The following is a 72,089-nucleotide window of genomic DNA, read 5'->3' as shown; positions in this document are numbered from 1 at the left end:
CAGATTCCCGAAATAGTAATCGATAAATTCATATGCGAGGCGGATCACCTTTCCAAGAGCACACAAGGACTCAAAAAACAGGTTGTCAATCTGAAAGCTTCAGTAAAAAGGCTTGAAAAGACGCAGGAGTCATCCAGAATAAAGAGGACAAGTTTAAAAAGAGTTACTGAAGATAGGTCCAGGCTGTGTGCCCGAGTGAAACATTGGAAAGCAAAATACAAGTTGGCCATAAGTCGAGCGGAGTGCACAGAGAAGGTGGTAAAGAGGCTTGAGAACAAAGTTACAGAAGTTAAAGCTAAAGTGACAAGTCTTAAGTATAAACTGAGTAAAGCTAGGGGTGTGAGTGACAATGCCAGGATTAAGGAACGGGCAACACCAGAGTTATATGATTCAGCGGAAGCATTGTACGTAGAACAATTAGAGAATTTGGAGAAAAAGGTGAAGACAAAGAATGCTAGGATTGCTGAGCTCGAGCAACATATTGAATTGGCTGAAAAAGTATCAGATGATGAGGTGTCAACTAAGAAAGATGGGAAAAAAAAGGTCGGAACATGTGTGTTTTTCCCTCATTTGGTTGCCATGGAAACCTCATTTCTCCTAAATAATAACATTGTATGATGTGCATTTTTGGTCAGGTACCTCCTGCAGTGTTAATATACTTATTCAAGGCATTTCTATTTATTATTTCCTTGATTTTTACTTGGAATCTGTGGCGGCTATTGAATTGTCATTAACTGGTTACCATGGAAACCCCAAATTTGGGGATTTTTATACTAGCTGCATCAAATTTGATGTGTTTAAATGAAAGAACACCTCAAAATACATAATATGGCCAATTTTCATGAAATTCTACTGAACAGTTTTTGAGAAATTGCAGAAAAGGTGAAAAAATGGCCCCTCCGACACACGCTAATTATAGCATTTTTGTTTCACTAACGAGTTAAAACAAAGAACTGAAATGTCAACGCTTCAAATTCCCATATCTCGGTTAATACTAAAGATATCTGAACCATTTAAACTGCATTTTGTTGCATATTTCAAGGAGTAACTGATGTGACCCACAATATTCAATTTGGAAGACTTTGAAATTTTTGTGCTGGTACCTGACCTAGAACAAATTGCAACAAAAGGTTTTTGGTACCATTTTGTTCGTGGGGTCATCCTCTATGACATATCCAAAATTCTCCAATTTTCGGGAGGGGAAAAGCCCTAACTTGCATAAATTCAAAATGGCCGCCAACTGTACCTTTGAACCCTCATAACTCTCTTATTATTGATTTTTCACCCTATAAATGTATTACAAACAGATTGAAATATGACCTCTGTGAGTCAGAATATCTAATCAGATATGTCATAAATCAATTCCATGACGTCAAATGACGTCATGACGTCTGATTTTGACAACAAATGATGACGTCATAAAAAATTGTTAATTTTTCACCTTTATTTTGCTGACTTACAATTGTTACATCATGATTGATTTGTTTTTTTACAACGTGTGTTACATAATAACAATTTTCACTTTCATTTTCAGTGTGTTCAGTCCAGATCAGAGCTCAGGCTTTGGTTTTATAGTATTGCAATGCTTTACATCCATGGTAAAGAAGCAACTGCACCCACAGCTGGTGCGTATATCTCTATTTGATGGTAAGTTTAGTTTTAAGTCAGCAATTAATAACTAGGCAAATGCCCAAGTGAAATGCCATGCCCTGCACATGTAATGCTTTATAGTATTGTGTCAGGCTAATTGATCACCATGACACCAGACCAACTGTATATCAATGAAGAGACGTTTATCAGATCTACCTCTTAAAGAAGTAAGCTTTGAAGGAGCAACTGTTACAGATTGGTTGTCAAGCAAGCATTTAATTTGGGCGAAATTGCAAACCTTGTCGGGCTTCGACAGCATGCAGACGATTATTTGGGGCGCCATCTTGAGTCAGTGCAAATAACTATGTTTCCCGAAACTGCTGTGCCATGTGTACGCAGGTTAACAAGTCGAGTGAGCACTGATAGACAATACTCACATAATTATCCCAAGTTCCTCCTTTTCAGATCAACATGATGACCACTGAAGATTGAACTAGCTTCCAATGTGCCTTATGCCATGAAGATTTAGACAATGGAAAGGAGACATTTGTCATTTCGGAAAAGGGTGTTACAAGGGTCAACGAAGCCAGTATAGATCGTAGAACCCCATTAATTCAGGTTTCTATTGGACAGCGTTTGCACGTTCAGTGTGGACAAAACCATATTGATAAAAAGAGAATTGAATCGGCGAGAAAGAGAAAAACGATCAATGACATCCCGGTGGTAGCTGTACCAACCCTGCGGTCAAGGGAGCCTAACTTTGAATTCAAAAATCACTTTTTCTTTGTGGAACATTTTTGAGCAATGAAAATAAAGGCAAAGATGGTTTCGACTATGGATTTCCAAAGGACGATTATTACAGCATGTGACAAAAGATCAGATGAGGACATCTGGGCGGGAGCTGTTCGTGGGCGGATTGCTTTTGCAAGAGATCTCCCAGCTGTCGATGCCAAATACCACTGGGTTTGCAATATTAACTTCTGCACAGGAAAGGAAATCCCTTTGCGATACCAGGAGGACGAAGTGAAGCTTAGCATGCAAAGAACCTAAGTTGGGGAGACGTGTCGATCTTTCTCGGGAGGAAGCCTTCTTAAAAGTGATAGATGAACTAAGAGAAAATGACGATGAGCAAACGACAGTGACTGACCTTGTTAGCAGAATGTCCCAAATCTCATCAGAGCCATATAGTGCAAAATACATGCACAAAAAGCTTGAAAGGTGTTTAGGTGACTCTATCGTGATATCGAATATAAATGGGCGTCCTGATGTTGTTACCTTTCGAACTACGGCTGCCAAGATACTTCACGAATTCGATGAGCCGCCAAAATTGGATGATGAAGATTCTAAGAAGCGCAAGATTATAAGAACTGCAGCAGAGCTGATCAAGGCTGATATCAAGGGTCTCGCAACATCAAAGGACTTCTACCCAGATTCGAATGAAATACGGTCGTTGGAACAGAATTTGGATAACCTTCCTGACACTCTCTGCATATTCTTAGATGATCTGTTTAGTGGAAAATCAAGGGATCTAAAGGTTGCTTCACTTGGTCAGTGTATGATGCAAATGGCAAGTTCTAATTGCTCCTCTTCCCTTTGGCCTGGATGTGCAGATGCATCACCAGTTTGGGTCGCGGTTTCTAATCGACAGTTTATCAAGTCACGGACTGTGTGTGTCATATTCAGAAGTCATCAACTTTTCTAAAAGTGCAGCCAGCCTCCCGCGAAATGATTCTCAGATGTCGGGGCACTTCAGTCAATATGTTGCCGACAATGTTGACCATAACATACGAACTTTGGATGGGCGTGGCACTTTCCATAGCATGGGCATAATTGTCGCCACTGCTCCGGAATTGAGACGTCAGCAAGTTGTCCCAAGACTACGGGTCGATACTGTTAGCAATATAAATCGTGCACAGATTGAGATTAGGTATTACAAGTTCTTCAAAGGGAAGAATACGTCACTGATACAAGAAACTCCCACAAATTGATGATCATTATGATGATAGTAGGAAGCTTGATATAATGTGGAAAATCTCATGTCCTCTCCGACCAAAGAGACCTGGGTGGTCAGGAACAATGCAGGCTATCTGTCATGGAGACCACCCTGGTAAGGCATCAGTACACTTTCTCCCCATGATTGACATGAACCCAACGGACATGAGTTGCATTTATTCCACACTACATTTCGTGGCGGCTGAAAACCAACTGTCCCAATTCTGACATTCGATCAACCACTGTGGTGGAAGTCGAGAACAATCATTTTGCATGAAGGTGAAAACAGTGACCTGAAGCCATTAGTTCTGATCCTGGGTGGTTTTCACACCACCATGAGCTTTCTTGGCTGCATTGGTAACATTATGAGTTCATCAGGCTTGAAGGAAGTGCTTGAGCTTGTATATGCTGATAATGCTGTTACACATATGCTAAGTGGCAAAGCATATGCAATAGCAGTGAGGGGACATTTTCTAAATGCGATGGTGTTGTCAAGGGCATTTGATCTACCTGATCTGATGGAGGGTGACATGCAAGGTGTAGAGACAACAAAGGCACAAGACATAAAAGAGGCCCTTCAGTACTTTGACAGTCTCTTAAAAGGCGGCGAGGTTACAGTTGAAGCGAGTTATTCAGATGTGTTGTTTGATAGAATCAATTCGAAGTTGGAGGTTGAGAGTTTTCAAATCGCTAGATTTCCCACTGGATGTCTTTGGGTGCAATATATGAAGATGGTTGACCTGCTGAAGAAATTTTTCAGAGCGTAGAGAACGGGCAATTTCAATGTTTACTTGGGGTCTCTCAAAGAAATGTTGCAAATTTTTGCAGCAGCTGGTCACTCAATGTATGCAAAGTCAGCGTACATTCATCTGCAGGATTTGTTAAAGACCAGATGTCTACAATAAGTTCCTCTCTGGTTTGTTCGTGATTCGAAGAAGTGATCGTTTTTGGGCTGGTCTCTGCACAGACCTAGTAATAGAGCAAGCACTGATGCGGACTATTAAGACAACTGGTGGTCTGACACGAGGGCGTGGAATGGGCGAGAGTCAGCGAAATAGGTGGATTTCTGCACTGCCAGCTTGTGCTGAAATCAACGAAGCAATGCAAGAGATAGCAGGAACAGAGTACATCAGCAGTGACCAACACAAAGATAATTCGGAGGCAAGAAAGGCTTCGAGATCATCAGGACACACCTAAGATATTTGAATACTTTCAGGATTTTTGTCCGTTTCAGCCTGGAGAACAACTACCGTATTTTTCGGACTATAAGGCGCAGGTAAAAATTTTGAAATGGCCCCATATCGGGGGGGTGCGTCTTATGGTCCGGTGCGCCTTTTCTGTGGCCCCTGACCCATTTTTCAGGGCTTAGTCATGAAAAATCATTTTACAGGTAAGTATTTGTAACCTCATGATTTCGGCAAATTGAGTTTATGAGCATAAAAGAAGAGTGAACTGAACAGACAAAAGAGAATCCGGAGTCGGAAATGAACGCCTTCCATGTTGATGTTGATGTTTACATCAGTATAGCAGGATTCCATTGTGACCGTTACACGTTCCTTCGCCGTTGCAAAGGGGACCGTCTCGGAACTTCATAAATGACATGTGTGAACTTTTCTCTCATGAGCAATCAATATTGACTGTGACGTTGTTTATGGATTTGTCCACTGTATTATTTGTTAATAAAGCTTGTCATGAATAAAAAATAGAATTGAGGGAGAATAATGAAACAGCTAATGCATTTTTATTTTATTCCTCTCAATTTTGAGTCTTATCATTATAATTTCTAGACTGATCAAGTCATACCATGGAGGTAAAAAAAGATAAATGATATTTTATTTTCCTATTTTCGTCAAATTATATCAGATTTTTTTCATTCAACCACGAAAATGTTTGGTTTTAAATGCCCTTCTCGTGTAAGTGTGCATGCCGAAGACGTTGAGACAGTCCCCAAGTCTAAAATTGTCCGGCCGCGCTGGAACATCAATTTTACAAGATATCGACAACACCAACGTAATGGCTGAGTACCGGACGGTCATGACGGTAACTTCTCGAAAAATGGGTGCGCCCTATAGTTCGGTGCGCCTTATCTGTGGATTTTAACTGAGAAATCAAAGGTGCGCCTTATAAAGTCTATTTCCGAAGAGAGTGTGGCGGCAAACCATCCACAAAGGCAGTAGCTATCGCATTGGAATGCAGTGTTATCCTTATCACCACATGTGTCCCACTATGCTATCAAGTGGCTAAACCCCATTCTGATTTTACCAGTGAGTCAACCTTGATGATTCAAACAAAATGAAGCAATCTTCAGATCCCAGAAGCCTGTACCGGTCGGTACCATTAATTCATTCCGATTCAATCTAAGTTTACCTACATGTTGCTACACATCCTACATCATTGTAAGCACTTTGAAAGCTCAAACCATGCTATAAATACTCTGACCGAGACAGGAAATTCCCAGTAAACTGTGAGGTCCGCTGTTTCCAAGCAAAACAATACCTTGTTCTGAATTTTAGAGTAAAATGTTCATATGAATGCCTTATATCCACTTATCATCTACACATAAATGTATGCAAGCAATCAAAATGCTATATTCCAAAAAGTTTAGAACAGGCCATAGCTACCTGAAACTCCAAGGAGAGGCTGGGGATGCCCCAGATATTTATGGCTGACTTGATAAGTTAAGTGGCTGCTCAGCAGGGGTCTGTTTGATGTAGCCGCCACACTCTCTTCGGAAATAGACTATAGTAGAGTGCGCCCTTTAGTCAGAAAAATACGGTACACAACATAGCCTCAGGAATAACAGCAAGTCCAACTTGTAATGCACATAAGGCAGGTGATGTCGGCAAGAACATAATAGCAAAAATGGAAGAACAAAATGTGCTTGAGTTCTCGTTTAAGAAAAAGGATCAAATAGAGCCAATTGGGAAAAAGACAGTGACTATTGATGGTGAACAAGTGGCAATGGACCCGCAGGTCCTTTTCCAGCGTCTCTTAATTGTGGCCAATAGCTGTGACTTTGATGTGAATAAACTATTGCGTTTTGAACTGTCGACCTTGCCGACAGCTTTGTTCGACAAACATTGTCTACTGCGAGAGGCAAACAAGTCACAACTTTCAGATGCCCTCACTTCCCTTCCAGTAGATGAATGCAATCCAGACACCCCAAAATATCATGTTTTGGATGGTGGGTCCTTGATACACAGATTTCCTTGGAAAAAAGGAGCCACATTTGAGGAAATAGTTAAAATGTACGTGCATTATGTCGGAAGCTTCACCAACCCAACTGTTGTGTTTGATGGATATACGTCGTCATCCACTAAGGATCTCACACATTTCCGGCGTTCAAAGGGTGCTATAGGACCGAAAGTTATCTTCAAAGGAAACATGACCCTGCGAACAAAGAAAGAAATATTTCGGTCAAACCCGGTCAATAAGCAGAACTTTATAGACTACTTGTGTGAAAAACTTGAAGACGATAATGTGAAAACATTGAAGGCGAGTGGGGATGCTGATTTGCTCATTGCCAAGACAGCAATTGACCGTGCTCAGTCAGGTAGTACTCATGTGATTGGGGAGGACACTGACCTCTTGGTTCTACTGTTACACCATGCAAAGCCAAAAATGCACAGCCTAGTTTTTAGGTCTGACAAGCATGCCAAACTTGATAAGAAGTCCAAAGTTAGTTATTGGAACATCAACATGATCAGAGAACACTTGGGCGAGGAGGTGACACACTACCTTCCATTTGTGCATGCCTTAGCCAGGTGTGACACAACATCCAGATTGTTTAGTATCGGGAAAAGTGTCCCATTCAAAAAGATTCAAGTGGATTTTGAATTCCGCAAACAAGCTGATATCTTTGTCCGCAAACAGTCCACACATGATGAAATTCAAGCTGCAGGAGAGAAGGCCTTGTTGTGTTTGTATGGTGGCCGAACGTCATTTGATGTCATGGGATTGATTTATGACATATCTGATTAGATATTCTGACTCGCAGAGGTCATATTTCTATCTGTTTGTAATACATTTATAGGGTGAAAAATTAATAATAAAAGAGGTATGAGGGTCCAAAGGTGAAATTGGCGGCCATTTTGAATTTATGAAAATTAGGGCTTTTCCCCACCCCGAAAATTGGAGAATTTTGGATACGTCATAGAGGATGATCACACGAACAAAATGATACCAAAAAACCTTTTGTTGCAATTTGTTCAAGGTTCATCTCTATTTTGACTGGACTAAGAGTGAATCAGCTGAAGCTGCTGAAGATATTCAAGCGGGCTAATGGATCGCCGTCCAAGTACGCCAGAATAACGATGGAAAAGCCGACCGAAGATGCAGGCATGGTTGAATTACGAGAAAGTTACGAAAAGTTGACAGGGGATAATATCTTAGAAATGTTGGAATTGGCTGAGGTGGAGGTCAATGTAGTGAATGCGAGGAAGCTGTTACATCATGCCATAATCCTGCCAAATGAGGAGGGACAGCCGATGGGGCAGAATTTGACGGTATGTATAAATCAATAGGCTTACGGCTACATTGGTTTGTAAATATTAGGGTGATAGTTTACCGTAATCATGGCATATTGAATTCGTTATAGTATTAGTTGCAATTTGCATCAACGGACATTGCTTCTTAGAGTACAATCTATTAAATTGAGTGACGGTTATTTTCCAGCCGCCAGGTACAGAACAGCCATCAACCTCTTAAGGCTATGTAGCGGAGATGCTGGCAGCAAAGAAGCCAAGGATTGCTGCTGTAGAGGGTGGAGCAGAGGGCGGCGATCAGTTGGCTGAGATAAAAGAAAAGGTGAGGTCATTGTGCCTACAGAATCAACCGAACGAGTCCTTACTACTTCTCTTTTTGGGTGATTTGGCAAAGTGTGCCGCAAACGCAGGAGATAAGAACTATCTCATGTATGAGGAGTTGGCTAGAGAGGCGCGACAAAATCAGGGAAAGATAGCCTTACCGACGTTTACGTTGTCAGTTCTTGGAGAAGGTGCGAATGATGCAGTGGCAAAGGCATTAGCAAAATGTTTAAAGAAAAAGGCACCTAAGGTTGAAAGTGATGATGATGAGAAAGAGGAGTCGAAACAGAAAGTTAGGAAATCGCCGTTGGTGCGATTATACCCGCCAGCACAAAGTCAGAGTGTCCCTACTTTTCAAACACCGGGGCAGTATGCACCGTACAATAATTCAGGGTATGGTTATGGTGGTTATAGACTGTACAGATCGTCAAGGGGTAGAGGGTATACTCCGAGGTATAATAGGGCCCCGAGTGGTTGTTTCCTATGTGGTTCAGATCAACATTGGCTCAGGGATTGTGAAAAACAGAACGAAATGAAACAAAAAAATGTAGTTCCTCTGATTTCTGACCCAAAAGGCCTCAAGTGCCTTTGTTGGACGCAAGTTCACGTGGGTTGGAGGTTGGAGAGTTTTCTTCTTTTTTTTTTCCCGTCTTAGTTCCTATTTCATCTTTTTTTTATTTAGGATGTATCAAAGGCTATAGGTAGGATAGTTATACCTATTTGGGAAAAGCAGGTTAAGTTTGACCCGGAATTGGCGGCGAGTAGACGTCAATGTAATGACACGTGGATTTTGTTAGGAGGTCAAGACGGGAAGGCTCTTCAATCTCCAGCCCCACAAACAAGGTTTGAAAGTGTATTGACGGAGAACGTAGATTTTGATGTATTTTCATTACATAATTTTGTAGCTGGTGGGTTACATAAGTGTTTTAATGAATGGGATGAGATATTAAATACACTCTCGCCATCAGAATTACCGACAGAGGATATTAGATCTTGGATCCAACATGGTGTCGATGCCAGTATGTTTTTTAGGCCTTTCAAGGGTAATTTTAAGGGTAATATGTACGACTCGGAGTTACCACCACAAATTTATTTGCCAAATGTGTCCAACTGCAGAGATTTTACTGAGTTTATAGCGTCGGAATTGGAGAAGAAAATTGCCGATGGAGCAATTACCCTTCTTGGCAGAGTGGGTGAATGCGAGTTGCCTAGATTGATCATACCGTTAACAATTGAACTATCGAAGCCAAGGATGTGCCATGATGAGCGCTTCCTGAACTTGTGGGTTAAAGACAATCCGTTCAAGTTAGAAACTCTCAGAGATGTTCATAGGTTGGTTGGAAAGGATGCAAAGATGGTATCATGTGATGAAAAATCGGGATATCATCATATCAAATTGTCTGAGGAATCACGCACTTATTTTGGCATCCAATTTGGTGGTTGGGTGATGGTATATAATACTCTTCCATTTGGCTGGAAGGCGTCTCCATATATCTATCAGACAGTTGGCATGGTAGCGACGACGTATTTGAGATCATATGGCGTTAGTACAACTCAATATATAGATGACAGATTCGGGGTAGAATCAACTAATGCCATAACTGGTATCATCATTTGTAGTATTGATAAGGTTTATTATTCCTTGCTTGAATTGCTTACTAGGCTTGGCTATATATTTGCGATTATCAAAAGTTTTCTGATCAATCCAGCTACTTCTCTCAAACATTTAGGATATATCGTAGATTCATCCAGGCAGGCATATTTGTTGCCAGAAGATAAAAGGGATTCATTCCATGCATTGAGGCAGCATATCTTGAGTCAAACTGAAATTGACGTGAAAACCTTACAGCGATTTCTGGGAAAATGTATTTCCATGGCATTGGTAGTGCCTGCAGCGAGATTGTACACGGGTGAAGTGAATAAGGCAATTTCATCCTGGTTGAAGAATAGTAGGAAAGTGAAGTTCTACGCAGAACTAGTGAATGAAATAAAACATTGGGAATTTCTTGATCACTGGGAGGGTTGCATGCCGTGGAGATCGGAGCGTCACCAACAGGTGCTGTTGGCCACGGATGCGTCACTGTATAAGTAAGGTGTGTCAGTGCTTGCCGGAATATCCTGTGATATGGTATTCTCGGATTTTTGGGAGGAAAATGATCATAGGCCAATACACTTGAAAGAGGCTGATGCGTTATCAAAAGCGTTGCAATCAATCAAGCCGCATTTGGTGAATAGTAGGTTGGATGTACTTACTGATAGTACACCACTAATATATGTATGGCAGAACCAAGGGGCTAAAGACATGAAGCTTACAGCTATAATAAAGAAGATTTTCCAAATGGTGTATGAATTAAATATTGATCTAAATTTAAAGTACATACCATCACAGGACAACCCAACTGATTCTCCAAGCATGTTATTTTACTTACAGAGTATGGTCAGGAAGGGTGTAATGAATATCGACATGTACGCCATTGAGAACAGGAGTAGGTATTTGGATAACATGTGGCAAACTTCGAATGCTGAGAAGAGAAAAGTAGGTGTGAAAGGAAATTTCGAGATTTTCTTGTTGAATTTGCAAGGAAAACCTACTCTTCAATCGTGCTCTCCAGAACAGCTCAGGCAATATTTGATATGGAAAGATCAGAATGGAAGGACGAAGGTACATGATATTCATTGCTCCTTTCTTGGTCACAAGTTGAACACTGAGGCCCAAATTCATAAAGGGCGTTTAAGGGTTAGACATGTACAACTTCTCTCTAATCAGTTTCAGGGCCTATTCATATTCTGTGAAGATTCACATCAAGGGCCAGAATCTGTCTATTCAGTAGTTAAACGCTGTTTTAAGCTAAACACCCTTTATAATTTGGCCCTGAGTGTTCGTGCCCTACTAGATTGGCGGTAGGCACCGTCAATAATTTGCTGCATAAATTAGGGGATATTTTTGATGAGTGTGGCAGAGGTGCATTATGGGATGATCAGTTAGAAGAAGGTAACCCTGTTAAGTCGCCGTTGATAAAGAGGTACGTGAAGCAGATAGCAGCGGAACAGGCTAAAGGTCACATTTTGCCAAAACAAGCAAAACCAATATTCCTCCGAAAGATTAGGAAAATAGCGGTTTATATTGATAATCAATTAACTAGAACAGATATTTCTCTGAAACAGAGATTGTACTCTTCAGGGATCAGGCTTTTCTCAAAATTCAATATTTTGCTGGCGATAGGGCATCAGATTTATGTACTATCCCTCCACAAGAGATAAAGCAATTGTCAGATGATTCAGGCATTCGCCTCTGCCATACATTTACCAAAACTGTAAGGGGTACCGGTAGTACTTTTTTGTACAGTAGCAATCGGTGTGATAAGAAAAGGGATCTTTGGGTGAACGTTTGTACGATTTGTAAACTGTAATCCAATAGTATTGTTAGTCCGGTGAGGTTTGAATATTCCCCACGTTGTAGTGAAAAATGTACCTCTGGGTTGTGGGCGACGTTCGGTTGTCAATAGAGATTTGATGTATGATACTCGGCACTGTTACGGCTACGTTCGTTAAACAAGGTACATACAATTGAATTTGATGTTATCACATATGTCGTTGCAAGTTTGATAAATCTTTCTTCTTAAAATGTGGTTTATTTCCTTTTTTATTTCTTCTTCCAATCAATCTCTTGTATTGGGAGTTATGGGAGTATTGGGAAGTAGTGGGGTAATGAAGGAAGGAATATTAAAGATCGATGTGACATTGTTGATAGTTTGCTTGATTTTCATCCCAATACTTCTTGTCAAACATAGAGAGGAACGAGGTGACTCTGAGGATGCGGAGACATCATTAGTGTTACCTCGTGACGATCGGTGTCGCCACTTCCTTTTCGCGGTTGAAAATGGATAATAGTGTTTTGAATTGAAGCCAGGATAACCGCTATTGATGTACCAGAGGCACGACCGGGAGGACACGGGAGACTGGTATACAACCCCTGATGAAAAGCGAAAACTTGGATGAACAGAGGGTTATCCCCTCATTACCTCAATATGGGAATTAAAATTTCTGCCCCCCCCCTCAATACTTGGATTTCACAACTCCTTTCATTGTTTGACATTGCTTGATTTTCATCCCAATACTTCTTGTCAAACATAGAGAGGAACGAGGTGACACTGAGGATGCGGAGACATCACATGCTACAATATAAGATGTTATATGATTGGCTTACTAAGCCAAAGGAGGCGGCGCCTGCAAGCACGTGGCTCGGGAAAAACATATTTATGGTACAATAAATTAATCAAAATTAATCAAAGAATGATCTTTTATAAACATTGGAAGGAAATTTATGGTACAATAAATTAATCAAAATTAATCAAAGAATGATCTTTTATAAACATTGGAAGGAAGTAGGGATAAATTATATTTCAGATTTACTGAGACCAGACAAAACAGTGATACCTTTTGAATCACTGGGACTAAAAGCAACCGAATGGTTCAAATGGAGAGGGTTAATGGATGTTATTATAAATAAGATTTGGGGTTATAATTTTAACACTGATAACAATAATGTAAGATCTGTGCAGAAACCGTAGAAGTCTTAAGAGACAATCATGCCCAACGGTATAAATCAGCCTCAAGTGACTGATGCCTACCTGTAATCTAAAAGCAACCAAATGGTTCAAATGGAGAGGGTTAATGGATGTTATTATAAATAAGATTTGGGGTTATAATTTTAACACTGATAACAATAATGTAAGATCTGTGCAGAAATCGTAGAAGTCTTAAGAGACAATCATGCCCAACGGTATATATCAGCTTTAAGTGACTGATGCCTACCTGTAATCAGCTACAGGTGACCGATAGCAACATTAGGAGATCAACCGGACTGGTGAAACCAGTAGATCGCTTGGATTTATAAACTGCGAAGGCATCTTCAAGCCTTAGACGCTACGGCCCATATTCACAAAGGCTGATTTTCTGTTAAACATGGTTGTCTTGTTAAACAGTGGTTAAACAGGCGATAATCAGGCTACCAAGTTAGGCCACATTTCACGAAGAATGATTAACCTGTCCGATGTTTAAACAGTTGCTAAACATGATCGGCTGTTTTTCTATAACAAAAGAAAAGTTGTACGCCCAAAAGGGCTTGTTTAACAGGTGATCAGTTGATCATTTCTCTCCTGGAAATTGTCGAGAGCGGAATGGACGCTCTGGTTCTTATGGAGTTGGCTGCAATAGAGGCCGAAGATGCTGAGGACATGGAGAAGGAACCACCCCGTGCACCTTTGAGGGTTTTCAAGGACCGGAGCAACCCGCTGGAGGAATACACGGATCGGGCCTTCATTAGGCGGTACAGGATTTCGAAGGACTTGTTCCGATATGTCCTTGAGCTGATTCGACCCCAGATAGAGCATCCGACGAATAGAAGTCGAGCCCTACTTCCTTTAGAGCAACTCGCTGTGGCTCTTCGGTTTTATGCATTTGGTTCGTTTCAAATAGAGTTCGGGGATTCGAGTGGTGTTTCCCAGGCTACGTGTTGTCGTGTTGTGCGTCGGGTTTCGGAGGCAATCTGTGCAAGGAAGGATCATTTCATCCGGTTTCCGACCCAAGTGGAGGACAGACGCGTGGTGATGCAAGGATTCCACGAAATTGCCGAATTCCCTGGGGTGATCGGTGCCATCAACGGGACCCACGTTGCAATCGTTGGCCCAGGAGGTGAGGACGCCATACGTTACGTAAACAGGAAACGTTATTACAGCCTCAACTGCCAGTTTACGTGTAACCACAAGATGATGTTCACATCTGTGGTTACACGATGGTATGGATTGGCCCACGATTCAAGAGTGTTTGAAGAGTCCCGCTTGTTCAGGAAATTCGAAAACGGGGAAAATCGTGGAATTCTTCTCGGGGACCCAGCCTACACTTGCCGCTCGTACATGCTGACACCCATTCGCAATCCGACCACACCCGCACAAAGAAGCTATAACATAGCGCAAAGGAGGACAAGAGGTCTGATAGAAAGGGCATATGGCATATGGAAGAAAAGATTCCACTCTGTCGGCAAACGCAATTGTCTTCGAAGTCGGTTAAGTATCACACCTATATTACCACTTTCCAAGTGGCAGCACTTGTTTGGAAATGGGGAAAAAAACAGACTCAGACTGTGCTTGGCTGCCTGGGAAGTGGTGTTTCCTGCTTTAATTGTAGTTCGCATTAATTTGACATTATGATGAGATCAGATACAAGTAAGCCATTTTACAGGCTAAACAGATACTTCTGTACCATTGAGATACATAAACAACTCAAGAATCTCTTGTTAACAAGAAAAGGGTCGATCTCAACGCTCCAGCAAAGTCAGTAATCACCCAAGAGAGCAAATATGTCACCCAGTTTTCTTATTCAGTTGCAGAGAAGCATGGCTATTATTGTCGCCACGGCTTGTCTTCACAACCTTGCAATTCAAAGAAATGATGACCCCCGCACAGCGCTGTACCAGCAGCCAGATTTGGAGGCTCACCAAGTCGAGGCAAATATGCGAGGCAACCTTTTTAGAGACAGATTCATAACAGAACACTTCCAGTAGGTCTTCAGATATTTTTATTCAAGAGAAACCCTGGCTGTGATTATAGGTCAATACAAAGCCTCCTACGTTTTTCCATGTAAAATTCAGCTTTGGCATCATATGCGGCCTTCTTCGATTTTGCGATGGTCTGCTGCATCATAGCGGCTTTCTTCTGTTCCAAAGCAACTTCCTTCTGTACCACAGCAGATTCGATTTCATATTGGATCAATTTCATTTTTGCCTCATGTTCCTCTTTCAGGTAGCCAAGTGCAGCATCGGCCTTCGAGAGCACTGGGGATGTAGGGAGAGAGACAGTAGACGCGACAGATGGAGGTTTCGCTTGCCTGAAAAATGAATGCATGGACTTGAGTGACGTGGTTCTTATTTACTCGTAAATCGATTTGATGTAACGTTCACTGTTACTGGTTGGTATCTATAAACCATTGTTTTAATTCCAGTAGCGTTTCCTGCTATTTTATGGACGAAATGCATAAGGGATAGCACCCTTTCAATTTCAGTGCCATATCGTTTCCTGTTATGTGGTTCATGGATGACACGGTTTGCATTTTTCGAAGAGTCGAGTGTGGGTACATTAAGAACGTCATATTAAGAAACAGATTGCCATGTATTGTAGGAATATGTAAGAACACATATGTACGTACGTTTCAACTTTGTCACCCTTTGAGGTACTTTTGCCTTTTCCAGTGTTTCTGGTACTACTAGTGGTGGTACTAGGTTGACCTCCAATATCCTTCCTTGTTGTAGGCAACGGCCAGATAATTTCTTTCCTGCAAACGAGAGCGGGTGAATGTATCAACAGAACAGATTTGCAATAAATGTAAACAATTCATAACGGTATTCCCCTTTCCTTGTAATTGTCTAGAGGCCTTCATCATGCTTGTTGAGTTGTGCCAGAATTACACGATTGTATATCATGGTTGCCGTGTTAAATGTAGATATATCTTTAAGTTGATGACCATTGTTCTATCAAATGTAAAACATGACTTTGTGGGGGGGGGGGGGCAATGATAGAAAATGCATAAAAGGAAAAGCCCTTACCTAGCATCCTGAGTTTCAGTGGTTCTACCGCCGACGGGCCTAGCACTCGATGAGCACCCCGATACTGAATCAGGATATTCAGTGAAAGTTTCATCCAGATCAAATTCGGAGATGGCAGAGGACAGCGAATGCTGGGAATTGGCCTGGGTTTCCTCATTCCCCTGATCTGAGGGGAACCCGTCATCATCCCATTTGTTGTGGATCTGCTTCAACTCTCCTACTATTATGTTCAGAATAGCCTCAGTTTCCTCGGAAAGATCTCCTGTGACCGCTTCACCTCCTCCTGTTTGTATGATATCCACCTTGACCGCACGAGCAGTAGCCTTGGCTTTATTCTTCATGCGTCGCCACAAATCCTTTAAATCCTTTGACGGTGTTTTTGCCCTCTCAGGGAAAAGAGCTGCCATTTCTTTAGCGATGGTGTCCCAAGCAACCTGCTTCTTTTGGTTTGCCGCAATATCCGAGCGCTTGTCTTCTATTACAGCTTTCGGGCCGTATTTACGAAGCGCGATTTTCTCTGGAGCGCGTGTGGCAAAATCGCTCGGCTAAACATGACTCGTCCGCGGACGCATAATCGCGGGTTTAAGCGCATAGTTACGAAAAAATTATCGCTCGTTTATCCGTACGGATGTTATTATAAATAAGATTTGGGGTTATAATTTTAACACTGATAACAATAATGTAAGATCTGTGCAGAAACCGTAGAAGTCTTAAGAGACAATCATGCCCAACGGTATAAATCAGCCTCAAGTGACTGATGCCTACCTGTAATCTAAAAGCAACCAAATGGTTCAAATGGAGAGGGTTAATGGATGTTATTATAAATAAGATTTGGGGTTATAATTTTAACACTGATAACAATAATGTAAGATCTGTGCAGAAATCGTAGAAGTCTTAAGAGACAATCATGCCCAACGGTATATATCAGCTTTAAGTGACTGATGCCTACCTGTAATCAGCTACAGGTGACCGATAGCAACATTAGGAGATCAACCGGACTGGTGAAACCAGTAGATCGCTTGGATTTATAAACTGCGAAGGCATCTTCAAGCCTTAGACGCTACGGCCCATATTCACAAAGGCTGATTTTCTGTTAAACATGGTTGTCTTGTTAAACAGTGGTTAAACAGGCGATAATCAGGCTACCAAGTTAGGCCACATTTCACGAAGAATGATTAACCTGTCCGATGTTTAAACAGTTGCTAAACATGATCGGCTGTTTTTCTATAACAAAAGAAAAGTTGTACGCCCAAAAGGGCTTGTTTAACAGGTGATCAGTTGATCATTTCTCTCCTGGAAATTGTCGAGAGCGGAATGGACGCTCTGGTTCTTATGGAGTTGGCTGCAATAGAGGCCGAAGATGCTGAGGACATGGAGAAGGAACCACCCCGTGCACCTTTGAGGGTTTTCAAGGACCGGAGCAACCCGCTGGAGGAATACACGGATCGGGCCTTCATTAGGCGGTACAGGATTTCGAAGGACTTGTTCCGATATGTCCTTGAGCTGATTCGACCCCAGATAGAGCATCCGACGAATAGAAGTCGAGCCCTACTTCCTTTAGAGCAACTCGCTGTGGCTCTTCGGTTTTATGCATTTGGTTCGTTTCAAATAGAGTTCGGGGATTCGAGTGGTGTTTCCCAGGCTACGTGTTGTCGTGTTGTGCGTCGGGTTTCGGAGGCAATCTGTGCAAGGAAGGATCATTTCATCCGGTTTCCGACCCAAGTGGAGGACAGACGCGTGGTGATGCAAGGATTCCACGAAATTGCCGAATTCCCTGGGGTGATCGGTGCCATCAACGGGACCCACGTTGCAATCGTTGGCCCAGGAGGTGAGGACGCCATACGTTACGTAAACAGGAAACGTTATTACAGCCTCAACTGCCAGTTTACGTGTAACCACAAGATGATGTTCACATCTGTGGTTACACGATGGTATGGATTGGCCCACGATTCAAGAGTGTTTGAAGAGTCCCGCTTGTTCAGGAAATTCGAAAACGGGGAAAATCGTGGAATTCTTCTCGGGGACCCAGCCTACACTTGCCGCTCGTACATGCTGACACCCATTCGCAATCCGACCACACCCGCACAAAGAAGCTATAACATAGCGCAAAGGAGGACAAGAGGTCTGATAGAAAGGGCATATGGCATATGGAAGAAAAGATTCCACTCTGTCGGCAAACGCAATTGTCTTCGAAGTCGGTTAAGTATCACACCTATATTACCACTTTCCAAGTGGCAGCACTTGTTTGGAAATGGGGAAAAAAACAGACTCAGACTGTGCTTGGCTGCCTGGGAAGTGGTGTTTCCTGCTTTAATTGTAGTTCGCATTAATTTGACATTATGATGAGATCAGATACAAGTAAGCCATTTTACAGGCTAAACAGATACTTCTGTACCATTGAGATACATAAACAACTCAAGAATCTCTTGTTAACAAGAAAAGGGTCGATCTCAACGCTCCAGCAAAGTCAGTAATCACCCAAGAGAGCAAATATGTCACCCAGTTTTCTTATTCAGTTGCAGAGAAGCATGGCTATTATTGTCGCCACGGCTTGTCTTCACAACCTTGCAATTCAAAGAAATGATGACCCCCGCACAGCGCTGTACCAGCAGCCAGATTTGGAGGCTCACCAAGTCGAGGCAAATATGCGAGGCAACCTTTTTAGAGACAGATTCATAACAGAACACTTCCAGTAGGTCTTCAGATATTTTTATTCAAGAGAAACCCTGGCTGTGATTATAGGTCAATACAAAGCCTCCTACGTTTTTCCATGTAAAATTCAGCTTTGGCATCATATGCGGCCTTCTTCGATTTTGCGATGGTCTGCTGCATCATAGCGGCTTTCTTCTGTTCCAAAGCAACTTCCTTCTGTACCACAGCAGATTCGATTTCATATTGGATCAATTTCATTTTTGCCTCATGTTCCTCTTTCAGGTAGCCAAGTGCAGCATCGGCCTTCGAGAGCACTGGGGATGTAGGGAGAGAGACAGTAGACGCGACAGATGGAGGTTTCGCTTGCCTGAAAAATGAATGCATGGACTTGAGTGACGTGGTTCTTATTTACTCGTAAATCGATTTGATGTAACGTTCACTGTTACTGGTTGGTATCTATAAACCATTGTTTTAATTCCAGTAGCGTTTCCTGCTATTTTATGGACGAAATGCATAAGGGATAGCACCCTTTCAATTTCAGTGCCATATCGTTTCCTGTTATGTGGTTCATGGATGACACGGTTTGCATTTTTCGAAGAGTCGAGTGTGGGTACATTAAGAACGTCATATTAAGAAACAGATTGCCATGTATTGTAGGAATATGTAAGAACACATATGTACGTACGTTTCAACTTTGTCACCCTTTGAGGTACTTTTGCCTTTTCCAGTGTTTCTGGTACTACTAGTGGTGGTACTAGGTTGACCTCCAATATCCTTCCTTGTTGTAGGCAACGGCCAGATAATTTCTTTCCTGCAAACGAGAGCGGGTGAATGTATCAACAGAACAGATTTGCAATAAATGTAAACAATTCATAACGGTATTCCCCTTTCCTTGTAATTGTCTAGAGGCCTTCATCATGCTTGTTGAGTTGTGCCAGAATTACACGATTGTATATCATGGTTGCCGTGTTAAATGTAGATATATCTTTAAGTTGATGACCATTGTTCTATCAAATGTAAAACATGACTTTGTGGGGGGGGGGGGGGAAATGATAGAAAATGCATAAAAGGAAAAGCCCTTACCTAGCATCCTGAGTTTCAGTGGTTCTACCGCCGACGGGCCTAGCACTCGATGAGCACCCCGATACTGAATCAGGATATTCAGTGAAAGTTTCATCCAGATCAAATTCGGAGATGGCAGAGGACAGCGAATGCTGGGAATTGGCCTGGGTTTCCTCATTCCCCTGATCTGAGGGGAACCCGTCATCATCCCATTTGTTGTGGATCTGCTTCAACTCTCCTACTATTATGTTCAGAATAGCCTCAGTTTCCTCGGAAAGATCTCCTGTGACCGCTTCACCTCCTCCTGTTTGTATGATATCCACCTTGACCGCACGAGCAGTAGCCTTGGCTTTATTCTTCATGCGTCGCCACAAATCCTTTAAATCCTTTGACGGTGTTTTTGCCCTCTCAGGGAAAAGAGCTGCCATTTCTTTAGCGATGGTGTCCCAAGCAACCTGCTTCTTTTGGTTTGCCGCAATATCCGAGCGCTTGTCTTCTATTACAGCTTTCGGGCCGTATTTACGAAGCGCGATTTTCTCTGGAGCGCGTGTGGCAAAATCGCTCGGCTAAACATGACTCGTCCGCGGACGCATAATCGCGGGTTTAAGCGCATAGTTACGAAAAAATTATCGCTCGTTTATCCGTACGCACACGATTGACGCTTAGGTAACCATGCGGTAACCATATCAAGTTGTGTCCATTGACTGATATAGGCGTGACGACGCATGTAGAATGTGAAGTACAGGGCCAGTGAACAGTTCGCATACTATTCAATGCATGATGTCTGACAAGAAACGCCATGATAATTTTAGCGAAGATGAGCGGCTGGCGGTAATATTGGCTGTGAAGGAAAGAGCGGCAGTGATAGAGGACAAACGCGGAAGTGCTGTTATGTTAGGGAGGAAACAGGCGGCATGGGCCAAAATTACTGCCGAAATGAGAGCCGCTTTCCCGTTACGAAAATCATGTACAGCAACGGACTATAAGGAACTATGGCGCAGGTTGAAAACTAAGGCCAAGAAACTTGCAAGGGATAAGAAGGTCGACATCATAACAACCGGAGGAGGAGAAACTGTTGTCGGGGATTTGGACGAGGAGACATTAATGATATTGAATATAGTGGTAGGAGATCTGAAGTCAACCTTCAACGCATGGGATGATGACAGTGACCTGCGTCCACAGCCTGTAGCCGAGGTTACGCCATCAGTTAGCAGTGTCCCGCAACTGGAAAGCCGAAGGGACACAACCGTTCGACGCAAGCAGTCACAGTGCCATCCAAGTGGTGAATTGGACTTGGTGTAAGTAATCAAACATTCATGGTACAGAAATTTCAGTACCATAATATTACGAACATTTGATGCAGTGTGGCATGTTGTTTGAAAGTTGCCTTTATTCCTTGATATTCATTGACAAAATAACGCCATCAACTATTCGATAAGAGAAATATCTGAATTTATTGGGATGACTAGCTAAGTAGTATTCATAGAACAAAGAAACGCCAAGTTTAGCATAGATGGTAGGAAACAAAATAATGAACTTTGGTCATTTTATCCTATTTTCAGTGAAGTTCCTACTTCGCAGGAATATGCGTTAAGTGAAGTCACACAAGCGGAAAATGATGAAACTATGAACTCGCTTACGAAGGACAAAGTGTCAAGGTATGTTCACGTATCAAGTCAATTGCTAAGGGGTGGTTCAACATTTTCAACATTTTCACAACAGTACAGAGAGTACTCTTTTTCTTGACCCCCCTCCCCCCTCCGAAAGAGTACGTAAAAAATGTTGAATTTTTAATACCAACACTGAAAATGTACATGTATATACATAGACATTTTCTCCAATTTCCAAAGAGTACAACAGCTTCAACCCCCTCCCCCCTAGCGTACTCTCTGTACTCTTGTGAATATGTTGAAAATGTTGAACCATCCCTAAATCATCTCCCTCATAGCACACATATGGTCGTATCAATGTTTAACATGCATGACAATGCACAGCTGCAAACTGCAACTTGGGCCCTTTCTTCTTTTCATGTCTAGCAGCAAACGTACATCAAGTTCCAGTGCAGAGGGACGTGGCGTACTTTTGAAGGCTGACGAAGCTATGTCCTACCTGAAAGTAGAACACAAGGCCAAAATGAAGATAATGGACCTGAAAGAAGAGGTACAACGTTGCAAGAAACAGGCGTACCAGGAAAAGAAAAGATACTACGAAGAGAAACAAAAGAAACTTTGCCTCGATTTATGATTCATTAATTGTATTATGAAGGGAAATAAATGAGATGATTGATGAACTTACATAAAGTGTTGTCCAATGAACCGCTGTCTGAATGCATTTCCTCTGTTTTCAGCATCTATAGGAGCTAAGTCTTGAGGTTCATTCTCTTCATCAATTACATCTGCGTCTTCAGGAAGGGGGTCATTGCGTTCTCTGGCGATGTTATGTAGGCACGCTGTAGCCACTACAATAGGCCATGTTATGATCAAGCTGAAAAATAGACAATGAAATCGTCCCTTTGATATTTGAACAAAATACCTGTATTCAATACAGTAGAACCTCCCTTAAAGGTCACCTCTGTAAGCAGGTCAACCTTTCCAATCAGGCCACTGATTTCAATCCCAAAGTACATGTTTCCATGCTATTTGACCTCTGTAATCAGGGCGCCTACTATTAAGGGCATCAAACTCCAGTCCCAAGGGTGGCCTTATTAGAGAGGTTCCACTATAATAGATAGTAGTCTTTCTCCCCCCCCCATTTTTGTGTTAAGTCCTGAAGCGCTTTATGGCGGAAGCAGGACTATAAGCCACCCCCCCCCCCCCCAGGGACGAATAACGAATTCAATACATTGGTATAAGGTTAGCTCCCTACAGTTCATTTTTTTCACTTCATTCCGCCGTATTTGGGACATGGAGGGGATATTTCGACAGTATCCCAGCACAGGTTGATATCATGTAAGTAGGATTTTTACTTAGTTTTTTTCACAATCGCCCAAATACGGTGGAATCAAGTGAAAAAACGAACTGTAATAGAAGTGGTCATCTTGCTTACCGAACATCGAAGTCTATTGCCAAATCCAACGCAGGGAAAACGCCGTTTCCATATCCCGAATGCCCTTTCAATGAGTGATCTTGTTCTGCGCTGTGCTTCATTGTAGCGTCTTTCTGCCTCATTCTGCTCATTCCGAACTGGGGTTAACAAGAAAGATGTGCACGTATAAGCTGGGTCGCCTAGCAGTATCCCTTGAACAGCACCGTCTCTAATTCGTCTACGTAACATGGACTCCTCAAAAATCCGGGAATCATGGGCAGATCCATACCATCTGCTGACCACATTTGTGAACTTCAGGTCGGGATTACAGACAAACTGACAGTTCAGGCTATACCAACCCTTTCTGTTCATGTATCTTGCTGCATTGTCACCACCAGGATTAATAATAGGAACGTGTGTCCCGTTGATAGCACCAATTATTCCTGGCATCTGTGCTATGTCATAGAAACCCTGCATAGCCGCTGTTCTTGCTCGAAGATGGTATGGGAAATGTATGAAATTGTGTTTTATTGCACAGATTGCTTCTGTGACACGGTGAATAGCCTGGCAGCTAGCAGGTTGTGATGTCCCGAGAGTATCGCCTACAGTTTGTTGGAATGAGCCGCACGCAAAAAAGCGAAGAGCAATTGACAGCTGTAGTACAGGTGGTAAAGCGCTGCTGCGCCTCGTTGGATGTTCCAGATCCAATCGCAGCATATCCAGAAGATCAACAAATGTGTCTTTGCTCAATCGGAACCTGGCAATAAATTCGGTATCCCTGTATTCCTCTAAAGGGTTAACGCGATCCCTAAAAACACGGATTTGACGAAATCCTCGCCTCTCTGCTAAATCATCTGCCTCTTTTTGAGCAAGATCGAAGATATCAAGGACGTCCATACTGCATAAGAACTGAATGCAGGACTGTTGGAATGGTTACACGCTCGAAAAACAACCCCCTACCCATGTTTTGCAAATTCCTTTGTTCGGAAATCGTACGATTAATCACGCGTGTCTGCAGAGAGCTCGCACGGATAAACGCATGATTCGTAAATACCGCTTTAGGTTAATCTCATGCGATTTTCAAAGTCACGCACGATTAGGGGAAAATCGCGCTTCGTAAATACGGCCCTTCCTTTTTTTTATGCATGCTATGAGACCCATACGCTGCTCAAGCGTGAAATTATCGGCCCGTTTCTTCGACATGACTGGGTGGAGAATCTTCCCGCAAATGCGACGCTCCTACAAGCTCTGGACACGCCGGTCTATTGTCCGACCGGTTACGTATTCAGATTACATGATTCTTCGCTCGCCGCGTTGACCAAAACAGGGCATAATCGTTGAGTTAGACACGGACATATAAACGGCTGATCATCGCCCTTCGTGAAATGCAATAATCAGGGGTATTTAGACAGACGTGGACAAGCCTGTTTTAAACAGTGATTAGAAGATAGACATGTCTAAGCAAATCGGTGGCTAAACATCCTTCGTGAATATGGGCCTACATTTCCATTAACCAAATTTCAGGTTGCGCAGCGCTATGTAACCTCTATGAGGCATGTCCAGGTAATGTCCTAAATTTAGTATTTCTGGTTTAAACTAAAAGTATGGACTTTCACGTTCAGATGTCTCAGATAAGTCAGACTTTTCTTTTCAACTTGTTTCAAGCCACATCGAAGTGCACGAACGTTCAGTTCTAAGTTCAGATGAAGGGAGATGAAGTGTAATCCCTATTGCCCCTTTAAGAGTCACTACAGTATGGTGCTGCTGCCTTCATGTCAACGGGTTAACAGTGTAATTGCTGCTTTTATCAAACTTGCATTGTTTACATCTGTCTTATTCAAGTGAACCGTACCCCCAATCCAGCAAAGGACAATACTTCCACATAATAGTCAGGTAAAACATACATCACATGCTACAATATAAGATGTTATATGATTGGCTCACTAAGGCAAAGGAGGCGGCGCCTGCAAGCACGTAGCTCGGGAAAAACATATTTATGGTACAATAAATTAATCAAAATTAATCAAAGAATGATCTTTTATAAACATTGGAAGGAAGTAGGGATAAATTATATTTCAGATTTACTGAGACTAGACAAAACAGTGATACCTTTTGAATCACTGGGACTAAAAGCAACCGAATGGTTCAAATGGAGAGGGTTAATGGATGTTATTATAAATAAAGATTTGGGCTTATAATTTTAACACTGATAACAATAATGTAAGATCTACGCAGAAACCGTAGATGTCTAAGAGACAATCATGCCCAACGGTATAAATCAGCCTTAAGTGACTGATGCCTACCTGTAATCAGCTACAGGTGACCGATAGTGAAATTAGGAGATCAACCAGATCGCTTGGATTTATAAAGTGCGAAGGCATCTCAAAGCCTTAGATGCTATATTTCCATCAACCAAATTTCAGGTAGCGCAGCGTTACGTATGTCCAGGTTATGTCCTAAATTTAGTATTTCTGTTTTAAATTAATGTACGGACTTTCATGTATCATGTTCAGGTGTCTAAGATAAGTCAGACTTTTCTTTTCAACGTGTTTCAAGCCACATCAAAGTGCACAAACGTTCAGTTCTAAGTTCAGAAATAACATAGACAATTTAGAAAGGGAGATGTCTAAGAGACAATCATTCCCAACGGTCACTGCAATGACTATTTTGAATGTGAAATATCTAAATATCAAGTAGAAGCAGCTATTTTGTCTCTGAAAAAGGGTAAAGCAGCTGGTGTTGATTTAATCAGCTCAGAACACCTGCAGTATGGACTCTCACCAGTGCTCTGTAGCGTTCTTGGCCAGATTATTACTGTGATGCTTAGTTGGCATGTTGTTGGTGTTGACATGCTAACTGGATCTATTGTACCAGTGTTAAAGAAGCCTACTTTGGACCCTAATATACCGGGTAATTACCGTCCTATAACTGTGAGCACTTGCTATTCTAAACTGCTGGAATGTCTCATCAAACCTGACTGTGATAACTGTAGTGAAACTCAATTTGGGTTCAGGCCTGGCCTTGGCACTGATCAGGCATGTGCATTCTTACATGATACTGTAGCTTATTTCAATTCCAATTCAAGCCCTGTTTATGCCTGTAGCTTGGATGCAGAAAAATGCTTTGACAGGATATGGCATGATGGTCTCATGTACAAGTTATTACCCCGTATCCCTCTTAATCACTGGCTCATTTTGTATGAGTGGTATTCCCGCCTGAGGGCACTGGTTGTGTGGAACGGTCAACACAGTGTTAAGTTTAGAGTAACCCGAGGCATACGACAGGGTAGTATACTGTCACCTCTCCTTTTTATAATGTTCACAGATGACTTACTTAATGAACTCTCCAACTCTGGCCTTGGATTGCGTGTATCCCAGTATTTATTTAATAACTTCGCATATGCGGATGATGTTAATCTAATGGCCTTAAGTGCCCCAGGGTTACAGGGTCTAATTGACATTTGCTCAAGATATGCCAATAGGTGGCGGTTCATCTTTGGCTTTAAGAAGACACGTTGTATAATATTTGGTAAAGAAATCTTATCCAAGACTCCAGTTTGGTATTTAGATGACAATGTAATTTCTGTAGATGACGAGGTAGACATCCTTGGTGTTAAGTTCTGTACAAGCCTGATATCACCATCTCATGTAGAGCAGAGGGTCTCTGCTGCTCAGCGTCGAGCTTTCAGTCTATTAAGTGCAGGTTTCAGTTATCTGGGCCTATGTTCAGCTGCCAAAGTGTATTTATGGAAAACCGCTATTTTACCTATTGCAATCTCTGGATGTTCTAGCGTGTATATGAACAAACACGATCTGACTATTTTAAACAGTTTTCAGAGTAATAATTTTAAACGGGTGCTCGGTTTACCGAAGCGATCACACCATGGCAAGCTTCTGAAAGCCATTTCTGTTAATCCTGTCTCCTCTGTGATCCTCAATAGTAAGTTATTACTTTTTAACCGTATTTTTAAACGTCGGTCCCCGGCTAGTGCTCTTAACGCTGTTCTTTTGGCTGAATTTTTAACGGGGCGTGGTTGTACTGCTGGTACACTGTTGCACGATGTCTCCCATCACGTGTCGCCTGCTGTTCTTGCTTTTTCAGACCGTCCCCGCTCGCTCTGCCCCGTTGGCGTGGCCTCTGTTGGCGAGGATGGCGTAGTTGACTCTCTTAGGTCTCTCCTCCTCGACGACAGATACTGCTCCCCGGGGTCGCGCGAGAGGGGGCTGGTCAAACTTTTGGTACGAGCTTTTTAATCATGTACTATTTTATATTTGTTGAACATTTATGTATCTATTGTACTTGTCATTGTTCTCCTGTTTGGAGGTTTAAATAAATAATAATAATAATAAAAAATCAGCCTCAAGTGACTGATGCCTACCTGTAATTAGCTACATGTGACCGATAGCGACATTAGGAGATCAACCAGATCGCTTGGATTTATAAACTGCGAAGGCATCTTAAAGCCTTAGACGCTATATTTCCATCAACCTACATAACGCTGCGCACCCTGAAAATTTGTTATGTCCTAAATTTAGTATTTCTGGTTTAAACTAAAAGTATGGACTTTCATGTATCATGTATCATGTTCAGATGTCTAAGATAAGTCAGACTTTTCTTTTCAACGTGTTTCAAGCCATATCAAAGTGCACGAACGTTCAGTTCTAAGTTCAGAAATAACATTGACAATTTAGAAAGGGAGATGTAGTGTAATCCCTATTGCTCGTTTAAGAGTCACTACAGTACCTTCATGTCGATTGCCCCTTTAAGTGTCACTACAGTACCTTCATGTCAACGGGTTAACAGTGTAATTGCTTCTTTTATCAAACTTGCTTTGTTTACATCTGTCTTATTCAAGTGAACCGTACCCACAATCCAAAGGACAATACTTCCACATAATATTCTGGTAAAACATACATCACATGCTACAATATAAGATGTTATATGATTTGCTCACTAAGGCAAAGGAGGCGGCGCCTGCAAGCACGTGGCTCGGGAAAAACATATTTATGGTACAATAAATTAATCAAAATTAATCAAAGAATGATCTTTTATAAACATTGGAAGGAAATTTATGGTACAATAAATTAATCAAAATTAATCAAAGAATGATCTTTTATAAACATTTGAAGGAAGTAGGGATAAATCATATTTCCGATTTACTAAGACCAGACAAAACAGTGATACCTTTTGAATCACTGGGACTAAAAGCAACCGAATGGTTCAAATGGAGAGGGTTAAAGGATGTTATTATGAATAAGATTTGGGGTGATAATTTTAACACTGATAACAATAATGTAAGATCTGCGCAGAAACCGTAGAAGTCTAAGAGACTATCATGCCAAACGGTATAAATCAGCCTCAAGCGACTGATGCCTACCTGTAATCAGCTACAGGTGACCGAGAGCGACATTAGGAGATCAACCGGACTGGTAAAACCAGTAGATCGCTTGGATTTATAAACTGCGAAGGCATCTTAAAGCCTTAGACGCTATATTTCCATCAACCAAATTTCAGGTTGCGCAGCGTTATGTAACCTCTATGACGCATGTCCAGGTTATGTCCTAAATTTAGTATTTCTGGTTTAAACTAAAAATATGGACTTTCATGTATGTTCACATGTCTAAGATAAGTCAGACTATCTTTTCAATGTGTTTCAAGCCACATCAAAGTGCATGAAAGTTCAGTTCTAAGTTCAGAAATAACATAGACAATTTAGAAAGGGAGATGTAGTGTAATCCCTATTGCCCCATTAAGAGTCACTACAGTATGGTGCTGCCACCTTTATGTCAACGGGTTTATAGTGTAATTGCTTCTTTTATCAAACTTGCATTGTTTACATCTGTCTTATTCAAGTGAACCGTAACCCAAATCCAGCAAAGGTCAATAATTCCACATAATAGTCTGGTAAAACATACATCACATGCTACAATATAAGATGTTATATGATTGGCTCACTAAGGCAAAGGAGGCGGTGCCTGCAAGCACGTGGCTCGGGAAAAACATATTTATGGTACAATAAATTAATCAAAATTAATCAAAGAATGATCTTTTATAAACATTGGAAGGAAATTTATGGTACAATAAATTAATCAAAATTAATCAAAGAATGATCTTTTATAAACATTGGAAGGAAGAAGGGATAAATTATATTTCAGATTTACTAAGACCAGACAAAACAGTGATACCTTTTGAATCACTGGGACAAAAAGCAACGAATGGTTCAAATGGAGAGGGTTAATGGATGTTATTATAAATAAGATTTGGGGTTATAATTTTAACACTGATAACAATAATGTAAGATCTACGCAGAAACCGTAGAAGTCTAAGAGACAATCATGCCCAACGATATAAATCAGCCTCAAGTGACTGATGCCTACCTGTAATCAGCTACGCCCCTTTCCCATCTCACCCCTTCCCATCTCGCCCCTTTCCCATCCCGCCCCTTTCCCATTTCGCCCATTTCGCCCCTTCCCATTCTGCCCCTTCCAATCTCGCCCCTTCCCATTTCGCCCCTTCCCATCTCGCCCCTTTCCCATTTCACCCCTTCCCGTTTCGACCCCAGTTAATTCCCATTCGCTGCTTTCCGATTTGGGCCCTTTCTGTGACTTGATTCAGTGATTCAAGCAGCTGGTTTCCTCGAATCTGCAGTCTGTTTCCTGGAATCTGCAATCACAGAATCCGTCAGGAACTGGCAAACATAGTCACAAGGCATGATGGAGAATGAAATAGAATTCATTCAAACAACCCGGGGAGGTGAAAGCCTGGTTGTTGACCAGCAATACAAATTCCGTTTTCATAAACTGCAAGGCGAAAAACGCTATTGGAAATGCCCAAATGACCACTGCAAAGCCTGGGCCCACACAGATGCTGCTAACAGGTAAACATCAAAGACCTCTACTGTAGTCCGTGTCGCATACATGTTTGGTGCTCCAGCACAAAAACTACTGGTTCGATATTCTTGAAGTTTTAGATTGCGACCAAACCAAATACTTTATCTAGTTTTCACATAGGCACCGTGGCCCGTAAGTGTCATCATTGTTTTTCTGTATTTAATTTTGATTATTTTTCCCGTAGTTCCCACCTCGGTGGTAAACATTTCAACCTCGGTGGTAAATATTCTAACCTTGGTGGTAAATATTCCAACCTCGGTGGTAAATATTCCAACCTCGGTGGTAAATATTCTAACCTCGGTGGAAATATTTACCACCGAGGTTGAAATGTTTACCACCGAGGTGGGAACTACGGGAAAAATAATCAAAATTAAATACAGAAAAACAATGATGACACTTACGGGCCACGGTACATAGGCCTACCATACTCCCCAAATAGGCCTACTGTAAAGTCGGTAAGGAGCCGTTGCAACTTTCCAGATGGCAGCACGTGTATTTTGATATAAAAGTCCATTACATTTAGAGTGCTGCCACCTGGAAAGTTGCAATGGCTCCATACCGACTTAATGCGTGTCAACTGATGACGTCAACTGCGCACATGCATGTGGGAGTTGATTAATCGTGATCTTAAAGGGTTTCATTCGCGATCACACCACGGGGGCCGAGCATGCACGAAATGCACATACAAGATGGCGGAATTAGGGTAAAACAGGATGTTTTTCTAATTTTAGGTTCAACTTTTGAGTATCGCAAATGACCCGTTTTAATAGGCGGCGCAACTGGTGAAACCGATTGAATTCACATGGAGTATGATCAGGTTAATTTGAATTTGTATTGTATCTTGATACATTTTAACATAATACGACCCTATTTCAGAATTTGAATTGAATCGTATTCACTGTGAACGCGGGTTTGAGATGCGAGTTGTACCATCCACTCACTGCAGCTCCCCTTTATATTAGCAAAAATGGAATGTTTCGACCTCCCCCGGGTTCCAACCTGCCCTTCTATTTGAATTAGTTGAGGCTTCTTAGACTAAGGAGCGATCTTTATTCATGGGTAGGCCTACACGATCATGAGCAAACAACTCAAACAATGTTCTGTTATTTCAGGTTAGTTCATCTGACTGATCACAATCATGAACCAATGGCAGCGAAGATTGCAGCTGGGCAAATAGTAAGGGGAGTCAAACGAAGGGCCTCAGAAGAATTGACGCCAATACCACGCATCTACCAGGAAGAAGTCACTGCAGCTCAGCAAGCAGGTATAGCTGACGAAGTTGCTGCCTTTCTACCAAATTTTCAAGGGTGCTCCTCATCGGCATACCGGAAACGTGCACAGAGATTTCCAATACTGCCCGAGAGAAGAGAAGACATAGTCCTAGAGGGAGAATGGGCGCAGACTGCGGACCACCATAACTTTGTCCTTGCCAACAACGGTGAAGCTGACAAACTCATAATATTCGGTAGCATTGAAGGCCTGTTACAAGTTTGCAGAGCGAACACGTTCTACATGGACGGGACATTTTTTGCTGCTCCGAGACTCTTCGCCCAACTTTATACCGTACATGCCAAAGTCTACGGGCAGATGTTTCCTCTGCTGTATGGTCTTCTGCCGAACAAAACTGAGGAAACCTATGAGAGGTTCACCAACTTAATCCAAGCAGCTGCAGTGGAGAACGGTGTTCAGTTCGATCCAGACACCATCATGGTGGACTTTGAAATGGCATCAATCCAAGCTTATCAACGGGTACTACCAAGAAGCGAGATAAAAGGATGTCTATTTCACTATGGGCAATGTATTCAGAGATGCATTCAGCGTGTGGGTCTTGCAGCAGCATACCGAGCAGCTGATCTTGAAAGTCCATTGAGAATATATATAATATAATAATAATACGAGTCTTATTTAGCGCAGTATCCAACCATTAACTGGCCGCTCAAAGCGCTTGATAGGCCTCTTTAAAAAGCAAATGTTTGAGTTGTCCCTTGAAAGATAACAGAGAGCTGCAGTTCCTAACAGTTGAAGGAAGTTTGTTCCACAGCTGAGGGGCTCCAATTGAAAATGCTCTACCACCGACTGACATGACATTGGCCTTTGGGATAGACAGAAGAACGGCCGATGAAGAGCGCAGAGTTCGAGAAACGGTATGAACGGAGAGAAGTTCTGAAAGGTATTGGGGAGCAAGTTGGTGAAGACACTTGTAAGTTAGAAGGAGAACCTTGTACTTGATGCGCTGTTGCACAGGAAGCCAATGTAGAGACCTGAGTACTGGGGAAATGGAAGATCGTTTCTTGGTCTTGGTAATTAGGCGAGCGGCAGAATTTTGTACCTTCTGTAGGGGTATAATTGTTGAATTGGGACAACCAAGGAGAAGGGAATTACAGAAATCCAGGCGAGATATTACAAGAGCCTGGACATATAACCTGGTGGTATTTGGAGTTAGATATTTTCTGATTTTCCCGATGTTACGAATGTGAAAATTGGTGGCCCGTACACAGGTGTTAATGTGTTCTTTGAAATTGAAATCACGGTCCAAGATCACACCCAAATCTCTTGCAGAAACAGAAGAATATACATTTGCATCAATGAAGAATGGTGCGCAGAACCTCTGCACTTCCTCTTGCGCCACCAGACCAATTGGACTTAGTATGGGATAACATCATGCACGATGCACCAGCAAATCCTGAGATACCGTTGTTTCAGGATTATTTCGAAAACACTTGGATCGGCGATGGAGCCAGATTCGATAGGGATCTTTGGAACCAGTACCACCGCATTGCTGAGTCGAGAACAAACAACGCATTAGAAGGTTGGCATCATAAGGTCAATCTATACCTTGGCAAAGCTCACCCAAACATCTGGGCGTTCCTCTTCTGGCTGAGAAAGGAAGAGTTGTACCAGCGAGGAGAACTACAAAGACTGGAAGCCGGTGGGGCGCCGAATCCGAGGCGCTTAACATACGTGAGGGTCGACGATCGCCTGAGTAACCTAAAGCTCCAGTACCAAAATGGAGGGAGGACTGTAATGAGTTATGCAGATGCCATATCTCCCTTATTGTAGACTAGGCCCCTATTGCATATAGACTCAATGCGACGTAATTTTTCCTTGGGATGATCTCTGATTTAGGCCTTCATGGGAAGCCGTTCATTCATTTCATCCAGAAACCTAGTTTTTTTTCTCTAAAAACCAGGTTTTTGACTTCAAAAACTAAGTTTTTGCTCCTCAGAAACTTAGTTTTTGCACATCATGACATAACTTGTACTTTGGATCCAAAAACTTAGTTTCTTGGCAAAAACTAAGTTTTTGGTACGAAAATCTTAGAAACCTAGTTTATGGATCCAAAATGCCAGTGGTGGGTCATGTTGCTCGTAACTAGGACTTTTGGTATTAACAACTTTGGCAGAGTTAATATTTAGTTTTTATTTGTATTTTGCAGGTTTGACAATCAAAACATAAAAGTGGGTAACTGTGTAGTAGTACAATGTACTAGTAATTGGTCTATATTTTTTTAGATTTATTTTTGAATTATCTTGTAGGGCCTACATGTAACTTGAATTCTCAGTAGAATGATAACAAAATGTTAACTTTGATGTTGGTCTATATTTTTTTATTTTTGAATTATCTTGTAATTTGAATTCTCAGTAGAATGATAACAACATGTTTAAAAGTTTGATGTTAATTGTTACTGTAATAAAGCACATTACATGTAAAATTTAGTTCCTTTGAGAAGTCTTTGTAAGAAGGGTGTCGAGAAAGCTAGACACACAACCAAGGAAAACAAGTATAATTTATTGTGGCCTAATGTAAAAGGGGCGAGATGGGAAAGGGGCGAAGTGGGAAGGGGCGAGATGGGAAAGGGGCAAAATGGGAAGGGGCGAGATGGGAAGGGGCGAGATGGGAAGGGGCGAGATGGGAAAGGGGCGAAGTAGAAAAGGGGCAAAATGGGAATAGATTGGGGGGGAAATGGGAAGGGGCGAAGTGGGAAGGGGCGAAATGGGAAGACACCCAACCGGACTGGTGAAACCAGTAGATCGCTTGGATTTATAAACTGCGAAGGCATCTTAAAGCCTCAGACGCTATATTTCCATCAACCAAATTTCAGGTTGTGCAGCGTTATGTAACCTCTATGACGCATGTCCAGTTAAAAATACCATTGACTCATACAAAATCAAGTTTTAGCTGGCTTTTTTACCAAGAGTTATTTTTAATGAATTAGTCAAACTGAAAGAATGGGGTCTTCAAGGAGCACTCTTTCTTACTTGATAATTGAGGGCCAAATTTACGAAGGGTGTTTAAGAGTTAGACGCGTGTAAATTCTACATAATCAGTTTCAGGGCCTAATGCGGTTTTCACGAAGAAACCCTGCAAGGCCCTGACTCTGTCTATTCAGACATTAAACGCTGTTTTAAGCTAAACACCCTTTGTAAATTCGGCCCTGAATGTTTTCTTACCTTTAAAAGCAATATTGATATTCCAAATCAGAGCATTACTTGTTGCTTGTGTCCTCAACAATATTGTTACATAACGGCACTAGCAGTTCCAGTCAGGTATCCTTACAGGAATCAAACTAAATACTCCATTGAAGGCACTTATCCCAATTCCATTCCATTCCATTCCATTCCAAGTTTTCATCGAAATAACACAATGTTGACTGTCCCATGGGGAAGCCAGCACTAGCGGGCGACTGTCATCAAGTTTCCACCACTGGTTACCACTAGGGAGTTGAGAGTTCTGACCATAAGGTATAGTCGTGTGACTGCTCTGCTCATCTGGGGACGTCCTTGTAGCACTAGGGGGTGAAGAGTTCTGACTGCTCACTGGTGGTCCTTGCTCATCAGGTGTAGTTGTAGCCGTCAGAGGGATTGTAGGCCTACTTGCAGTAGTTGTACTTGTAGGACGACTCAGCCCATCCGGTGACGTGATAGGAATTGGAGGGGGTAGTTGAGAGCCAAATCGTGGCTGCAGTCGTATGGGCAGTTTTGGGTCACATAAATGGCTTCTTCTGATGACTGGATGATGATGATCCCTTACGCAACAAAGTGGCAAGAGAAGGGCAAGAACATGAGCATCTGCCCCAAGCATTCGGCTGCCCAAATCTTTTGAGTCATGTGTGCCACACTTCCAACCGCATAACTTATTCAGAGGTGGTGTAAATCTCAAGTAGTCCACTCCGTTTACAGCAAAGGCCATCATAGGCTTTTTGAAGTTCATCTGATTTCGGTTGCTCCTGTTGGCAGATGGCATTTTCATTGTGATGACACTCAGACCTGCGCTGGGCCATTGAAAATACTTGACTGGATCCCATCCTTCCGGTTCATTTGCTATTGTTGTGTAATACATCCTCGTTGTATCTGGTACCTCACCAATAGCATCCCAGTACTCCTCAATGGTTGTGATGAGATTCATCTGATTCTCATCGCTAACTTCCACATTGCGCAAGTGACAGAGGTATGAAAAGGCTCTTTTTACTAAATATGGCCCAAGGCACATTTCCTTCATCAACCCGACATCAATGACTGGAATGTCCAGCAATCTCCGTAGATAGCCAACCTTTGAGACTGGGACATGTTGCCAGACCGTACTAGTACTGTTCGAGCGTGGAAAGTCGTTCAAGTTCACAGTGAAAGTGATATCGGGATCGCACAAAAAGTTTGTCATGTTCAGTCTATGTTTGACAATGCTAGTAAATCTGACTTGGGTCGGAATGTCAGCAAACTTCAGTTTGAACTTGGGGTGGTACTGATTGTAGATTGTCATACCAGCAAGCCAGATAAGTGTAATCCTGGGATTGCTTTTGCAATCTAGAGGTATACCATATCTTTGGCAAAACTCATCACCCAATGGCTGCATGTACTGGTAGGGCACATCACGAAGAATTTTATCTTGGTTGATTGCACCATGAAATTGTTCCACCCTGGCACGTAGTTTTCCAACAATAGCCCTACCGTTTTTCGTCAACAAGGTTCACCCGTTAGAATTGACCATCACGAACTTGTCATTCTGAACCTGCACAATTTCATCATCATCAGAAGAAGGCCAAATGATGAAACAGCCATTTTGCTGGCAACAATTTTTCACATTTTCGATATTTTGTTGACTAGCATTGCAGGGAACAAAGATATATCCCTTATCCACAGCCAAGACAAAAAAGTAGGCGCTGGATCCACGTAAAAGTGTTCTCATTCCATTTGGAACATACTCTACGACTCTCAGCCCCAACCCACTCAGTTGGCTATCACCACATCTAGGAGTGGCTGCAGCCCCCAGTGGCAGAGTTGCAGCTACGTATCCTGTTGTGTCTACCAGCACAGTTGCTGTAAAGCAATGTCCTCCTTTTTTCGGATAGTACGCGTCCTTTTGGGCTACAATAGTCCATTGAATTTTGTGTCATGAGTTTTTTGGAGTCCATTGACAGTCCGACAGCCTCCCGTCTTGACCAGTAGGATCTTTGAAATAGGATAGCAGCTCTTTGTGAAAAGGTGACACTCTTTCTTTCATGCTTCTGTAGACCGCATCCATATCTTGAGGTGTTGGGGGTAAAGAACACATTTGGAATTTTGCAGTGATGAAAGACATGGTATGTCAGCTGTTTCCAGAATATGTTGATTGCAGTTGTTTTGGCTATTTGAAAAATAGCTGACAAGTCAATGAAGTCCGGATTACTTCTCATCTTATATCTGTACAACAGTACACGGGCAGAAATATCTAATCCCCCTTGTGGAACTACTGTCTCTCTTTGGAGCCAAACTAGTTCCCAATTCCTAACAGATAATCCAGTGGAATTCGTGATTTGTAGTTCGGACATTTTCCATGGCTGAATAAAACTGTTACATGACCGGGTGAGGTTTGTAGGCCAGTTATGACGCGGATATCTCCTATCATAATCCTTATCTGTGGTGGCATAAACATAGTGTTCCTCATCGGCAGGAGGCTGTTGACTATCTGAAGTGGCTGTATTCGTTGCAGCGGTTGTGCCCTGTATCGGAGCTGGTGGACTGTCAGAAGAACTATCAGTATCGATTGCAATATCGGTTGCAGCGATTGTGGCCTCCTGTATTGGAGCTGGTGGACTATCCAAAGAACAAGATGTATCCATTGCATTATCCGTTGCAGCGGTTCTATCCAACCAAACCAGAGCTGGTTGAATGTCGGACAAACTAGCGGTTGCTTCATCCCGTACCGGAGCTGGTTCCATTGCAATTTCATTTTCTGTCGCATTTGAAACTGATGCCTAAATGAAAGAATATGAGTCTTAGTATCGCTAATGATGACCTTAAAAATACAAAGTCGGACTTCCTTGCACTTTCTAATTATAATGATTTTATAGTTTTTGTTCTCTAAACTCTTTAATCTTTTATGGTTATACTTGGGGAAAATGTCAGGTAAAAAAGACAACGGTAAAATTGACAACAGAAGAAATAACAAGTACTAGACAACGGTGAAAAAGTAAATGGAAAAGAGGGAAAAGCAAGACAATCTTTTTGGGCCTACTTTGTAGTAGATGCTGGTCTTTTTTCGTTATCAGAAAAAAGATAACTTATCTTTTTAATTTTTTGTTCTTCTGTTGTCTATTCTACCGTTGTCTTTTTTACCAAGATTTGTCACAACTTACCACTTGTGCTGCAGATCTAGAGATTGTTACAATACTACTGTTGATGCTGCAGCTAAAGTCGCCGGCCAATGGAGTTGTCCATGGTGGCGCAAGGTTGTACTCCATTTGCGTGTTCTCATCATATAATACATAATATCCTGGGTAGGAAAATGTGCCATATTCATTTAGCAGGTCTATTTCCTTGTAACGGTCCACAATTCCAATATCTTGAAGGGTCCTCTGTGCTGTGGTATTGAGTGTTAATCCCCCAGTGAAAAAGAAAGGCCAAATGTCTGGTATGGCCAGTATATCGTTCTATGACAGTATTTGACTGGAGGGCTCTTTTACATCATCTACGTTGTCCGGCTTTCGAAGTCTTATCCTTTGACAAAGGTTGTCTGGTCTGAATGGACACCGATGTGTCAGAAGATGCAGGTGTCTTGCAAATCTGTGCAAGCAGTAAGTGTACTGCAAGTCGGGTCGTATGTCAGCCATGGTGAACACACAGTGCCAAGACACACCATTCGTCCACCACCATGTCCAAGAGTATACTGTGTATGAAGAAGTTCTGTGTATTACAGTGCCCCCATTTAATACATCATCCAATCTTTGGGGTTTGTGTCATAATAGGCCTATTCCTAGATCATTCAAACTATTACTTTGGCATTGTGAGTACAATCAAAACCATAACAACAATTTTAAAGAGACAAACCTGAAACATAAGTCTATTAGTATTATGTAATAAAACCATTGGGTTCAATGATGTTCAAGTGGCAGGTCTTGTTTCTCAAAAAATGACAAGTTTTCTATGTTAAAAGTCACAACAACATTTCGCTACAAACATGTACTTGAAGAGTTCAATACACTTGCAAGATAACCTGAAACCAAAAGGTTATTAGAAATCAGTTGCTAACCATTTGTTATGTAGATCAACTTTACTGGTGGTATTCTATAGGCCTAGCTATTTTTTAAAATTCAATTTGCATTATTTGGTACGATTTCAACATGTTATATTTCTGCTACCGTTTCTCCAATAAAAGCATCCTAATTAGAAAACATGTATTTTTTTAATGTCCTATAATGTTCTATTAGGTATATTCTACCATCCACATCCATTTTTATCTTTATAAACCTCATCCAAGTAGTTCAAAAATTACTTGGTAAAACCTATGTCACCTAATCTGGATAGTGTCATTGCCCTTTAGTATTTCCGGTTTAAACTAAAAGTATGGACTTTCATGTATCATGTTGAGATGTCTAAGATAAGTCAGACTTTATTTTTCAACGTGTTTCAAGCCACATCAAAGTGCACGAACGTTCAGTTCTAAGTTCAGAAATAACATAGACAAGCCCTTCGGCGGATGTGATTCACTTGGGAATGGATTGGTATTATCAAATCACTGATTTATATCAATACGATGAAATGAGAATGAAACGAAATAATATTATTTTGCGGAAAACTATGTTTTGCCAATTCACTCTATCACCTGCGCGACCTCGTCACAATCGTCATGTGGTGACGACTCGGATGATATTTTCAATATGGAGTCGTCGAACGAATTTAGCAACTACCTCCGCAGAGCGTTATGGGCCGTTACACTGATAATAGTGCACAGTCTTGAAGTCTTGGGGGGTAATTTTTTGTCCAAATGTATGAGTGAAGTTCATTTGAGGTTGGGGGATGGAATGGTTTTGATAGGGGACGGAATATTGATGTACCACAGGTTGTGACATTGTTTGTGTGGAGTTTGAGGGCAGGTTGTGACATAAATGATAGTGTTTGTGGGGAGATTGTCTTAAGTTTGTTGGATAGAATGGTTTCAAGTGCAGTGGACAGGTTGTGACATGCAATTAGTTAAAAAGTGATAATTGTCATTTCTGGGGAAGAAAAGAAGTTATTCACATGGATAGGAGACATTCTCAGTTGAAGGATGAAAGTCGAAAGACACCCTGGCTATCTCATGGTGTCGTCTTTTCTTTGAAACGGAGGACTCGTGCCCAGGACAGAATTGTCAACACTGTTGTAGGAAAATGTGTCCTTCAGGTAATAGTCACAATCTAGAGGCTGTAGTCTGGGAGTTGTCCTGATCATGGAAATGTTCGTTTCAGGGCAATGCAAGAGAGGTTGCTTGCTATCATTGGCGAGATCGTTCCGATGCAAGCAAGGTTGTGAATTTTGGCACTTAAATCAATGGAGAATCATTTGGGTTCACAAAGCTGTTCTTGTCAATGTACATTTATTGTGAAGAATTCAAGGAAGAAGAGTTAAGATGGGATATCAATATGAACGATTTGAGCTTTATTAAAATCTACTGATGCTAAAGGAGAGGAACATAATTGCATATACATATTCATTTTTAACAAGTAAGAGCAAATTTGATATTATGACTCTTTGAAAATGACAACAACGGCAGGCATTTGGCTTATACAATGTTCACAAGATTGTGAATTCATGAGATCTTGGGTAAAAATAATATATCATTTCTAACTATGCACATAATAAGTGACTACATTGTATCATTGAGGACTAAGTGACAAAATGGAAGTTGTGAGTGACCATGATATGATGAAACCTCAATGACGACAATGGGTGGCAGAGTGGGTGGTACAAATGAGTGATCATTATGTTGACTAGGTTTGAATTATTGTGGATATCACATGATGTGGCAGATTTCAAATACATTCATAACTGTTCACAATATCAATGCACTGGCAATGAAGAATGATGATTGGGAGGATGATCATAAGATAGCAAAACCTGCAAAAAAAGAAACGGCATGATCAGAGGTTTGTAATAGCCTTCATGGCGTAGAATGTAGCAAACAATACCACCACGGTATCAACTGCTCAGGAATAATGATGCCGCTGGCCTATGACACTATGGACCGTTTTGTATGGCCAAAAAAAGAAATGCACACACTCAGAACACATCTGAATGCCTAAGCCGTCTTTTGACAATGTCATACTCATACATAAACTTTACTGTGTGTCACCATTTGTACCAGTTAAAACACAATACTAACCTTGTTTTGAAATGATGGCAATGAAGAATGATGATGATTTGGAGGATGATCATAAGACAACAAAACCTGCAAAGAAAATGAACAAATGGCATAATCAAAGGTTTATTTTCAGCCTTCATCACGGTATGCTCAGGAATAATGTAGCCAAATGCCTTTATATGACACAATGGACCGTTTCACACAGCCCAAATAAAGAAAGGCACACACTCAGAACACGTCTGAACACCTGTCATACTCATACATAGGCTTACTGTATGTGACCCTTTGTACCACTTGGAACACAGTGACATTGACATGGTCAAGATCATGCCGTGCCGTACACCCGATTATTGAGCGCAACTCGCTGAATCTAAACTATTGCCCAAAGGTGCTTTCTGCTCTTCATAAATTGCCTGATCAGGATGCGATCCGTTGCATACTGACAGTAAACGTGACATAATCGTCAGTGCTGTCATATCTCATGTGACCTAGGCCTATTACATATGCATTATAGACGTCGACAGTTGAAAGTGGGGCAACGTTTCCCAGAACCTTTATGAAGACGTCGTGTCACAGTATAAATGTAAGATGCCCATTTCCTTACAAGAAATGGCCATTTTGTTAGTTCATACTTACCTATGGAACACTTTTGCATGTTACTCCATTTGGGCTCAAACACAAGAGTATCCCTTTAATTTTCTAAAGGGAGAACTGAGTTAATAGCTCGGCCGCCAGGCGGCGCCCTGACCGATCCCGCGAGAGCGCGCCGATCTCATGCCGCCATATTCAGTCTTACTCTTGAGCGTTAACAAAGAGTATGTCCCGTTTGTGCGGACGGCGGGAGGGCCGTGTTCCATAGGTAAGTATGAACTAACAAAATGGTCATTTCTGGTAAGGAAATGGGCATTTTGTGTCATTCAAACTTACCTATGGAACACTTTTGCATCGAATCCCAGCAACCTATTGGAGGTGGGAAACGAGGACTTACCTAAGGCTGAGCTGTTGTTCCATCAAGGAGGCACCACCGGCATATTAGCTAAGGAGGACCGCCAGGGGAAAGAAATGGGGAGAACCGGGGAACCGGTATTTTGATCTCGGTATTACAATCGAATTATAGAGAGTAATAGACCCATTCTCCAGAAAGCGCTAGAATTGCGTAATAAAAGCCATCTTCTTTCCGGCAACAGAGCTTAGAGCAAGTAAGGCATGTTCAAGGGTGTAGAATGAGTTATTCCTAAACAACAATAAGAAATTGCTTCCTTTCTAGTCTACTAGGGGTTGCCTGGATTGTTGAAGATAGGGCATATCAAAAATGGCGCAAGATGCGCGTTTGACTCTTCAATCGGGCTCCCCCCTCTTTTGATCTAGCCAGGATCAAACAACATGCCCCGCAGACACAATCGGGCCAATTGTGTGCATGCCATCTATGAGGGAAGAAACGTCTCGTAGGTAGAAACGAGAGAATGTGGAGTGATTACTCCAACATGCAGCGGAAACGACTTCTTGAAGAGCAACTCCTCGGTAGTTAGCCCAGGAGGTGGCTAGTGCTCTAACTTCGTGCGCTGAGATGTTAGCTAGTGCACGAAGATCAGAGGAAGTCTTCAAGGTGTTGTAGGAAAGACGAATAGTCTCCACAATTCACCTTGAAATAGTGGCGGCCGCTATCTCTCGTTTATTTCCCTCCTTATAGGACAAAAACAAACACTCTCTCCCCTGGCGGATACCGGGAGGTTTTGTCCTATTTATGTGGAACTTTAGGGCCCTGATGGGACATAAAGTTCTGTCAGGAAGATCATAAGAGATCGTTCCTGACAGAGAGGGAATAGTAACCGGGGGCCGAGAGGCGGCCGGTCCCTGGTTCTTCACCAGAAAGCCTGGCATGAAAGCCAGGATAACCTCCCCTCCCTCTCTAAAAGCCAGCTTCTTAAAAGAAAGTGCATGGAGCTCTGATCTCCGTTGGGCGGTAGCCAAGGCTACTAGAAAGACCGTTTTGAGTGTCAGATATTTCATGGATGAAATAGACATGGGTTCAAATAGACATGGGTTCAAAAGGATGCCTCACGAGCACCTTAAGGACAACAGAAAGATCCCATTTAGGGGTGTTGTGAACCGGTCTAGGATGCTCTAATAACATTCCTCTGAAAAGAGGGGTTATTTGGTCCTCCCAACGAAGATCCCAGGTGCTTAAAACACGGAGGGTAGAAGCGATGTCAGACTTGTACCCTTTTATAGCCGTGACAGATAGTTGTCTTTCCGTGAATAATTCAATAAAGAAATCAACTAATCTGTATATAGAGGGAGAGATCGGATTAACTCCGTTCTCCCTGCACCAGGAAGTGAAGGTAGACCACTTTCCTTGATACACATCTAGGGTAGACCCCCTTTGAGGTGCGGACATGCGTTTGACAGCGATGTTCGAAAAGCCTCTCTGGTGGAGATGCAACTGGATAAGTTCCAGGCGTGAAACTTGAAAAATCCAGGGTTCTGGTGGTAGCATCTCCCCAGGGGGTGCCACAGGAGGTGCTTCCAAGTAGGAAGACTCCTGGGGTGGTCTATCAGGAGCTCCAGCAAGGCTGGGAACCAGGCCTGATTTGGCCAGCAAGGTGCGATGAGAGTTATTCTCACCGGGTGGCTGGTCAAGATCTTGTTCAGAACTGGTTGGACGAGAGGGAGGGGTAGAAACGCATATGCGTTCAGCCCGACCCAAGAGGCTGTAAGGCTGTCGACTTCCAGGGCCTCTTCGTCCGGAAGTGGAGAGTAATAGATGGGAAGGCGATTGTTCAGCCTGGTGGCGAACAGATCTACCTTCGGAGATTGCCAAAGGCGACAAAGGTCGTCTATAATCTCCTGATGGAGTGTCCACTCTGTCTGGACTAGTTTGTCCTGACGGTACAGGGCGTCGGCAAGGATGTTGCGTTTGCCCGGTATGTGTCTGGCACATATCGATACTCCAAGGTCGGCACAAAGATGGTAAAGCTCCCAAGTTAGCTGGCAAAGAATGCCGGACTTTGTGCCTCCCTGTCTCCTGACATATGCTACTACTGTAGAATTGTCGGAGAACAGGGTTACTCTCCGATTCTTCAGGTGAAGGGAAAGAGCCCTCACGGCAAGAAGGACAGCCTTCATTTCCAATATATTTATTGAAAGAGTGGTCTCCTCCCTTGTCCATAGACCCCTTATGGACATGTCCCCGTTGTTCAGATGTGCTCCCCACCCTAGTAGAGAAGCATCTGTGAACAGGGACACTTCTGGGGGCGATGGAGCAAGATCTACACAGCTTTGGAGACGAGTCTCTGACTCCCAGAAGTTCCAGACGTTCTTGAGTAGGTATTGAGGTATCAATACCAACTTGTCTAATGGGTCCCTGTGGGGTTTCCATAGAGACATTAGAAACATCTGGATGGGACGCATATATAGACGGCCAAGAGGGATTTGGTCTGCTGCCGAATTCAGAAGTCCCAAAAGGCTCAAGCATCGCCTTGCGGGAGCTTGAGTCCTTCCTCTGAATTCTGCGACGAGATGAAGAATGTTCTTTATCCTGTCTAGGGGGGGGCAGCATTTTCCCTATGGCCGTAAGGAACCGAACTCCAAGTAAACGAAGTCTTGGGATGGTATTAATTCTGACTTTGTTTCGTTGATAATCCAACCTGCGGAAACTACTTTTTGCTTTAGAACCTGAAGTTGTTGCAGTAGTAGTTCCCGCGATTTGCAACGGAGTAGCCAATCGTCTAGGTAGTGATGGAGCTTGAACCCCATCACGTGAAAGGGAGCGACGAAGGCTGTGACTATCATCGTAAAAATTAGGGGTGCCGATGCCAGACCGAACGGCAGGGCCCTGAATTGATACGTCTTTCCATCGTAATGGAATCGAAGGAAGTGTTGATAGTCTGGATGGATCGGTACATGTAAGTACGCATCCGTTAAATCCATCGATACCGCCCAATCGTTGGGCTGTATCGCCTTTGCTATAGACCTGGTGGTTTCCATCTTGAAATGAGGAACATTCAAGAAGGTGTTTAACCTGGAAAGGTCTATGATCAGCCTCCATGTCCCTGCTTTCTTGGGAACCAAAAAAACGTGGCTGTAAAAGCCGGGGGAGCATGGATTTTGAAGGACCTGGATAGCTTGCTTCTCCAGTAATGTCGCGACCTCTGCTTGGAGGGCAGAGGCCTTGACTGGGTCCTTCGGTGGCTGAACTGGGGTTGGATATATGGTAGTCGGGGGGTACGGTTGAAATCTAGTTTCACTCCGTACCTCAACATGTTTGGGACTGGGGACCCCTTTGGACACCAATCGTCCCAAACGTCTGCAAATTTTTGCAGACGGCCCCCGACTACCGGAGTCAACTCCTTTTTGCGTCCGGGAGGAGAAAGGAGGGGGGAGTCACTTCCTCCGGCCTGCACCCCTTGGACGAAAGGAGTGCCTAGTCGGACCGGATCCACCCTGGTTAGAGGAAGTATTTTTCCTCTTTCCACTCCGGCGACCCTCCGCTTCCTGTCGGAAGGATCCAGCAGGAGCAGGCTGACTAGGCGGGGTAGGCCTAGGCAGGACCTGCCTGGCGTACAGTTTGAACCCGATGCCTGATGGGGCCTCTCTATCTTTCTAGCGTTAGGTAGAGAGGTCTTGGCCCTCTGTGTCGCAGTGGGGGCATATAATTTGTCCCAATCTTTCTGTGCTTGAGCCGCCTCTTGTACAGAATCTGCGAACAGGGATGTCACAAGGATGTCACAAGCGATTTTGTGTCATCAGATAGTGACTCATTATCCTTTAGGGATCTGGCTAGGGCCAGGTTAGTGTGCTCTGTGTAGGAGAGCACCGCTAACGTGTTTTTGGCCAGACCCTCTTGTGCTCTAAGTTCTCGGTAAGCCGAGGAGGAGGTCACCCTAGGCACAAGTTGGTCCAGCTGTACATCGTCTTTTAATATGGAAGTCGATGCTGCAGCTGGACAGCCGGCCGAGCTGACTCGATAATAGTCAGCGCGGTACTGCCTAACGGGAGGAAGTTGTGCCGTGAACAACTTCCCCGGTTTACACCAAGCTTCCGGTCCAACTGCCGGAAGGACAGAGATGGAAGTACGTTGGTGGGCGCATTGTACGCTCCAAAAGTTCAGAGACTGCTACCACCGACGGGGAGGGAGGAAGGAATTCAAGTGCCCGAGTGGAGCCCTGAGAAATCTGTGGATTGGGATCCACTTCCTGTACCCAAAGTGAAAAGGTCGGTGTCGATAAGGCTGGCAGTTCCGGCGGGGTAGGGCACAGATCCTGCGGGAGGTACGCTCTGATCTGAGTGTCCTCATATCCGACAAGATACTGGCCTCCTCTGGTGACAGCTCCTCCTGATTGGGGGAGCGGTAGCCTGGCTGAGAACTCTCGTTCTCAGAAAATTCCTCTAAAATAGAGGAGTCGGATGGTGGGTATCCGATGGGACCAGGCGCACCAGAGGAACCGGAACCCTGCTCCAGATGGCCGAGTCTATCAGTAAGACCCGCCACCATCTGGATGAGCTGGGACAGTTGCTGTCCCGACTCGGGTTCCGGACCCGACGTGCGGCTTCTCTCAACGACGGGCGGTTGAGGAGAGGGTGAGCGCATAAGCGAACCCTCGAAGCCGTATGTACGGGCGAATGGGTCTTCCGGAAGCGGAAGATGCCCATATTCTGAACCAGAGTTCAGATGTCCCCTCTGCGTAGCTCGTTCCATGGGAACGACGCCTCTGCTACGAGGAGGGGGTGGCACTTCCGGTTGGCTCCACCTAAGAGGTTGGCCAACGTAGGGAGGTGCCCGTAACTCCTTCGCCGGTATGGAGCTACCGGTTGCCCTTTTAGAAGGAGGTACGGAGGGCGGAAACGCTGTTACCGAAGACGCATGGCGTTTCTGAGGTGGCGTTATAAAGTCCGTCCCTACTCTACTGTGTCCGTGAGGACTGGGGTTATTTCGCAGTAAAGACTGAGAAAACCCCCCAGTAGAGTCTTCGGTTACTGATAAACGGGAACCCGCGTCAGCAACCGGAACTGCAATCGGCAGACCGGAAGCAGGGTGCTCCCGTGGGTACAAAGGGCTTGTACTCGGGGGAGCGGACGACAGAGGAACCGGAAGGTTCCCTGAGGTCCGGGGTATATTAAACCCTTGGAGACTTACTGGATGTAAGTCTCCCTTGGGACCACAGACATTGATAATGTCTGATCCCGCATCCTTCGCAGCCGCGGCCGGAACTCGGCTGACGGAAGGGGTGGTGGCGGGAGGTTTGGTAGACCTCCGGGTTATATGCCCGGAAACGGAACCGGAAGAGGGTTTAGGCGTCTTCACGGCCCGTTTCCCGCCACCAGACGCAGTCCTTTGTGGTGAGACAAAGGATGCCGTCGGAGGGGTACACCATATAAAAAATGGTACCAATGACAATAAAAACACTGGGAACCCCAAGTAGGCCAGAAAGGACGCAATTATTAATGGAAAGGAAAACATGCCTACTTGAATTAAACACTATTGCAATGGATCTGAGTTTTGTTCATTACAATAGAGAGGAGAATAGCCTACGTAAATCTACCCTACCAAGATCAAAATAATGGAGCCGGGTCGACTAAGCTAGCTAAGAAAGGTCTATAATTAAATAGGCTAATGCCAAGATTAGTTTGGCGGTCTACTCCGTAGGTGAATGAACCCAAAAAACGTCTAGACTTGGCTGGTTGAATTTGGTTTTAAATCGAATTCACGGCAGCTTTGAAAAAACGATGTGCTTCGTAGAAGCACAAGAGTAAAGACTGAATATGGCGGCATGAGATCGGCGCGATCTCGTGGGATCGGTCAGGGCGCTGCCTGGCGGCCGAGCTGTTAACTCAGTTCTCCCTTTAGAAAATTAAAGGGATACTCTTGTGTTTGAGCCCAAATGGAGTAACATGCAAAAGTGTTCCATAGGTAAGTTTGAATGACACAAAATGCATGGTGACGTGACAACGGCCAACACTTTGTTATGTAAACGTTGTCCCCCAATCAAGGGCATGGATGGATCTATAGAGCATAATAAAATGAAAGCAACTCCAACTTGATGGACTGGAGTGGAACTGGAAGTGGAACAACAATCAACATCCAATCTAATTAACTTTCTATCAGTATTTCTTGCTGTTTTATAGCTGTTGAAATCACGGAAAATAGGTAGTGCATTAGATCCTTTCTCTATATACATAAACTGGTTCTGCATCAGCGTGTCGCAGTAACCTCAAAGTTGAAAATGCAAACATCTAAATCTACCCAATAAATACATATTTGCTCAAATTAAGTAGTTCTACTTAATCCTCGATTCATAATCTATCGAATCGATGTATTCTTCACGCTACTATTCTTGTGCGTGACATATCGTCTATTTTACTGGTGGCTTCACGAGGCTGACTAGAGGGCGCCACCAGTAAAATAAGACGATATGTCATGCACAAGAATAGTAGCGTGAAGAGCCGCTTTTAAAGTAGAATTTTCTCATAATTCCAAAAAAAAATCAACAACAAAGAATACATCGATTCGATAAATCATGAATTGAGGATTACGTAGAACTACTTAGTTTGAGCAAATATGTATTCATTGGGTAGATTTAGATGTTTACATTTTCAACTTTGAGGTTACTGGGACACGCTGATGCAGTACCTGTTTATGTATATAGAGAATCAATCTCAATAGACAACTTCACACCAGGCGGAGGAAGTCACTGGGAGCCACAACAAACCAGCAACAAAAAAGGCCTGCATGGTTGCATGCCATGTTGTTTTCTTTTGTTCGTTGTGCCTATTTTTACGATTGTTGTGGCTCCCAGTGACTTCCTCCGCCTGGTGTGAAAGTTGTCTATCAACTCACAACACACACCACCATCATGTCACCATTGGCCTACCGCATTAATAGGCCTATGCCCTTGACATGCATGCTACGATATGGATGCCGTGTGCAGTGCACATGCCACCACATGCATGCATGGTCATGATGGTGGGATGGCGGATGCCGAGTAAAGTCAGATCATGAATGAATGCCCGAGATGGTCGCAACTGATGCGATAAACACGATCATTTTCATCAAACAGAGCGCCACAAATCACGCAATGAACCAATACACTACTTCTATGGTTGATATACTTCCTAATCATCGGAACTCTAAACACTTCATCACTTTCAAAACAGTAAAACTCACCGTTTTGACATGGGGCCGTTTTGACTGGATACCCGAGCTTGCGTACAAAGCAAATAGATTTACCTTCAGTCCCAACAGCCACCAGCAATTTGTGTGCATCCATATACATAAATTACCACGTTCCCACAATTGGTATAAGAAAATGCCACTCTCGCCACAGGAGGCCATTTTTATATCTCTCGACTCCGGGCATGTACACAAGCATTGCACACAGCTGCAGCCTGCATCGAGGTCTGATTTCCAAAAGTCTGAAAAGACCTATTTGCACCTATTTGTAGGCCCTTATGTTCACTTTTTATTTGACTAGACACAACTAGACATCGCTAGCAACACATTGATACCTCTTGCACTAATATTCTTCAAGCCATCGCTGCACAATCCGAGTCACAAAATCAGCGCCTCCAGATAGAACGTATGAATTTAAGGATCACATTTGTCAAGTGAATCAACAATTTAGAAAGGGAGATGTAGTGTAATCCCTATTGCCCCTTTAAGAGTCACTACAGTATGGTGCTGCCACCTTCATGTCAACGGGTTAACAGTGTAATTGCTTCTTTTATCAAACTTGCATTGTTTACGTCTGTCTTATTCAAGTGAACCGTACCCCCAATCCAGCAAAGGACAATACTTCCACATAATACTCTGGTAAAACATACATCACATACTACAATATAAGATTTTATATGATTGGCTCACTAAGGCAAAGGAGGCGGCGCCTGCAAGCACGTGGCTCGGGAAAAACATATTTATGGTACAATAAATTAATCAAAATTAATCAAAGAATGATCTTTTATAAACATTGGAAAGAAGTAGGGATAAATTATATTTCAGATTTACTGAGACCAGACAAAACAGTGATACCTTTTGAATCACTGGGACTAAAAGCAATCGAATGGTTCAAATGGAGAGGGTTAATGGATGTTATTATAAATAAAGATTTGGGCTTATAATTTTAACACTGATAACAATAATGTAAGATCTACGCAGAAACCGTAGAAGTCTAAGAGACAATCATGCACAACGGTATAAATCAGCCTCAACTGACTGATGCCTACCTGTAATCAGCTACAGGTGACCAATAGCGACATTAGGAGATCAACCAGAGCGCTTGGATTTATAAACTGCGAAGGCATCTTAAAGCCTTAGATGCTATATTTCCATCAACCAAATTTCAGGTTGCACAGCGTTATGTATGTCCAGGTTATGTCCTAAATTTAGTATTTCTGGTTTAAACTAAAAGTATGGACTTTCATGTATCATGTTCAGATGTCTAAGATAAGTCAGACTTTTCTTTTCAACGTGTTTCAAGCCACATCAAAGTGCACGAACGTTCAGTTCTAAGTTCAGAAATAACATAGACAATTTAGAAAGGGAGATGTCTAAGAGACAATCATGCCCAACAGTATAAATCAGCCTCAAGTGATTGATGCCTACCTGTAATCAGCTACAGGTGACCGATAGCAACATGAGGAGATCAACCGGACTGGTGAAACCAGTATATCGCTTGGATTTATAAACTGCGAAGGCATCTTAAAGGATAGCTGCTGGAATAAATCGCTCTAGCGATAATCGGGACCTTCTGCTACAAGTGCGGCGAAGATGGTCACATCCGAGGTAATTGTGAGAATGCACCCAATCCAGATTTGGTCTTCAAGAAGTTCAACCCGGAAAACTAAGTGCGGCCCGTGTCGAGGTGCAGTCACGGGCTATGATGTCACCAGAAGCACCTAGAGGAATTTTGTCACGACTGATTGGCAGACGGTGTGAAGCCAAAGCGTTGGTGGAGGGAGTGAGGTGTCAAGGCTTGTTAGACACAGGGTCGCAGGTCACTACTCTCTCGCACCAGTTCTATGAGAAGCATTTCCTTGGCAAATTGGCATTGAGACCGTTAGATGACATATTGGTGATAGAAGGTGCTGGTGGGCACTCAGTTCCGTACCTTGGTTTTGTCGAGCTCAATCTCGAACTTCCGGAGTTGGATTTAGTCAGCCCTTCTGTTTTGGCATTGGTCTGTCCAGACACAAAGTATTCATCTAAGGTTCCCTTACTGGTCGGTACTAATGTACTTAGTCAAACCAGCTTGGCACAGGTCCATCGTCCCTCACACAAGATAAACACACTATGTCATTCGATCTCTCTTTCCCAGAAATTTTGTGATGGTGAGAGTGGTCGGCTTAGCGCTGTCAGGTTAATAGGCAAGTGGTCAGTGAAGGTGGACCCTGGGTGTAGCAGGAGAGTGAACGGCATTTCACATGGAGTAGCAGTCGGCAAACCGTACCCAGCCTTATTAGAGGAGCAAGAAGACGGGGAGAGCGGCTTGCTAGTTGGGAGTAGCTTGGTCACAATGACTGGCGGTGGCACCAACAGGGCAAAGGTCACCGTCTACAACCCGACCGACAAACCGCTCTGGATCCATCGAAACGCAGAAATTGCTGATTTGTTTCTGCCCAGCTGGGCGAGATCTGTGGGAAGTTCCAAAGAAGCGGATGCTCAGTGTCACCAGATGCACGCGGAACAGGCTAAAGCATCGCCCTCAGAAGTGAATGACATGTTTCGAGAGGTACAGTTTGACAGTGACTTGAGTCCTGAATGGGAGGAGAAAGCTAAGAAGCTGTTGTCCGAATATGCAGATGTGTTTTCCTGTCATGAGTTTGACATCGGAGAAACCTAAGTTGAACACACGATACAGCTCCAGCATGACAGACCGATCAAGCAAAGATCCCGCCCCATTCGCCACAAGGATATGGAAGATGCCAGACGCCACATACGAGAGTTGTTGGATGCCAAGATCATACAGGCTAGCCGCAGTCCATATGCATCACCCATAGTCCTAGTTCGGTAGAAGTCAGGAGAGTTGAGGCTTACTGTGGACTATCGGGAGCTTAACAAGATTACGGTTAAGGTTGCTTATGCTATACCCCAGGTGGAACAGGCCTTCCAACGACTGTCAGGGGCAAAGTGGTTCTCCGCTATTGATTTGAAATCAGGATTTTACCATGTTAAATTGAAACCCGAGCATCGCCAATACAGTGCCTTTACCTGTCCCTTTGGATTATTTGAATTTCTGCGCCTACCCCAGGGAATGTCGAACAGCCCAGCCACGTTCCAGAGGATGATGGAGAATGCCATGGGAGATTTGAAACGTGAAGAACTGGTCGCTTTTCTCGACGATTTGATAATTTTTTCTGACACTCTAGAGGAACATGAACGACGACTGCGTAAAGTGTTTGATCGTTTGAGGAAGCATGGCTTGAAGCTGAGCCTCAAGAAGTGTCAATTCTTTAGGAGGTCGGTCGCTTATCTAGGGCACTCAGTTTCTTTTGCTGGCGTTTCTATAGATCCGAGTAAGATAGCAGCTGTGAAGGAATGGCCTCAACCCGAGAACCAGACAGAACTGAAGAGATGGCTGGGGTTTTCTGGTTATTATCGGAGATTTGTTCAGGGATACGCGAAGATAGCTGAGCCATTGACAAGCCTTTTGAAGGGTTACGTGATTAAGAAACCTGGGAAGAAGGCGCGGATTGACCGTGGTTCTGCCATGATGCCTTTCGGCGATAAGTGGACACCTGCATGTGAGCAAGCCTTCGAGACGCTCAAGGAAAGACTGGTAGCTGCCCCTGTCCTAAAGATGGCCGACCCTTCTCTGCCTTACGAAGTGCATACGGACGCGTCATTCACTGGATTGGGAGCTGCCCTATACCAGCGTGTGGACGGAAAACTGCATCCTATTGCCTATGCCAGCAGAAGTCTTGGACCAACAGAGAAGAATTATCCTGTGCATAAGTTGGAGTTTCTGGCACTTAAATGGGTCGTAACGGATAAGTTTTCAGACTTCCTTTATGGTGCCAAATTCCGTGTAGTCACTGACAACAACCCTCTTACGTATGTCATGTCATCCGCAAAGCTCGACGCCTGTGGTCATCGCTGGGTTGCAGCATTGTCAGCCTATGATTTTGATATAGTCTACTTACGAAGGAAGGACAACGTTGATGCAGATGGGCTTTCTCGCATGAGACATTCAGACACAGGGGAAGTGGACCATCACAGAGAAGACCTATTGAATGATTTGTCTAGAAGAGCCAAGTTCCAGGAAGAAGTACAGTCCTTTACCTCAATCTGTGGTGCATTGAATGCCAACATAGATGGACCCATAGCTGAGATGTTGCCCGCAGTCGTCCAGAACGCCAGTGAAATTGTTGAAGCGGAGGCCAGTCTCAAACCACTGAATATTCTGACGCCTGATGACCTCAAGTTAGGCCAGTCTGAGGCCCCAACTATTTCAAGGTGTAACGAGATATTGCAGTCCAGTACGAAGCAGACTCCGAGACAATGAAAGTTCGAGCAACCACAAGTCTAGACACTTTTGCATCACCAGAATCGTTTGATTTTCCTTGAGGGAATCCTTCACAAGAAAGCCAAAATTCATGGCAGAGACATTGAACAGCTGGTTGTCCCAAGGAAATTTCAGCAGGAAGCCCGAAATGGAGTCCACCAAGCTGTCGGCCATCTTGGATTTGACAGATGTTTGGATTTGGCTCGCGAGCGATTCTATTGGGTGAGTCTGGAGGCTGACTTAAAACAACATCTGAAGTGCTGTAAAAATTGCATCATGAGGAAGACTCCTGAACCAAGAGCCGCCGTACTTGGATCTCTGTCGTCAGGAGGCCCGATGGATTTAGTCTGCATTGATTTCCTTTCGATCGAGCCAGACAGTAGTGGAAAGACAGACGTGTTGGTCATCACCGACCATTTTACGCGGTATGCTGGAGCGATCCCAACCAAGAACCAGACAACGAAGCAGGTGGCTGAGGTGTTATGGAAGGATTTTTTTTTGGATTTTGGGTTCCCTAACAGACTACATTCTGACAGAGGAGCCTCTTTTACAAGCAAGTTAGCCAAGGAGTTGCAGAAGATATCAGGAGTCAGGGATCTCTGACTACCCCGTACCACCCCATGGGAAATGGACAATGTGAAAGATTTAATCGTACTCTGATCAACATGTTGGCAACAATGGACGAAGACAAGAAGAAAGGGTGGTCTAAACACACAAAGTACTTATGCCATGCTTATAACTGCACCAGACATGATGCGACTGGGTTCTCCCCGTTTGAACTCATGCTTGGCCGCCAGCCACGTCTTTCTGTCGACTGGTACTTCGGTTGTCTAAACGTTGAAAGTACCCCTACCTCAACCTACGTCCAAGATCTAAAGGATAAGCTAGATGCTGCGTACCGGATTGCCTCTGGGAATGCAGAGAAGTCCTCCACCGCCAACAAGACCCGATATAATTGTCGCGTGCGTGTTCATCAACTGTTCAAGGGGGACAGCGTTCTGGTTAAGAATGTCTCAATCCGTGGGAAACATAAACTTGCAAATCATTGGCTGCCTGAGGTGGAAATGAAAGCCCAGTTTACATTGTGAAGCCCGAGAGAGGAGGAAAACCCAGGATGCTGCATCGCAACCTATTGCTCCCTTGTGGGTTTCTGCCATTGCCAATCCCAGAAGAGGCCCCCGGCCTCAAGGATCGCGTTAGGAGGGTTAGGACTAAGAAAGCGCCTGTCGCACTTGCGGATTCTGAGGTTGATGTATTTCCAGAGGCGAATCATCTCCACTATGATGCTAGTTCAAGCTCCTCAGAAGATGACAACCCTAGGCGAAGAGCAGATGCCCCCCCGAGTCAGATTGGACAGCGGTCCTTTATCGGACTCATCTGAAGAGGTCCCACTTGTGGTGCATGAAGAGGTTCCATTATTAGTATCATCAGAAGAGGTTCCATCCCAGAGACCTAAGCGGGGTTGTGGACCACCAACGGCCTTTTCTTACGACCAACTTGGAAACCCTACCGTACATACCTGTACAGTGATTTCCCCTGAGCAACCTACGAAGAAGCTTATTCAGCTTGGATTGTCAGGAGCAGTTGACAACTTCCTGTCCGAAGTTAGTCAATGGTTATCACCTGCTTACGCCCCTCCTAGAGGGGAGATACGTCATTTGTAACGACATTACCAATTTGCCACCAGCAGGCCTATTGGCAGGCTTGATGGGGATTTGCGACCCCAGCTTCTGGAGCTATGTATATATGCCAAATAAGTTCTGTTGGACAATCATTCGAGTTCTCTCGAGTTTAAGGAACTTCCGTAGGAATTTTTTCTTTTGGCAGGGTGGGGTGTACCACCGTATGGTAGTAATAATAACCGATTTACTGTAATTGCAGCATCTTAATAAATACCTACTCTCGTAAATAAAGTGTTCCTGTCCACTTGTCTGCCTCTGTAACTCCGTGATTTTGAGGGTTTCATGTGCACTGCACGTGTTAAGTTTACGAAGTAGGGGTAATTTCCCTTTCAAAGGGTGTGTGTAGTGTTAGGAAAGGCTTAGTCGTATGACCATCCCAATAGGACTATCAGATTTCCAGTAAAATTTTAAAAATTTTGGCAATTGCATTTTAGGCCCAATGGTGTAACATTGTAGGTTTACAAACGGGTGATGTCATTGTTGGTTGGAAATGGTCCTAACATTGGAGTGTAGAAGTGTAACCATTCTCCGTTGTGTGAGAGGTAGACTTAGTTTTATGGTTAGTGTTATCTCTACTTTTAAGATGTTGCTGGTATGTGCATTTAGGATTACAGTGGAACCCCGGTAACACGACCAGTCATGGGACCGTGGTCGGAGTGGTCGTGTTACCGGGGTGGTCGTGTTAGCGAGGTTGGGAATCCCCAGACGAAATACATGATTATTTTTCCCGCCAAAATTGCCGACTGCATGGCGTGTGTACGCTGTACTACCATAGCAACGCTGCCTGATTGAGATGATGCACGCTCCAAAAGTTTTGTTATCATGCCTCGCAAGAACAGTTCGTCGATAAAATTACATGTTACATTCTCAGAATGAGTTAGAAAAGGTAATTTTGTAACTCATTTTATCCACAAAGTTTCATTATCTGCCCGACGTGACGCATTTGCAGGCAATTTGGTGAATCATCCTCCATGTACCCGACAGTTTGTGATGATTGAAGTAAACTTGTCGTATGATTCCACGTGAATGATGAGTTGAGTAATGCTACAGTTGTAATCAAATCTATTTTCAGTCAAAATATTTAAAGAAATATAAAATGATACTGTAGTAAATCAACCAAGTTCTCCATATCATAAAACATTCAAACGTCTCGCAAGCTTGTTATTGTCATAAGTGTGGTCTTCAAACTATACCCGCCGTTTATTATAAGTTCATATGCAAATCACGCAAATCACATGATTTTGCTGCTGCTGAGTGCGCATGTCTGGGCAGGCGGTATTTGCACCACGCCATCACGGGCACCACGCGACCACCACGCCACCACGCGAACAGGCAGAGCGATCATAAAGACGATATCAAAATAGCGGTCGATTTATTGGATCATGGTTTCTTGGAACAATTATAGATGGCGTTGGCTGCTATCCTAGTTTCTCTGATGCCCGTTCTTGGGATTATTGGAATAAAGGCGTACGCCAACTACGCAAATACGTACTGAATTACCGTTGAGTAACTAGACCTACTCCAACTGACGACTGACCTGCAAAAACCATACGAGTACGAGTGGGTTATATAGTCTCCCTTTAAAGGGGTGGCCGTTCGTTTGGATGGGGTGGGTTGGGGGGGGGAGGAGTTAGATTTATCACTCACTCGAACACGTGTGCATAGTTTCAACATACTGTTGTGTGAGAGACCCTTATTGGCGACTTTGTGTAACTTTATCTTGCCTACCTAGCTGTTGCCTATAGTTTCCCATTAAAGGGGGACTATGTAGGAGCAGGGGGTCAAATTGGCCAACTTTAGCTGACTTATAAACAGAGTAAGGGCATTAGGTCTTATTTGATTCATCACTGAATGTATCCCTGTTACAGGCGTGACTAGGTTAGGACAAACTGTGAGAGGTGAGAGACTCACTGGCTACTTTGTGTAACTTTATGTTGCCTACCAAGATGCTGCCTATAGTGCCCCTTTAATGGACATGTCTAGAATCTTATGCATTCTTTAGGGAAGGTGAATCACTAGGCTTCCCAAGCCAACAAGCTTGGGAATTCTTCTTCTTATCTTCAATATTGTGATCATTATTATACATTGTATTGGAGAACTTTACTGGTCACGTGAGGGTCTGGGCGGCGATCATCAAAGTGGGTCCCACGAGCGACCAAAAGGTCCCCAGTAGTGATCGCGCTCTCCGAATGCATATGACCTAGGGCAGAATGTTCAAAATCAATGGCCTGATATGAAAGTTAATGCAGTAGTCATCTTTAAATTCCTGAAAAATCACTGAACCATTGTCGAACAATAGGGCGGGACCTTTAAAACAGGTCACAATATTTACTTTCACATCAGTGTACCAAATAGGCCTTCAATGCATAAGCGTACATGCCGTACAGGACCTTTACCGGGGACAAGTCTCTGTACAACACGAATTCGCAATAATAGGTCTCCGATCTATACTTTCTCCGCAGTGACAGTATTGTGATAACAATAATGGTGTGATAAGATCTCTCATGACAAACGGTTGGACACGGATGTATAGCGGCTTAATAATAGCCCTGCTTTTTGCGAATGCCATTAACAAGTAATAAATACTCGTAAATCCCGTCAGGCAACAACGCAGTATACCAACATGCCATCTATAATTGGCAATTCTCAAGTGTCTGTGGTCTGATGGTCTGTTTTGATATCGTCATTATGATCGCTCCGCCTGTTCGCGTGGTGGCGTGGTGGCGTGGTGGTCGCGTGGTACCCGTGGTGGCGTGGTGCAAATACCGCCTGCCGCATGTCTGGTACTGAACTGGCTCAGTAATGAAAACAAACCATGAAAACGTTAGAAAAGGAAAGTTTATTTATTCATTTACACTTATACAATTGATCATACCTGCAAAATCACATTGTATTTTTTGTTTTCATATGTATTCCCATGGCCATTGTCCCCGTCTCAACAAAGCTTGGCAGCAAGGTGCTAATTACTATGCCGCGGTCGCGACCGATTACGGCAATTAGGCCTGGTGGTCGGGTTAGCGGGGTTGATTTTCAGTTTGGGACCGGCCAAGCCAGTGGTCGCGGTTGGGGTACCGGGTGGTCGTCTTAGCGGGGGTCTCTTAATGGTAATTAGAGAGGAAACCATTCGGGACCGGAGAAACGTGGTCACGTTAGCGGGGTGGTCGCGTTACCGGGGTGGTCGCCAACCTGGGTTCCACTGTATGTTCATTTAAGAACTAGTTATATCTTCTTATTATCCTATTAGGAGTCTCATGATTAATCTGCCCTGCTAACATGCTTTTTTTCTATCAAATTGTCCATATATATTTTTTAATGTTAAATTTGTCCATCGGTTTTGAGTGTTCATTTCCTTCCAAACTGGGAGCGATCCACCATGTTAATTAAATTTTAAAAAAACAAATTCTAAAAAAAATCTTCTTACACTTGGTGCCCTTGGTTGTGGTTGGTACATCCTCATGATACGTGTATTCTGTCACAGTGACGAGTTGTGGTGACAAGCGTCTTATTTTGTGCCGATTTCAGTATTCAGAAATGTGAATATAAACTCTAGTAAATCGAACTTTGCACAAAGCAGGAACATCCATATACTTTCTATTCCGGTCATAAACATATAAGTGTGCCCGGTCATAAACGTATAATGCAGCGGTCAATTGTAACTCTGACCCCCCCACCTCAGGGGTCGACGCTAATGCGACGCCGGATTAGTGTCGCTTCCTGAGGGTTAAGAAAAAAATCAGACAGTCGAACCTCTGGCGTATTGAGAAAAGAGTAGCATCGAATTTCCGTCATAGGTCTGATATTAAAAGCAATTGTCTTTGGTGAATTCCTGTCGACGAAGTTGCGACAGGCATGTCGAACAAGCGTCGCATTCCTGACGAACTGCCACGGCCCATCCCAGACATGCCCAGACACGTTTTTGGTGGCCCACCTCTGGACTTCTTCCCATGGCCAGTTGTTAACCCTGATCCTTGTGTACATTGTGAAAACTGACCACTGACTCAGAAGTTTTTAGCCAAGCTAGAAGGGTGACAAGTGCTTTGAATACAATTTTGCCATAAATATGCTATACCTGTGAGTTGGTGTTGAATTCCTGGCGTTCAGGATTATGTCAGGTGAAAAAAAGGTGACGTTCTGAACTTCAGGATTCTGTCAGGTGGAAAAAAGGTGATGTTCTGAACTTGACCACAGGAAGAAAGAGTGAAATCCTGGAGTAGAAGTTAAAAGTTCTGGGTGAACAAGTGTCGATTCCTGGACGTCCTTATATCTTCCAGGTGTCGCATAAGTGTCGAATGTCTGAAGGGGGGGACAGAGTTACAATTGACCGCTGCATAAGTCTTAGCTGATGAACCTTGGATTTCTGGAAAGCCGCAGACAATTTACCGTTGAGGGGTTCTTCTATGGATCTCGAACTGTTCTTCATGGTGCAACCGTCTAGCCGCCCACTTAACCCATTTAATTCCTCCTTTCTGCCACTAATTGTCACAAGAAGAAAAAACCCCAGATAACCAGCCAGTGCATAGGGAGGGATCGTGAAGCGTCTAAACGAGATGTAGTCGTTAACCACAAACTGACAACCATCAAACACGTGATGCTGTATGCAGACGGTGTATTCGACGCGAGGATTGTTGGCTGTCTTAACGAGACTGGTGAGCCACAGTAACTTTCGTTACAAGATAATCTCGACCGCCATAATCTGCAAGATTGCCACGTTGTGAATAGTTGTCATCAAGCTAGGCGTCTGTTGTCTTTACAAGATGGGCGTCAACTTAGAACGTCTTAGAGACTATTGGGCGTCAGTCGTCTGTACGAGACGGGCGTCAAACTACCAGACTTGATCAGCTGCCGCTGGTCACATGTGCTTATAAGCGACCAATTTATTAAAGTGACTATTTGTACGTAAAAGCGTCAGTCGTCTTTACGAGACGGGGCGTCTATTAGTATCTCATCCAGAGACTGTTGTGTGGCATGGGCAGTGGGAGGTATAGAAGTCATGTTTTCATATAGGGTTGGCTCGCACCATATGTATACGATGTCGTCTATCAATTCATACTGGTATTGCGGCACAGATTGGGCGTAGACCATTATTGAGATGCAGAAGCTGAAGCGAACTTTCACAAGAGGGTTTTAAGGATTGCTTTGTGTTCGGACAGTAAGGCACATAGACAATTGGATGTGATGGTTCAGTAGATCATCTTAAATTGTTGTTGCCAGTCATAACCAAGTACTCACCATTTTGTGCTCTTTCCCATGTTATAAAATGTTTTCAATTTCAGAAAGAAAAAAAACGTTTCTTGGGATATTGCATTACTGGTGTAATTGTATTGTTGCGCAGTTTCTTGTTATGAAGTTTTATATGCATTAGCGAAATTTCTTAATTTCAGTATAGCAGAATGTTGATATGAACTTTCAGCTAACATCACCAGTAGAGATGAGTAATGTTTGACTTCTTAGTAGTGAATAGGGTGGAGGTTGTCATGATTTCTTACTACTCAGCTCTGTTTTGTATTGATGTTTCAGCGAGTCGGGGACGACTTGTTTTAAGTAGGGGGAGGATGTAGACCATTGGACTTGGCTCTACTTTTTGTAAATAGTATGCAACTGGTGGTTTGGTAGCTCCAGCTTGTGCTGCCCCCTGTCTTGATCTTGGTCTACTATGGATGATGCAATAGTTTGGTTGCTATGGTAATAGTTATTCAAAACTACTAAACTGGTTTAGTAAAATTATTTGTTTGATGCTAATAATTTTATAATAAATATCAGGGGTTTTTGGTGTTGTTGTAGGCAGCATTATGTTTTGTTTGGATTTATTGTAAACAACAGGCCAGGGGCGTCTGCTAAATTTCAGCCATTTCTCACTCTTGCACAATTATTTCAAGAGGACGAAAGACCCTTTTAAACCATCTTTTCACCTTTTCCATATATGGTGCCCAGTTTGGAAGCTAAATGAATGCCCAGAGCATAAATTAAACCCCTCTATGCCAGTTTTACTGAGCCAGTTTTGGCATATTTTATAGTTGTTGTGTGTGACTTCGGTTGGCACACCTGGTTTCTGCCCCGCCCTATTTGGCATGTTGGTTTGGCAGGACAGGTTCATCTAATGAGGCACTGAGGTTGTTTGAAATTAGAAGAGGCCCAGCCTGTTACGTAGGCCCATGTTAGGTTTATGGTAGGACGTTGATTGCGAGTGATTGGTATTATATGTATTTGTAATAAAGTGTCTCGAGGAATATTTGTGTCGCGTCCATCTATATTCTATTCTAATATCATTGTTTCATGATGTTCATACAAGCATGAGGTATAATCAAACCCCCACACACGGTGGACAATGGTATGGAGGACAGGTCAAGTGTGTTGTATTACAAAAGCTACGTTGACAGCAGTGACACTTCGATGAGCAGCGGGAGTTATGAAGATTTGGATGTAGGGGGAAATGTTGGTGTACAGGGCTACCAGTTTGAGCCGGAATACAAAGAGGGGGAGCTTGCCGCTATGGCTCAAGCTATTGAAGATGCCGCTGGACCCGATGTTGATGGCCAAAATGAGGACCATGCACCGAGGCATTTTGCATTCAAGCAATCCATATACTACGCGAATGTCCAAATAAAACAAAATTAGAATGATTTAATTGCGTGAAATCTTGAGACATGCGAGAGAGATGTGAATCGCGAAGAAACGGATATTGACATGGATTCACACACTGCGCACGATAGCCTATGCACAACGGTGCTTCGGAATTTCAGCATATCACTGCCATTGCACACACCGCGTCATCACCGAGGGAAATTTGACTCAAAATGGCGTCGTTCATGTCAGTAAAATAGGCACTATTAATATCACTTTTTCTTCCTGAACTATAATATTTCTTCCACTTTCAAAAGGTTTGTGGTAAAGAGGAATACTCATTTAATATATTTCCATTGGTTTCGTTCAAAAAGGCTGCCAACGATTTATTCCAGGAGCTATCCTTTAAAGCCTTAGACGCTATATTTCCATCAACCAAATTTCAGGTTGCGCAGCGTTATGTATGTCCAGGTTATGTCCTAAATTTGGTATTTCTGGTTTAAACTAAAAGTATGGACTTTCATGTATCATGTTCAGATGTCTTAGATAAGTCAGACTTTTCTTTTCAACGTGTTTCAAGCCACATCAAAGTGCACGAATGTTCAGTTCTAAGTTCAGAAATAACAAAGACAATTTAGAAAGGGAGATGTAGTGTAATCCCTATTGCCCCTTCAAGAGTCACTAAAGTACCTTCATGTCAACGGGTTAACAGTGTAATTGCTTCTTTTATCAAACTTGCTTTGTTTACATCTGTCTTATTCAAGTGAACCGTACCCCCAATCCAGCAAAGGACAATACTTCCACATAATAGTCTGGTAAAACATACATCACATGCTACAATATAAGATGTTATATGATTGGCTCACGAAGGCAAAGGAGGCGGCGCCTGCAAGCACGTGGCTCAGGAAAAACATATTTATGGTACAATTAATTAATCAAAATTAATCAAAGAATGATCTTTTATAAACATTGGAAGGAAGCAGGGATAAATTATATTTCAGATTTACTAAGACCAGACAAAACAGTGATACCTTTTGAATCACTGGGACTAAAAGCAACCGAATGGTTCAAATAGAGAGGGTTAATGGATGTTATTATCAATAAAGATTTGGGCTTATAATTTTAACACTGATAGCAATAATGTAAGATCTACGCAGAAACCGTAGAAGTCTAAGAGACAATCATGCCCAACGGTATCAATCAGCCTCAAGTGACTGATGCCTACCGGTAATCAGCTACAGGTGACCGATAGCGACATAAGTAGATCAACCAGATCGCTTGGATTTACAAACTGCGAAGGCATCTTAAAGCCTTAGACGCTATATTTCCATCAACCAATTTCAGGTTGTGCAGTGTTATGTAACCTCTATGACGCATGTCCAGGTTATGTCCTAAATTTAGTATTTCTGGTTTAAACTAAAAGTATGGACTTTCATGTATCATGTTCAGATGTCTAAGATAAGTCAGACTTTTCTTTTCAACGTGTTTCAAGCCACATCAAAGTGCACGAACGTTCAGTTCTAAGTTCAGAAATAACATAGACAATTTAGAAAGGGAGACGTAGTGTAATCCCTATTGCCCCTTTAAGAGTCACTACAGTACCTTCATGTCAACGGGTTAACAGTGTAATTGCTTCTTTTATCAAACTGGCATTGTTTACATCTGTCTTATTCAAGTGAACCGTACCCCCAATCCAGCAAAGGACAATACTTCCACATAATAGTCTGGTAAAACATACATCACATGCTACAATATAAGATGTTATATGATTGGCCCAGGCAAAGGAGGCGGCGCCTGCAAGCACGTGGCTCGGGAAAAACATATTTATGGTACAATAAATTAATCAAAATTAATCAAAGAATGATCTTTTATAAACATTGGAAGGAAGCAGGGATGAATTATATTTCCGATTTACTAAGACCAGACAAAACAGTGATACCTTTTGAATCACTGGGACTAAAAGCAACCGAATGGTTCAAATGGAGAGGGTTAATGGATGTTATTATAAATAAGATTTGGGGTGATAATTTTAACACTGATAACAATAATGTAAGATCTATGCAGAAACCGTAGAAGTCTAAGAGACAATCATGCCAAACGGTATAAATCAGCCTCAAATGACTGATGCCTACCTGTAATCAGCTACAGGTGACCGATAGCGTCATCAGGAGATCAACCGGACTGGTGAAACCAGTACATCGCTTGGATTTATAAACTGCGAAGGCATCTTAAAGCCTTAGACGCTATATTTCCATCAACCACATTTCAGGTTGCGCAGCGTTATGTAACCTCTATGACGCATGTTCAGGTTATGTCCTAAATTGAGTATTTCTGGTTTAAACTAAAAGTATTGACTTTCATGTATCATGTTCAAATGTCTAAGATAAGTCAGACTTTTCTTTTCAACGTGTTTCAAGCCACATCAAAGTGCACGAACGTTCAGTTCTAAGTTCAGAAATAACATAGACAATTTAGAAAGGGAGATGTAGTGTAATCCCTATTGCCCCTTTAAGAGTCACTACAGTATGGTGCTGCCACCTTCATGTCAACGGGTTAACAGTATAAAGACCAAGATGGCGGAGGATTTTATCGCTACGGTCGATTCTACTCCTCCTTTTAGTCCGAATTTTACGATGTCTAATGTCGATACAAGTCATGTGGAGAATGAAAATAGAAAGCAGAGAGAAGAACGTATGCAATATGGTTAATATGATAGTCGTCAGATAGACGATAGAACTGTACAGGTGAAGGAAAGTACACGAAAAATCTTCGTGGTTGGTACCAGTGGAATCAAGCATGTACATGTGTATATGCCCAGAGACACTACAAAGATCACGTGTATTCGGGGTGGAAAGATGGAGTACGTAAAAAAGGCTGTTGAGGATATTGAGGAAAACAAATGGAAAAACGTTGAGAAACTGATTATCCAAGCAGGATCAAACGATATTTACAATAAGCAACCAGTGACAATGGAAACTTCCAAGAACTTTTTGATCTGGTAAACAAGAAATGTTCAGACGTACAAAACACAGAATGTCAGGTAGTTGTATCTGGCATACTGCCAAGACTGGATAAGACTTTCGTGGAAAATGCCCACAAAGTCAACCAAACTGTGCAGATCGTATGTGAACAGAACAAAGTGCTATTTCTCGAAAATGAGTCTGCTTTTACTCTTAATGAAATGGCCAGGGCCATTGTGCTCACCTGTCGATATGAAAGGGAGAGTTTGAGGAAGAACTTGTCATTGTTAGGGGTTAATCATGCAATAGTTGTGGGATGGTGTGGTTTGTCTTGAAAAAGTGGAGTTGGTCATAATGTTTTCCGCGTGCACATGTTACTGACGTTGGAATAAGTGAATCGTTATTTGTGGGAGAAGCTGCGAGATGTTTTCTGGCCAATTAAAACGGGTTTACATGTGTCTTAGCTATTCGGTGACTATTGAAAATGAACAGCGCATTTACATTTTGTAAAACCTGCTGTCATTGGCCGAAATTTCAAATGAATGGGATGTACCTGTGGAATTGCGTGTGATTACGCTATCATGAAAGAAGTATTTATCCTCGTGCATGCATCTCCCGCATGCATTTGCTGTATAATCCTGTTACTTTTATTTATACAGCGGTGAATGCAGAACGGAGCATGGAAAAACCATCACTCACAAAAATGGTTGTCTGAGCACTCGTGACACGTTTACAAAAGTTAAAGCAACTATTTTTAGTGGATGTTTGCCCAATGAGTAGCGTCTGGGTCATTAACATGAGTTTAAAAGCGCATAGTGTAACGAAAGGGTCCGGCTTGACGCTAATCTCCGATGACGGCATCCGCCATTTTGACGTATTCTCGAAACTTCGGGATCGTCAAATGGAATGGACATCACATGATTTCTGACACACACTGCTACAATTCATCATTTGATTGTTCTTTAGCAGTATTATTACGCCACCCGTATTGGCAGGGCAGCTTGAACACAACTGCGGTTTGCATTGACCAACATTCCCCATTCCAAACCGAAGGACAATCCGACAAGTTTGTCATTTTACCTTCCAATCCTGGTCAAAATTTTCTGAAACAATCGCAATGAGAACGAACTAATAATTTTAAAACAATCACAAGAATGTAATCAACACATACCACCTGGTCTGAAGAGCGGATGATCGACTTATACCATTGATTGAAGGTGATTTAATTCCTTGTTCGTCTTGCTTCAAACTTATAAAATGGCTGTCGTCCATACTTGTAGTATGCCTCTCTAGCGGCGCAGAACAACATTGTGCATCTGGGATACCGACGGATTGCCTCGAACCGCGAAATTCAAAACTGCTGGCAATGTGCCAACTAACATTTTTGCCCAATACCGCCAACTAGTGATGTGAAACGTAACTAATCTATTTGATATCGAAACCTCTATATCATGCAGACCTCTAAAACTTCATTTCAAACTTCAATCTGCTGGAATAAAGCAAATGGGCTTTTTTAACCTTGACCTACTTATAACTGAACTGTAAGTCACACTGACCTAAATCTGTGTCAGCATGAAGAGATGCATAATAGGTGTCTACATATTAAATTTAGAGAGTCTATGACCAATAGTAAAGAAACGTGCCACCATCAAAGAAATTTTAGAGTTCGACCTCTGTGACCTTGAAATGAAGTCAAATCAAAAACCCGTGTGATATGTGATGTACCTTTGTTAGATACACCCACCATAAAAGTTTCATTGCTCTAGCTTTAACCATAAGCTTCAAAATTACAAAAATACAATTTCAAAGACTGCCCCCTATATGGCAGACCAGCAGTCAAATTGCGCTGATTTTCATTCTGAAGGAAGGTCTTGCCTAGGGGTACCCACACACCAAGTACGAACTTTCTGGGTCAAGCGGTTAAGAAACGTGCCACTATTTTGTCAAAAGTTAACGACGGACGACAACGACAACGACGGACGCCAGACGCCGCAGTATCGTATAAGCTCACCTGACAGGTGAGCTAAAAATGGAGAAGTTGACACTATAAGGACACAATTCACATAGATAGGAATATAGGAACACGTAGACTTGTTAAGAGTTGGGGATACTCCCCAAAAGGTGATGGTTCTCCATGCATTGATGAACTTCAGCTGCAAAATACGTTAAAGTGTAGACCGAGAAATGCATGGGTATCCGCATCAGATTTGATTGTTGCAATAGAGGACAGGGAAAATATTGTGCAGCTTGTGAAGCGTCCAAACGGTTTTTGGATAGTAACGCTAAACAATGAAAAGACTTTCAAGGACTTACTCGAAAAAGGAATACAACTTGGAGACGAGGTTGTACCCTGCTATGATATACGCCAAAACACCAGATCAATCAAATCAGTGTGCATATCTGACATTCCATGCCAAGTAAGCAACGAGTTACTTTGTAGATTACTGTCTCAATTTGGAGAAATAAAGAACATTGAACGTAAGTGTCATGAAGGAACAAAAATTCTAAATGGGAAAATAGAGGTAAAGATGTGTATCACTGCGAACATCCCCAAAACATTACAAGTAGCGAGAGGTGTATATATCAAAATAGACTATGATGGGCAACGCGAACCATGCAAAAACTGTAAGTCTGTATCTCACTTCACAAATAAATGTCCCAACCCTCGTCCCTGCTACATTTGAAAATCGAAAGCGAATCCGAACCCTGGAGGACAATATAAGCCTTTTGATGGATCCATCTAGTCATAGTACACCAAGTAAACAAGAGGTTCAAGGGCTTGGCGCTCAGCTGAGTAAGCAGATACAATTCATAGTTTAGCAGTTTTACTGATACTTTTAGATAGATTTGGCAAGGACTATATATAGTTACAATAACCATGGATGCTTCAATTTGTCAACTGTGAAAGATGTAAGTGACATCACATGAAGTAATGCAGTGCGAGTGCGACATTTCCCATAGAGCCAGGATCTATGTCACAGTGACACACAGACAGGATTGGTTTTCCTTCTGGTACCAAAATTGATGTCCTCATACTAGTATGTCCTGAAAAGGTATTTGGACACTTACATGATCATTGTACCGTTGAGCTTGGGTCTCGTGCAATACCAACTTGAAATGGGGGGGGGGGGGGGGTTAGTGGATTTAGCAAAGTGTTTGGGATGCCCTGTATGTGAAGAAGTAAGATAAAGAGGTGCTTAATAAAATTAAGTTTATTGTTAAAAGACTGACCTGACCTGCAGGTGATTGGAATTTAACAAAGGCTGATTGCAATCATGGAGTAAATTATATAAGAATCACTGATTTGGCAAAGATTATTACATTTACAAGACGTCATGATGGAAAGTGATTGTACAGTGTTTGCCAAATCCGGACCTACTTTCCGTCAATGCTGAATACGTCGATGAGAGCTCTCGAACTATCATTCCATGCAAAAAATGGCAATGACAACACCACTAATAACTTTAAATTATTTTCCGGTTATGATAACACAACACGCATCTTCATGATCATGATCTTTCTCAAACTAACTGAATGACCTAATCGCCTTGGACGCACAACCACATATCAATCCGCCCCGACGATCGACACATCCATTCGATTCGATAACACTCGATACAGTTTGATAAATAAACAAAGTTTTCGTGCTTTTAGCTGTCAACATCAATGGCTATAATATACTCCTGCAGAATAGTAGAACTAATAAAACTAATTTCCGAAGTTTCCAATAGTTTGAACACAACTCAGAACATCACCCATCAGCCAAGGAGGATACCGCGGTGACGTCACATCACTTGATCACGACCCATATTACTGATCGCTATGGCCAATCAGATTCAGTCTACTGACAGCACCAGCACTAAACACATCTCCACGTCTCACTGTCTGGTGCACTCCTGTACACAAATACACCAATAGACATGAAATATTGCAATACCTTGTATGGATTCTTCCTGTGTAAAATAAAATTTACAGAGCAGATTAACTTCCACGAATAAAAAAGACGTTTGGCATGGCCAAAGTGTGGAAATAATGTCTCCGCTAAAATACACTACGAAATACACTAGGCAATGCACTACGCGATACACGGTAGAGATGGAGTAGAGTTTGTTATTGTTTTGACTTAGAAGCCCGCCCATATCATAATATATTCATGTATTTATGAAGTATGAACTCATTTCTGTCCCATACAACTCTAAGAACAGTCAATTTCTCCTTAAATCATCACCGAAACCGCGATATCCGCAGGAAGATTTCGTTCTAGTGTCCGAAAATGCATGATTTTACAGGGGCGCTAACTCGACAAATAGAGGGGATCTATGGGGATCTATGCGAGTTTTAGGTCCTACAGGTCTCGAACTTGTAAAATCTGTAAACATGCCTCCAAATCCCATTATGATAATGAAGAGATTGCCCCATGTCTGGGAGACTGTTTTGAAACCATCGCTAATTTTGCCCATCAGCTGGACTCAGATCTGCATAAATTACGATAAATAATGAGGTCGTCGCTTCAATTTCGCAAAGGAAGTTGACTCCATTCGAAGGTTGTTTTGACCAAATTCCGTTGAACTCATCGTTATGAGGGCATTTGAACACATTCTCGTTGATCTTTTCTATAAACGTGTGAAGATTCGTACCAAAATACATTTCCGTAAAGGCTTAAATAAGAAAATTTGTCACTTACAAAATCATCGCTCCGGTAGAAATAAAAAGGTCACCGCCATTTTCTTGATGATAGTACTCCAGGTAACCTTGACCGCGCAGAGGAGGGTCGAGCCGCCTCGTCAATTTACCCCAGACGAGCCGTTCATACAGTGAATGCACTGGCAATACCAGCAGTCCGGTATTCCCTGGTTCGAGGTTTTCATGTCAGTTCGTGGCGGGAAATTTAAAGCGGGGTCATCTGGGGTCAAACAACAGTTTTGCTCACTACCGCCAACTGGTGATATAAATCCACACTAATCTATTTTATATCAAAACTTCTGTATCATGAAGACCTTTTCAACTTTATTTCAAGCTTTTATCTGCTCGAATAGAGCGTCAAAAAATTGTTTTTTCATTTACGCCTTTTGCCCCCTGGGGAGCTGAATTTGAGTCGAATCGCCCAAATTTTTTTCTGTAAGCAACATTTTCTGCGGTGTTTATATACAAAACCATATTTGAAGTGCCTCGGCTGTACGGTTACAAAATGCCCAACATGGCTAGATGGATGGCAGGATGGAAGGACAAACACCAATCAATTAGCTATTTGACTAGCTCCGCTGACTTTGTCAGCTGAGCTAAAAACAAAACAAAAAGATAAAGACTAAGAAATAATGAACAGACTATTATAGTGCAGTGTATCTAAACACTTAGACTTTTTCGATCCAAATAGGACTAATGATCGAGTACTCGGATGTGGATATGTTATCTGTTTTGTATGTCAGACTATTATAGACTTTTTCGATCCAAATAGGACTTACCGTACATGTATGATCGAATACTCGGATGTAAATATGTTATTTGTTTTGTATGTCAAATTTTATAACCTTTTTCATAATTTTTATATTCACAATGTTTATACTCAGAGTGATGCATGATATAGTGTTAGAGCCAAGTCAGTACCATGACAAGCATTGATAGTGATAATATTGGGCTTCTTACGTATAATGTGCGAGGCCTAAGGCCGAATTACATAGACCTCATTCGTTCATTTACCACGAGTCACTTTCCGGGTTTTTCTTTCATTCCTCGGTGAATGCACGCCACAAGGCCGTGCTTTTACAGGGAAACGAAAGCAAAAGGGGAAAATGAGTCCTGGGAAATGAACGAATGAGGTCTATGTAACTTCGGCCTAAGAGATACAAAAAAACTTACAAAGGTTTTTGATTTTATAAAATCGTCAAATTGCCAAGTAATGTGTTTACAGGAGACACATAGTGATGCCTCCATTATTGATAAGTGGAGTACTGAGATGAGTAGCTTTGATTGTTTCTGGAATGGCAATACCTCGAGAAGAGGGGGAACAGCCGTTTTGATTAAAAAGTCCGAGGAATTTATAGTTAATGAAGCATTACTCTAATATGATGGTAGGACGATCATTGCCGACTTAGCTATGGGCTGTGAGGAATTTAAAAAGTTAATAGTGGTCAATATCTATACCCCAGCGGACAGTGTAAAAGAAAGATTAATATATTTTGAAAAACTAAGCAAAGACTTAGATGCCAAATTAAATAAGATAGATGGTGATTTCAACTTAATTTTGACAGGTGATTTTAACTGTGTTACTGACCAGAAGGATAAATCAAGTACTTTCGAGTTATGTAAGGACAAATCAAGTCAACAACTACTCACCATAATGGCCAAGTACGGTTTAACTGATTGTTGGAGGAAGATAAATCCAGAAAAAAGGCAATACACATGGAGACAAATTGACAGGCGTAATGAGCATAGAAATGTCGCCTGTCGGCTAGATAGATGGCTTATACAAAATTCTTTTGTGGCCAATGTGGGCAAATGCAATATTCTGCCAAGTATTTTGTCGGACCACCTTCCAGTGGTCGTTAGGCTTCTTTCTCTATCAAAAGTTAAAAGAGGAAAAGGAATCTGGAAATTCAATAATTCATTATTGAATGACAAACAGTTCAAAAAGAAAGTAAAAGAGTTGTGGGCTCAACATAGACAATTTAAACCAGGGGCAGGAGAAGATGTCTTAAAATGGTGGGATGTAGGTAAAGAGAAAATTAAAAAACTGTCAATCCAGAGAAGTAAAGAGTTAAGTAGAGTTAGAAACTCTATACATAAAAACCTGTCAAATCAATTAGAGATTATGTTGGGGGAATATGACAAAAAAACCATCGTGTGAAAAAAAGCACAAAGACTAGAACACATCAAAGGGATTATAGGAACTATGGAAAATAAACGGTTGGAGGGTATTAAAATAAGAAGTAGGGTAAATTGGTATGAAGAAGGGGAAAAATCATCCAAGTACTTTCTTAAATTAGAAAATTATAAAGGAAAAAATAAAACCGTTTCCAGCATTAAGAGAAAGGATGGAACAGTAACATCTGAAATTGAGGAGATTTAGATACCCAGGTGGACTTTTATCAAGAATTATATAAGGAAGGCCCAGTCGATAGAGACGCACAAGATATGTTGCTAAATTGTATCAAGGAAAGTTTAAACAATCAAGCAAAAATTAGCTGTGAAGGAAACATCACAATTGAAGAAATGGATAAAGCTCTGGGGTCTGTCAAAAATAATAAAGCACCTGGGAGCGATTGGCTGTCCAAAGAGTTCTATAGTTGCTTTTGGGATATCTTAAAAGATGATCTACAAACAGTATTTAACAATGCGGCCATTTGTGGGAATTTATCGGAAAGTCAAAGTAAAGCAATTATAACTCTCCTATATAAGAACGGTGACCGAGAAGATATTAAAAATTGGAGACCAATATCACTCCTTAACGTAGATTATAAAATTCTTACTAAATGCATCGCAAACAAAATTAGGAAAGTAGTTGATACGATAATTGGAAAAGACCAAACGTGTGGAGTTCCTGGCCGGTCAATATTTGATAACATAATTTTTGCACAAGATGCAGCTTTCTTTGCAAACAAATTAAAAAAACCTTTAGCAATAATAAGCATTGATCAGAGCAAAGCCTTTGATAGAGTAAACAGAAATTTCCTAACCCAGTGTCTCAAAAAATTTGGATTTGGTGATAATCTGATTAATTGGATAAAAGTAATTTATGAGAATACCACAAGTAAAATAACTACAAACGGATTTATGTCTGAGGCGTTCAGACTCACACGAGGAGTAAGACAAGGCTGTCCTTTATCACCAATACTCTATGTGATAGTGGCGGAAACTTTAGCATTGGCCATAAAGAAAAATAATCGTATTAAAGGACTCATAATGCCTGATGGTACAGAGTCTAAAGTAAAGGCGTATGCAGATGATACTAACCTTTTCCTACGAGATATAGTATTAGTCAAAGATTTACTAAAATTGTTAGATCTGTACAGTAAAGCAACAGAATCTGAATTAAATAAAGATAAGACCAAGGTTTTACTATGTGGGGAATTGAAAGGGTCAAACAGATTCATTGAAGAATTAGGCCTGAGTACAGAAGAAAAGCTAAAAATTTTAAGAGTATGGGTTGGCAATGAAGATATGAGTAAGGAAAATTGGGAACCA

The 72,089-nt window shown here is 42.4% G+C and overlaps 2 protein-coding genes across 2 annotated transcripts; both read left to right on the top strand.

Moving 5' to 3' along the window:
- The first annotated feature begins 17,301 nt into the window (after window positions 1-17,301).
- On the top strand, window positions 17,302-18,461 carry LOC135499234 (putative nuclease HARBI1). The gene is made up of 2 exons (XM_064789895.1): window positions 17,302-17,918; window positions 18,362-18,461. The coding sequence occupies exons 1-2, from the start codon at window positions 17,302-17,304 to the stop codon at window positions 18,459-18,461; spliced, it is 717 nt and encodes a 238-aa protein (XP_064645965.1).
- A 34,909-nt stretch (window positions 18,462-53,370) lies between these two features.
- LOC135499233 (uncharacterized) lies at window positions 53,371-53,793 on the top strand. The gene has a single exon (XM_064789894.1). It carries the CDS (start codon window positions 53,371-53,373, stop codon window positions 53,791-53,793), a length of 423 nt encoding a protein of 140 aa, XP_064645964.1.
- The last annotated feature ends 18,296 nt before the right edge of the window (window positions 53,794-72,089 follow it).

Source organism: Lineus longissimus, chromosome 14 (genome assembly GCF_910592395.1).
Source record: "Lineus longissimus chromosome 14, tnLinLong1.2, whole genome shotgun sequence".
NCBI classification, from domain to species: Eukaryota; Metazoa; Nemertea; class Pilidiophora; order Heteronemertea; family Lineidae; genus Lineus; species Lineus longissimus.
The sequence above is the reverse complement of the archived record's forward strand: the minus strand, read 5'-3'. Positions and strand labels throughout refer to the sequence as shown.

What these genes read in the sequence shown, in the direction of transcription:
- LOC135499234 (XM_064789895.1), top strand. Translation starts at nt 17,302, where the DNA reads ATGGACGCTCTGGTTCTTATGGAGTTGGCTGCAATAGAGGCCGAAGAT. An exon ending in ACATCTGTGGTTACACGATG is followed by an intron (nt 17,919 to 18,361) that starts GTATGGATTGGC and finishes GCCATTTTACAG; the next exon opens with GCTAAACAGATACTTCTGTA.
- LOC135499233 (XM_064789894.1), top strand. Translation starts at nt 53,371, where the DNA reads ATGTTGGCAACAATGGACGAAGACAAGAAGAAAGGGTGGTCTAAACAC.